Genomic DNA, 72,089 nt, shown 5'->3' with positions numbered 1-72,089 from the left:
ATATAGTTAGTCTAGAAATTATTTACAATTATTTATCACAATTAAGATCATTTCGCCTTTTACATGCAATTTTATTAATCAATTAGTCCTTATCAAAATTTTGTGGGCATCTGAGGTGGGCATTATGTGGAACGTATTTTCCGTCGTCCCAAGTGACATCACTCAAAAGTCAAAAAAAAGTCAATGTGCCGAATGTCAGTGTCGAAGTTTTTCGCGAAATTTAAATTATTTTATTTTTAACAATAATTTTAGAATTATAATATGATCAATAATATAATTGTAAATATAATTTGAATTGTCTGTGAAGAAAAATGTACAAGTTATAAGCTTCGAACGATACCTATCTCTTCTTGAAAAATTACATTAAAAGTGATATTATTACATAAAAATGTTTTTAAGGAGGATTTTCATTTCAAAAACTAATAATTGTAGACACCTCAAACTTTTGAGACATACCAGTAGTGTAAATTACGACATAAACCATCAGAATTACAGCAGTAAGTTATTTCACCTTTATAACCTCTAACATTATTATTGTCATATTGTTTTTAGTTTTACTAACACTGTATTTATAATAAAATAAAATAAATCTATTTAGTTAACACATAATATCTTCTATTTATTAAACCCAAAGGGATAGTCAAATCTTATATATAAAAATGAATCGCAAAATGTGTTGGTAAGCGCATAACTCGAGAACGGCTGAACCGATTTCGATAATTCTTTTTTTATTACATTCCTTGAAGCACGAGGATGGTTTTTATGTAGAGAAAACGTAAATATGTACCACGGGCGAAGCCGGGGCGGACCGCTAGTTTCAAATAAAAATAATTATTTCACTTTTTCAGGCATACCTCATTGCCAAAATGTTTGTGCAAGTAAAAGCAACAGGATACAGCCACAGAGGCTTACAACATATTCCTATCTTATACATACAAAATATTACTCTAAGCAAATAAGTGATAGTTTAATAAATGACCAAAATGCACAAGAGGAACAAGGTATGTAAAATCTAAATAAACTTGCCTTTTTTTATCAATATAATATACTATAAGAAGCATATTAAATATTAGGCAGAGTAATAAGTAATAACACTGTAAATCACTACATTGTATAAAACAAAGTCGCTTTCTCTGTCCCTATGTCCCTTTGTATGCTTAAATCTTCAAAACTACGCAACGGATTTTGATGCGGTTTTTTAATAGATAGAGTGATTCTCGACGAAGGTTTTAGTATGTAATTGATTAGGTTTTAGACAAAGCAGGCGAAGCCGCGGGCAGAAAACTAGTTATGTATAATTAAAGCAATGGTGGTGTTACAGCTATATAATGATTTCATCCAGATAATTAAATGAATTTAGAGAGATTGAATTAAAAGACAAGGTAAAAAAAACACATTTGAGCAATTATTTTGTTTTAATTCAACACCATTTGTGTTTTAGCATTCATATTTTCACCTGGCACTATATTTCTAATAATTAAAAGTAAATTATTATTGAATTTATATTTTTTGGTTTTATGGCATTCAAATGCTTTATAAATTATTATTGTAAAGCCAATTTATAAAACTGTTTCAGAGTTGAACAAAATACGTGAATTATTCTCTCAACCGAGGGTTACGCTAAACGAACTCGCAAACAAAACTCCAGATAAGATATTCGATATACATTACAAGCAGGCCTCTGTTGCACCTAAGGGTAGTAAAAAGAAGGTTCAGCAGAATGACTGGACATGTACATATTCATTTGTTTGGCCGGAAAAAGCTAAATTTGAAGGGTATGTTCTACATGTCAAGTAAATGTTACGATTATTGATAACACTCATTGCGAAAAAATTGTCGACAAGGCAATTATGTAAAACTAAATTTTTATTGAGGCTATAATATTTTTTGACCGCCTCCTTGGTACAGTGGTTGACGCGTGAGCGTAGTACTGATGGGTCCTGGGTTCGATTCCCGGTGGAGACGAAGAAAAAAAAAGGTCTCGGTCTGGTAGGACACAGAAGGCTGATCACCTACTTGTCCCTAAAGAAAATCGATCAGTGAAACAGATGTATAATGCATCTGCCCCTTACCCCACTAGGGGACATGGCACTTCACTTTTTCACTTTTATAATATTTTATGCATTCTTTAATATAATGCTTCTGTATAACTTATGGTTATGTACTCGTGGAAGTATGAATTATAATTACCATTTTTTTTAATAACCCAGATACATGTAAGATTTTATTTCGTTATAAATAATAGACATTAACCATGAACATCCAGTGAGATAAATCAATATATATATAAATGAAACCCGTTTCGCGTTGTCACGGCATCACGCCTGAACGGGTGGACCGATTTCGATAATCCTTTTTTTATTATATTCCTTGAAGTACGAGGATGGTTCCTATGGAAAGAAAACATAAATATGTACCACGGGCGAAGCCGGGGCGGACCACTAGTAAATTATATTAATCAATCTATTTTTACTATTTCAACACTAAAATACTAAAAAAGACAATACTTTGTATTAGAATATATCTGTAACACAAGCTAGATAATAATTTCTTGAAACAAATTGAAATAGGTGTAAATTATGTGCCTGTATAGGTAAACCAGAATCTGATGGCAATTAGGGAAATCAAAATTTTGAGTGTGCAACCCTAGGGAAAATGGACTGAACGATCTTGATACTGCTTATTTTTTATTTTGTCCTCAATATCATTACTCACATTACATAAGTGGACAATACTGTACTTAATAATGAGATATCCACTTAATATTATGTAGGTACATACTTACATGTATAATATACAATTATACAAATTACTTTTATACAGGTAATACATATTATTATTTACACATACCTATATTTGTATATTCATTACCAGTATGCCATGTGAAAATATCGATATAATGATAATGTAGATCAAAACTGCTTATATTTTTTTATAAAATAAATAAAAATAAAATAAAATTATACTATTTATTTTCGTAAGTATTAACAGACACACATTATTAAATTGACTTGGACAGCTTGGACTTGACGAATAGCCGTATTGGAAACTCCTGTAATAAGTTTTCATAAAATTATATTCTAATCAACAAACAATATTATAGTTCCCTACATATAATATTTTTTAATTTATAGTATCAAAACGGGTAAGTCCAATTTACCAATAAAATCTTCAAAATTGAAAATTGTGATGTGTTTGACCCTTCTTCATCGAATGTTTTTCTATATACATTATAAACAACACCTCTTGCTTGTGATCGCAGCGGCTTTTTCGACATTTTCGAAGATTTTTTAGACAAAATCCTAAAAATTATTCATCAACTGCAAAAAAGACAAATAATTTGACATCCAATTTGATAGTTGTCAAATAAGTTGCCACATAAAAATCTTTTATTTCTTAAATATAAATATGCCATCAGATTCTGGTAGACCTTTAACAATATAACCTTTACTTTTAAATATAAAATTTCAGTACAGCACTATCAAAACGTCAAGCTGCTGAAAAAGCGGCAATTCAATCGCTTCACTGGCTCTACTTAAACAGACGGATAAACAACAAAGGCGAACCCATATATGATAGAGATGTTCTCGATAAACTAAAGAGCACATTGAATAGTCCTATTGAAGTGTCGATTAGTGATAAGTCGATGAAGGCTGTTGATAAAGTTTGGAACGAATATGAGAAAATTAGTAAGTTTTATTGTTGATTGGTAGAAATTGCTTTGTGGTGTAAGCCTGCGATGATATATATGTAGTTACTTATTATGTAAAATTGAATTGTTATATTGATATGATTTTAAAAGAGCAACTATTAATAATATGTTATACCGATTCAAATGTGCTTCTAGAAGTCTAATTAAATAAATAAATGTTTGAGTTCGAACATTGTGAATAAAATACGGAATTTTTCAGTATTAGTGCAATAAACCTTTCAATTACAGAACTTAATTAAAATTCAAATAATGATTAGAGATAGACATAAATAAAATATATTGTTATGCATTAATAATTTAGAATAAAATTTATTAGTAATTTCAAATACACAAATATTTGCTTAAAATATAATATATGTTTATTTTTAAGTATGGTATGCCATATAATATATTAAAATATAGCATTTATTTTTACAGAATTCATATGCTAAATAACCTATGTATTTATCTTATTACAGAATCAATATATGATACAACTTTCAATGAAGCAAAACAGAGAAGTTATAATTTCCCAATAAGTATAAAAAAGGACTCGACAATAGATGAAAATGGTAATTATTTATTTACAAGCTGTGCCCCGCGGTTTTACCCGCGTTGCTCTGCTACTATTGTTCTTAGCGTGATGATATATAGCCTTCCTTGATAAATGGGCTATCTAACGCCGAAAGAATTTTTCAAATCGGACCAGTAGTTCCTGAGATTAGTGCATTCAAACAAACAAATTCTTCAGCTTTATATTATTAGTATAGATTTGTTACAGAATATCTCCCAGTGTTTTTTTTTTGCATGATATAAAATATTATTCATTGTCCTACTAATATTATAAATGCGATAGTTTTTCCTCACAAATGGATTGTCATGTGTGTGTGTGTGTGTGTGTGTTTGTTACTCTTTCACGCAAATACTACTGAACCGATTACAATAAAATTTAGCACACATATAGAGGGTAACTTGGATTAACACATGGGATAGATTTCATCCCGGAAATCCCATGGGAACGGGAACTATGCGGGTTTTTCTTTCAAAACGCGGGCGAAACCGCGGACGGAAAGCAAGTATTATATATAGACTTATATTTTTTTATTATTTATTTCATCTTATATACTTATTTGTTTTTGTTGTAGATGGCTCTGAAGATCTCAATATAGACAGTGAACAGGATGTTCTATCAGGTATGTAACAAAAACCTATTATTAATTATTTTATTAAGTACTAAAAATAAAAATATAAGCATAGGTCATCATATAAGCATAGCATCACCTTAATTTTTCTGTTTAGTTTTTATGTCAGTTAAAATAAAATGTCAAAAAATATTTTAATTAAAGTGAAACTTCTTTAGGCGCGTTTAGACTTTAGAGTAAAATTTCATGGTCGCGCCATGAAATTTTACTCTAAAGTCTAATTTTATCTATATATCTGTATCTTTGAATATTGCCTAAGAAGTTTCACTTCTGACACCTGTGCTCGGCACACACGCTTTTTTTAATTAAGTTTTAATTAAAATAACTCTTCTATAATAGACTCAATATTTAAAAAAGACGTGTGTCACTCGGGGAATGCCACGATAAAGCTTTTGCATGCTATGCCTTCAAGCCACACCTCCGAGCCCGTCGGAGTGGGGAGCGAGAGGTTTTTCGTTACTAAATTTCTGGATTCGGTCCCCGCGCTCAAGGCCCGCGATAGAAGCTATGCAATAGCTTAATAATAATATTTTTTAACAGATTTCAAAAAACACGTGCACCCTGTATTCGGGAAAACATTAGAGCCGCCATCTTCGACCACTCTAGCGAGACGAGAGAGAAATTTGAACAAAATGTTTGAACATTATGATGAATCCCTCACTCCATTGCCTATAGATCAATATTCGTGAGTATTTTTTTGTGTTATAGCTATTCAAATTCAATGAATATTTGCGTTTTAAAGATTTAAATGTAGATATGGATAAACAGCGGGACGTAAAAATTTGAATAAATGAATTTTTTTTTTTTTTGTAAAATAAAAATGCTGCTGAATTGTAAATCTGAACCATTCCTGAATTCACGTCGGCACAAGATATACAATAATTTTTTTATTAAAATCTATCAGTTTATGAATTCAGTAAAAAAAATTATGAAATAAAGTTTTTTTTTTTTTTGATAAAATTATCGAACTAAGTATCTGCAGTATTAAAAGTACTTTTCCTTTAGGTGGCATTAAAAAAATCTATCCTGTATAGTGTATACTAATTACGATATTATATTAGCTTTTGTTCCGGGTTCGCCCGAATATTCGAGTAAAATTTCCATGGGAATGAGATGTTACACTACAGTAAAAAGTAGCATTATTTCTATCTTTCTTATACATTACTAGCGGTCCGCCCCGGCTTCGCCCGTGGTACATATTTCGCAATTAAAGGTAGCCTATGTTCTTTCTCAGGGTCTAAAGATTATCTGTGTCAAATTTCATCAAAATCGGTCCAGTAGTTTATGCGTGAAAACCATACATACATACATACAAACCTTTCCTCATTATAATATTAGTATAGATGTCTCTCTCTCTAGCCTCCTAACTATCTCCAAACTTAATTATAACATAAAAACTTCCTTATGAAGTGATAAGCAAACAAACAAATACATTTACAATATTACCAAGGATTATACTTATACACTTTTACCTCAAACTCGTATCACTGGGTTACCCACATGACCCCGATGTTTCTGCGAAAGTCGCTTTCTGAACATAATATAATTCAATGACCGAATAACCGAGTTACAATTCTCTTTTAAAGTTATACGTGCGTTGGCGAAACAAAAGGAGATCTTTATGGCCCTTTACACCGTATGATTTAAGTGAATATTTTCGAAGATATTACAGATTTAAAAATTGCGGGACGTAGCGTTTGCGGTGGTACCGGCCGGCCGCCATTGCACCCCTGCGAAGCCGGGGCGGGTCGTCGTAGTCTTACTATAATATACAGAATATACTTAATAAGTGAAAGCCGTATAAAGGAATACCTACTTTGTTAAGTTTGAGATATATTCGATGTAATTTTCGAAAACAATTGACTATCAATTTGGTTTGAGATATTTGCTTAAATGTTGAAAAACAATAATTGACAATCTTTTTTGAAGCTATTGGTTGTGGTATATTTACAAAAAAGATAGTTTGGTTTCATTTTATAGAAAGAAAAACATTTATTTGACGAGACGTGTGATAAAATAAAAAAATAATAGTACAAGTACAAATAATATACATAGTAATCGATTTTATACGAAACTAGCGGTCCGCCCCGGCTTCGCCCGTGGTACATAATATTTACGTTTTCTCTACATAAAAACCATCCTCGTACTTCAAGGAATATAATAAAAAAAGAATGATCGAAATCGGTTCAGCCGTTCTCGAGTTATGCGCTTACCAACACATTTTGCGATTCATTTTTATATATAAGATTTCTTCTTAATTCTGTTGTTGTTTCGACACAAATAGTAAAAATATATAGATACGTTTTTTATAGTTTGTGTTTCTATGTGTAATAATAACATGTTGCCTTTTGAATCGATTTCATGATTATTTTAATTGAAGCACATATTCCAATTAATCTTTAAACTAAAGTTTTTTTCTCACCTTTTGTATTTCTTTGGCAAAAAGAATTTTTAGAACTAAAGTGATGTCATATGAATATTAATTATACTTCAGACGGGGATTTTTATTTTTTATTAAATCAATACAGAATAGACTGTACTTTATAAATTCCAAATTGTATAGACGTGATTACAAAGTAAATATACGCAAGAGGATTTTGTTTTAGATAAACATCAATGTTTGTTTTACATTTAAAAATAATTCTTGGATTTACATTAATCATTAGCATATTTGGAATATTTATATTTGTACTTATGTAAATATTTTTATTTTTTACTTTATGTAACTTATTTAGAGGTTTTTTTTGTACTAAAATATGAAGCTGTTATGATTTTAAAATGCTTTTAATTGAAATAGTGTCTAAATTCACCTTTAAAATGATTTATCGTTAAATGTTAAGGTTTGAACTTTATTTAATCTACTGGTTCAATCAATACACGTACATCGTACAAGCATTGTTTCCAAAATCAGATATAATTTTTATATACCATAAAATAATGTTTATTAGGCCATTTTGAAGGCTGTTTGTTTATAAAACCTAGCCGCTTATCTCTGCCACGCCTGAGTTGATCAAAAAGTCGCTAGAATAATCTATACTAATATTATAAAGCTGATGAGTTTGTTTGTTTGTTTGAACGCGCTAATCTCAAGAACTACTGGTCCGATTTAAAAATTGTTTCGGTGTTTGATAGCCCATTTATCGAGGAAGGTTATAGGCTATTATCATCACGCTCGCGCTAAGACCAACAGAAGCGGGGCCACGCGGGTGAATCCGCGGAGCGCAGCTAGTAAATAATATAGCCTATATTTATCTGTAAAGTCTAACTTACTCTTTAGTGCTTCTAGTGGTAAAAATATTTGTTTAATTCAGACTATTAAATTTTAATTTAAAATCAAAACATCTTATGTTTTCTCCATTATCTTATTATATTAGTTTAAATGTGGGACAGTCCTATTAACCTGCGTTCAAACGAAAGCGAAAGTCTATTGAAATCGAAAGTATGACGCTTCTTACGTTACAAAACGTCACTTATCGTCATTGTGACGTCACTGTGACGTTTCATTTAGGTATCGTCAAGAAACAGAAAGCGGAAAGCGAAAGTGATTATAGTAATATTGTAGAGAGTAAGACGTGGAGAAGTGTGTTGAAAGTTGAGTTGGGATGTTGTGATATCGAATTTTAGTAGAAAGCGTCTAAATATGCATTGAATACGAAATATAATGTTCCAAATGTAGGTCAGTTGTATGATATACGGGGTTTCTTATCGATAATACTGCCTTTCTAATCAATAAAACATCTACCCTACTTGCGGATTTCTCCAATATACATGTGTCAATTTGTTTCTATAAAGAATGATAGTTTCTATGAAATCCATGTTATTTGTATAGGTTCATTTGCAAAATTTCTCGTAGTTTCTAAAACTATTAATTTTGTAATATGTAATTAGAAATTGAAATCTTTAACTAATCCTCCTTAAAAACCCCCTTACATATATCTTCCATACACTTCAAATGAGCATACGTCACAGTGACGTATAAATGACGTTGACAAGCGAAACGCGGCTGACGTTTCAGATTTCACTTGAACAGCGATCACTTTTATTTGGCCACAGATGTTGGATGGTTAATAGAAAGTAGGTCATGATGTTATGCGGGCAAGACGTCATTGAAATTATGTCAAAAGATGAACTCAATTTTTGGTAGTGTCATTGATAGCGTAGGTACCTAGTAAAAGCTTGTGGGATTAACTATGTAGGATTGGAAACAACTTTTAAAAGTATTACTTTTTGATTGGATAATGTTTCTCTTCTCTACGTATGTTTGTTATTGAGTTTTATGCCACTCTATAATTAAGATGATTTTACAAAGAATAATAAACTGCAAACTATACATAATAATTTCTCTAATTGTATACAATATCGTATGAAATCTATATTTGGCTGTATATGTTATTTTGGTTAACTGTAACCTATGTAAATATCTCCTTCAAATTCACGAATTTTTATTTTTTCAAGAAAGCTACAACTAATCTATCTGCTTAAATGCAACCATCTACAATAGACATGATGTAGCTTCTCAGTGAAATGTACTATTATCTTCGCGATATTAAAACTGGCATAACTGAAATCAAAACAATCTTATATCCTCATTCTCTACTTGGAAAAGTTCTTTTGACAATGTACCTATACTCTATAAGTCTATAGCTTCAAAGGATCTTTAAATACATTAACAGTAGACAATAGATAAGTACAAGACTAAAAACTTGCTATTATCTTGGCGACATTAAAACTAACATTATTCAAGTTAATTCTAAACAATCCTACATCCTCATTCGCTACTTCGAAAAGCTCTTTTGTCCAAGTCGTGAGAGATAAACAAAAAAACCCATCATCGTATTATTTATTAGTGATTTATGATACAAGGAAAGTAGAACTATCTGCTCGTTCATCACGCTCTGTGGTTAAACCAGCATTTATTATGCCCCTATCAATTATTTATAGTAGATAAGTGTTGGGAAAACCATATCGCGTGTTAATTTTCTTAATGAAAATGAGCGTTGAAAATCGATTTGATAGGTATGATAATTGCCTGTTGAAATAGCGCAAATGTTTGTGGAATAGGATTGTAACATGGACTATGACTTGTGGTCAAAGATTGATGGATGTGTAATTTTATGTATGGTTTTTTATAATTATTGTAGGGTTAGATTTCCGCCCGCGGCTTCGCCCGCGTTTTCAAAGGAAAACCCGCATAGTTCCCGTTCTCGTTGGATTTCCGGGATAAAACCTATTCTATGTGTTAATCCAAGTTACCCTCTATATATATGTGTGCTTAATTTAATTGTAATCAGTTCAGTAGAATTTGCGTGAAAGAGTAACAAACATCCATACATCCATACAAACTTTCGCCTTTATAATAGTAGTAGGATTACGTAGTTGCAAATATGGACTATCAATGTATGCGCTGTCTGACCGCAGATTTACTCTTTAGGCCAGTTGTAGCGTCGCTGTATCAAAAGAAATTACTGTTAATCAAAGTTTCTGAACGATTTTTGAAATCAAAAGCACACATGCTGGGATATACTGTAAAGTTAATTAATTTTCACAGACTGTTGATAAAAAACGGTGCAAATATTTATACAATAAAATAATATTGGCAGCATTTCAATAGGTTTTGACTTTGGAACACCTCAACCGTGCTTTCTAATTTGTTGTCCAGAGTCCAAACTGTCAAGACTCGGAAATCAGATTTCACTTAGTTTTTTTTTTATTATTTTAAGCTAACGTTTGATTAAAATTACGCAATTTCTTATCAAACTATATAAACGGGTGTTCTATTACATATGAAATAATGATTAATTCATTGTGTTGGGTGTTTCTAATTAAACGTCCACCACTGTATGTGTGACGTATTGTGATATATTATGTGTGATAAATATGTGTGATACATATGTGTGATACATATGGATACATATGTGTGATACATATGTGTGATACATATGTGTGATACATATGTGTGACACATATGTGTGACACATATGTGTGATACATATGTGTGATACATATGGATACATATGTGTGACACATATGTGTGACACATATGTGTGATACATATGTGTGATACATATGGATACATATGTGTCACACATATGTGTGACACATATGTGTCACACATATGTGTGACACATATGTGTGACACATATGTGTGATACATATGTGTGATACATATGGATACATATGTGTGATACATATGTGTGATACATATGTGTGACACATATGTGTGACACATATGTGTGATACATGTGTGTGATACATGTGTGTGATACATGTGTGATACATATGTGTGATACATATGTGTGATACATATGTTGATACATATGTGTGATATACCTGGTGCATTCAATAAGTACCTAGCCTCATCGCCAGAGGGTGCTATTTTTTCAAAAGAGGTTTACCATAGTGTAGCTCATTCTTTTTTAATTATTTTTTTTAATTTTCATTCTAATCCCTTCATTTGTTTTAATTTGACAACTTATGGAAGCGAACGTGTCGATCGGTTTTGCAAAAATGGAAAAAGAGCAATATCGTTCGGTGATTCGATTTCTATTTTTGGACGGGAAAACGCGCATCGAAATCAAAGAGCGCTTAGATTCTGTGTACGGTGACTCTTCTCCATCGATGGCCACCGTCAAAAATTGGTTCAACGAGTTTGCACGTGGTCGTACGTCGGTTTTTGATGAACCACGTCCAGGTGCACCGAAAAGAGCTGCTACGGAGAAAAACATAAAAAAAGTCCATGATCTCGTATTGGCAGATCGCCGATTGAAGGTTCGGGAGCTAGCTGAGACTGTAGGCATTTCAGAAGGAACAGTGCATCATATTCTTCACGAGGAACTCAGCATGAGAAAGCTGTCGGCGCGATGGGTGCCGCATTTACTCACACCGGAAAACAAGCGCAACCGTGAGTCCACATCGGAGACGTGTTTGGCGCTGTTTAAGCGGAATCCAGAGGAGTTTTTGCGTCGTTTTGTGACCGTCGATGAAACCTGGATTCACTGGTACACACCAGAGACCAAGGAGCAATCAAAACAATGGATCCAGACCGGGGAACGCGCCCCAAAGAAGGCGAAAACTGTAAAATCGGCCGGAAAAGTTATGGCCACCGTTTTCTGGGATTCACAAGGAGTGATCTACATCGATTACCTCGAGAAGGGTAAACCAATTACAGGGCTTTACTATGCCGATTTACTGGGCCGATTCGACGCCGAATTAAAGAAAAAACGACCCCATCTGGCTAAGAAAAAGGTGCTGTTTCACCACGACAACGCACCGGTTCACACGTCTGCCGTTGCCATGGCCAAATTGGTCGAATTACGGTACGAATTGCTGCCTCATCCACCGTATTCTCCAGATTTGGCCCCTTGTGACTTCTTTTTGTTTCCTAACCTGAAAAAATCACTCGCCGGGAATAGGTACGGATCAAATGAGGAGGTTATCGCCGCCACGGAGGCCTATTTTGCAGAGTTTGAGAAAACCTATTTTTCGGATGGGTTAAAAAAGTTGGAACATCGCTGGGCTAAGTATATCAACCTAAAAGGAGACTACGTTGAAAAATAAATTGCCATTTTTCCAAAATTTTCGTATACTTTTTGTAGGCTAAGGGTGCACTCACACACATCAGTCACCGTCAAGTCACCGATGACTGATCGGTGACGGTTTGTGTACGTATCCACAAACACCAGTCACCGTCATGTTGTCCGTCAGTCACGTCGCCGGTTTGACTGAATCATTGAACACATACATCAGGTTAGTGAGTGATTAGACGTGTGTCACGCTAGAGAACATGTAGCAATTGACGGTAGCACGACGCTGACTGAACTGAGACGTGACGGCACCGGGTGAGTGGGGATAAAAGTATGATACATGTATGGAAAGATTATTTGACGTGCCTGACCGGGGACGTCACTGATAGATTTCGTGCCGGCGACTGTCGTGTGGGAACAGAGTCATACTAGAACTATTGATACATATTTTTTTTAAATCCTGTCCGGTGACGTGCCGTGACGGTGACTGATGTGTGTGAGTGCACCTTTAGTATTTATTGAATCGCCCTCGTATATGTGTGCTACATATGTGTGATACCTATGTGTGATACATATGTGTGATACATATGTGTGATACATATGTGTGATACATATGTGTGATACATATGTGTGATACATATGTGTGATACATATGTGTGATACATATGTGTGATAAATATGTGTGATATATATGCGTTTTGAAAAATTTTCCTACTTTTTACAATGACAAAATGTGACATGTTAACATAATTTAGTCATTGTGACAAAATGTGACAATGACTAAATTATGTTAATGGAGTATCGAGAACTATTTTTTATGTGAATACAATGGTGTGGAGACGAAGGATTGTATTAGTTATAGAAACATATTCTTTGTATACTTTAAATTATAGTTAATCACAGACAGTTTTTAACATTTCATTTTACCGGTTCATTTCGTTTTACTATTACGAGTTCGCGTCATTCTTCATTGATCATTGAATTAACTGCAGCTCGAAATATACAACTAGCGCCATCTACAACTTACCACATAAATAAATTAAAATATATATCCATGCAACTAGAACTATCTATAAGCGTTTATAAATAAACGTCTTTCAGCAGCCAAATAACCAAAACACAACATAAATAAATCTTATTACTTTTCAATTTTCAGCGAGCAAATAACAAACACGCTACAAAATTCCCGCGTCCTAGTTATAGTGGGAGCGGCAGGTTGTGGTAAATCGACTCGAGTACCGGCGGCCATTTTGAGGGGTTGTGGGGTTGCAACCACCGCTCTAGTGTCGGAGCCGAGGAGGGTCGCGGCTATTGGTCTAGCTCAGAGGGTCGCTGATGAAATGGGGGAGGGGGTAGGTTGTTTATTTATATTTATATATACATGTCTTGTTTACTAGCCTAATGTATATGTGTTTCGGCGGCCATTTTGAGCGGTTGCGGGGTTGCAACCACCGCTCTAATGTCGGAGCCAAGGAGGGTTGCGGCTATTGGTTTAGCGCAGAGGGTCGCTGATGAAATGGGGGAGGGGTTAGGTTATTTATCTATATTTTTTTGTATTTGGTATCAAAGTAATAATTACTGTATGTACTTTAAACCAAAATGAAACATACTGATCTACTGGATTTTTGCACTGTTTTCAACGTAATTTATTTATGTAATTTAAATGAAATTATAATTTTTACCTAATTATAGTTAATACCGAATGATTGTTTTTGCTCATTTAAAAACAAACTCTGCCTTATAATATATACACTGATAGGCAGAGTTTTACTATTATTATGAGCGTGATTGATATAGTACGTCAATTATATAAGCAAAAAGGCGGCCTTATTGCCAAAATGCAATATTTTCAAAGCTAATAAAATAGACATTTTTCTTTTTAAAAAATAGTCTTTTACAATTAATAAACCATAATCATCGACTCGTCTTTTAATATCGATTAATTACAATATACGTCTACAGGTAGGTGAAACAATAGGTTATCAAGTGAGACTGCAATCGAAACCGCCTCGACCGCCCGCGGGCGCCATCTTGTATTGTACTTCAGGCGTGTTGTTGAGAAGATTGCAAATGAATCCAGGTTTGTAAAAACTTTGTACTAATTAATGCAAAAGTTTGTTAGAAAGTATGGACGTATGTTTGTTATCAAAGTTCAATCAAAAATATCAACACAAATACAATAACAACAGTGTAACGTCAACACTGACGTCACGCTGTTGTTGTTAAAACGCGCTTTACAATATTTGTATAAAACAAGATATACGCCCGCGGATTCGCACGCGTCGTTTAAATAACAAATTATATACTTACTTAAATCTTAATCACTATCCTATGCAGCAAAATTGAATGAAAATCGGTGCAGTAGTTTTTGAGTTTATCGCCAATTCATTCAGACTCGACGGAGGACTTTGTTTTATAAAATTTAGTGATTTATAATGATGATAATTATAATTCATTCAATCATTCATTCAGGTCTCGAAGGTTGCAGCCACGTCATAATAGACGAGGCACACGAGCGTGACGTCAACACTGACGTCACGCTGTTGTTGTTGAAACGAGCGTTAAACATCAACAAGGATTTGAAGATTGTTGTTATGAGCGCTACGTTGGATATTGATGTTTTTACAAGGTAATTATAATAAGTTTTGACGTGACAACGTCTTATAATTCGATAGAGCCGGCTGCACGCACGAAAAAACATGAGTCATGCGGCGTTACCTCGCTCTGAGGCGTTCCATGTAAGGCTTGAAGTGCGAGCGAGAGCGCGGAACGAGCGACAAAGAAGCACAATCGGACGTTGTCACGTTCAACTATCGTCAGTAAACCGACAACCAACCAATTTTTTTGATAAAATGTTGTATGTACTTAAAATGGGACGATGATGCGTGTGTTTTTTTAATTTATTACTTACTTTAAAAATCGTTTGTTATAGTCTAATTTGACTACAAAATAATATGATACGGGCGAAGTGATAAATAGGGAATTTTTTATTAAACCTGCACATAGCATTTACTATTTAATTTTCTCAAAATTGCATGTTATTTATAATTTGTTGATGTTGAAATAGGCAATTTATTACAATTTATTACAATACTTTAGAATTTAGATGCATTATTACAATTTTATTGAAATATCATGTTATTATTTTATACCTTATAATTATTATTTTTTTACCGTTTTTTAGGTATTTCGGTAATTGTCCCTTAGTTGAGGTACCAGGTCGTACTTACCCCGTGGAAGATTTATATTTAGACGATTTAGAAAAGAATTTCAATATAAAGTTTAGGAATACCAAAGAAAATTGTACTAAGGAGGATGGCAAGCCGCAGATTAACTGTCAAGAGGTTAGTTTATTTAAATAATAAATATAATATGTGTACATATTATATGTATAATATAAAAAAATATGTTTGTGCCTGTTGAAAATACACTCATAAAATATTAGACCTATATGGTCCTATTTCGGACTTGATCATAAGGATAAATTAATGTGTAATTTGAAACACATACTTCTCAAAATATTCTTCAGCAATTGAAATTGAATTGAAAAATAAATTATTATTCGAATATTTTTCATGTAAATTATATTATAATACAGTATTGGTCTTACCACAAAACAATTTAATTTCTATGTGAAATATGACAAAACCAGATTAAAGAGAACCCGCGTTTAAAGTTAAACCCTGTCTAAAGTTTTTTGTGGTATGACAGTATAATTTTAATTTCAGGTAGTAGACTTAATAACAGCAGTAGACAAAACAAGGCCAGAAGGTGCTATACTAGTTTTTCTCCCGGGTTGGGCTGAAATCAAACAAACTAAACAACTGTTGGACGAAATATATAAAGATGGGTTGCATCTAATTCTGCCTATACATTCCAGGTATGCTAATTAATTAATTTATTAATTTACTAGACTTTTGTAGTGGCTTTGCCTGAGTTCCGTTGAATCTTTGCCATACGAATACTATACTAATATTATAAAGCTGAAGAATTTGTTTGTTTGAACGCGCTAATCTCAGGAACTACGGGTCCGGTGTGAAAAATTATTTCGGTGGTAGATAGCCCATTTATTGAGGAAGGCTATAGCTTATCATCACGCTAAGACCAATTGGAGCGGTACAATGTGGGAAAAACCGTGGGGCACAGCTTGTTGATTACCTATATTATAATATGTAGATGTGGAAGGGTAAAAATAACCAAGTGGATGCTATCTTTCAGAAGTTACACGCTTACTGCATTGATTTAATCTATTTATTTTTAATTAGCACTGATTTTATCCAGAATAACCTTTGAGGGAAGACAGACCTTAGCCCAGCAGTGGGACAGCCATGGCTCATAATAATAAATAACCTTTTATTCCTACTTTTTGTTGGATAGTGTAAAAAATAACGAAAAAATCTTATTATTTTTTTTAATTTTGACTATTTTTACAGACTATCAACCCAAGATCAAACACGTATGTTCAACACACCGCCCCCCGGTATCCGCAAGATAGTGCTATCCACTAATATAGCGGAAACATCAGTTACAATACCAGATGTAGTGCATGTCATAGATACGGGAGCTCATAAGGAAAATCGAGTTAAACCGGGAACTGGTAAGATAAAAAAAAGAGCAAAAAAAAGACGGGTTGCACTGGGGGAGTGCCGGCAGAAGTGAAAACTTGATTATTAACGTTGAGCATGTTTGATATTTTGGAATGGTATCCGTCTTACGCTTTTTCGATCAGGTCACGTGTCCTGACGCGAGTTTAAGATTTTATACCCAACGCCGCTAAAGAAGTTTTCACTTCGAAATCCTCAAAATCTGTATCTTCTAAGAAAAACAGAGTTAGGTGAAGTAATGGTGATTAAAAATATCTATTTGTATAATACATATTAGAAAAAAAAATTGTAGTTAATAGATCTCCATTTACGTGCAAAATAACTAAACACATAATCTCACTGATAATAATTATTATTTTCAGAAGTATATTAGACAGAGTTTTCTATAAAAAATGTTTTAAGATACATTTTTGACAACCGTCTCCTTTCCCAATATTCAAACTACGGTTATAGATAGACAGCTATCTCCGATAGCTAGTAAGGTTCTATCCACGTAAGATAGATACGATATTGGGAACGGTCTTTATTATTTATTATTTATTATTTAACACTTTATTAGTTGTACAATCAGGAAAACTTAAAATTACTTACAGCTAAAAAACAGAGTACAACTAACTTGGCGGCCTTATCACTACGTAGTGATCTCTTCCAGGCAACCACGGTAAAAGGTAACGAGCAAAAAGGTACGCGGGACGAGAACAGGAAAAAAAAAAAATAATAATAATAATAATAGCAAGAAAAAAAGAAGAGTTTTTTATCATACAAACATGTGTCTACATAAATTAATACATATATATCTAAATATATATAATATCATATACTTACATACATGTACAAAGATAATAAATATAAATCTAAATAGACGCATACATAAATAAGATAAGTAGGTATACATACAAATTATATATATACATAAATATTATATATCATATTCTGAAGGAAACACACCGATATTAGATAAAATACCTATATATATAAATGCTATGCATATCTATACATAAATACCACACATACTACTACATACATGTAAAATAATAAAAGAATGTTACTGATCCGGATCAACAGCGGAGAGAAAGTGTTGTCTCACAAGATTTTTAAACCCCGAAGCGGTCCTGGCTTGTCGAATGTTTAACGGCAGAGAATTCCATAACTTCACGGAAATTGCTGCGAATGACTTGCCATAGAAATTTGTGCGTCGGCATGGAACACGCAAGATAAGTCTGTCCTCAGAGCGAAGTGAATAGCTTTCATTGTGCAAGAAGGAAAAATTGGACTTGAGGTAGGAAGGAGCAGAGGGATTAAAAAGGATACGGAACAGTAGTTGCAAATAGTGTAGATCCCGGCGAAGTCGGATAGGGAGCCACTTGAGCTTTTTCCTGAAAGAAGAAACATGGTCATATTTTCGAAGGCCGAAAATAAATCTAATACAGAAATTTTGAAGACGCTCAAGTTTATCAAGATGCTCGACTGCTAAATCAGGAAAACATGCATCCGCGTAATCAAGTATAGGAAGGAGAAGGGACTGGTTGACTTTACTGGTTGACAGCTGTCAAAACGTTATTGGAACGCTCAAATAGACAAATTCAAAGAGAAAAATATACCTCTAGTAAGAAGTTAGTCATCCAGACGATAGATAGCGATCAGAGATAGGTTAGCCTATCGCTAGTAAGCTTATTGGGACGCCAAAACAAAAGATAGATAGCATTTTCTATCTTTAGTAGGGTCAAAGCGAAGATAGATACGAATTTCACGGCCATATACTTTCACACGCCATATCAAAATAAATACCGAAATAAATTGTCATGATTATTCCTATATCTAATTAAGTAATTTTATTTCCAGGCACAGCAAGTCTTGAAACAGTATGGGTTTCATACGCGGCGGCAAAACAAAGGGCCGGTAGAGCTGGCCGAGTGCAACCGGGTGAGAATATTAGTGTTGTTTAATGTTATGTATCACTACATAGTATAAAACAAAGTCGCATTCTCTGTCCCTATATCCTTATGTATGCTTTAATCTTTAAAACTACGCAACGGATTTTGATGAGGTTTTTTTTAATAGATAGAGTGATTCAAGAAGGATTCAGTATATAGTAGTTTTTAGACAAAGCGGCCGAAGCCGCGTGCGGAAAGCTAGTAAATTATATAATGATTCGATAATTTTTAATACCTCAAACGACACTATATAACCAATAATTTAGATTTTTTTTATTACAAACTTTCCGCTCACGGCTTGGTGTATGCAAAGAAGGACCCATATTCATGGGATTTCCGGAATAAAACCTATCCGATCTCCTATCTCAGCTCTCAAGCTATCGCTGTTCCAAATATCATCCAAATCGGTTCAGTGGTTGAGGCGTGAAGAAAAAACAGACAGACGGACAGAGTTACATTAGTATTTATAATATTAGTTAGGATACAATGTAAAAATGAGATATGAGACGCATGTCTGTAAAAAAAAATATTTTGCTCAACTTATATTAAAGCTAATTTTTTTTAAAGATATATTTTTTAATATTTTTGCATTGTTTAATACTATTGTGTTTCTGATAATTATCTATAATTAATTTTCAGGATTCTGCTATAAAATGTACACAAAGGAAAAACAAGCTGAATTTTCGCCTCACACTACGCCAGAAATATTACGGTTAGTTTTCAAAATTATTATTCTATTAATTAATATAGTAAATATAATCTAATGTATTTTTTTAAATACGAAAGAATTTTTCAAATCGGACCAGTAGTTCCTGAGATTAGCGCGTTCAAACAAACAAACTCTTCAGCTTTTTAATATTAGTATAAATATATTCATGTACAACTAAAATAAATAAAAGCTTATATAGAAATTGATATTTTTGATTTTATGGCATTCAAATGCTTTATAAATATATATTTATAAAGAATAGAAAAAATTCGATCACGAGGCGGGACTCGAACCCGCATCCTTTCGCGCCATTCCGGGGCGGATGCCTGACCAATTTTATTCTATACAGGGTGTCCCACTATTGGTATACTAAGCGCGAAGGAACTTGTAGTTTTGCATACACTGATCACGTAAAAAATACTTTTGAAAAAAATTACGTCCAAAATTTTTTGCTAAATTTTTCCTGAAAATCCATCTTTTCTTCTCTAGCTTCGCGCAGCCGGCATATACCGCTTCTCTAATATGAGCATTTTATCTATGAAAACATAATCTTAAACGATAGCTCACGTGCTGGTGGCAAAGTTGGGCGGCTCGCTTGTTATGGGTGTACACATAGAGTTTTAAGAATTCATCTATTTGAAAAAAATGCGTCTGGAATTTTTTAATTATTTTTTACGTACTCAGCGTATGCAAAACTATAGTCTATAACCTCCTTTGAGCTTAGTATACCAACAGTGGGACACTCTGTATATTCTATATATTCTTTATAAATTTATAAAAGCTAATATATCTATAATTTTCAGAATACCCCTAGACCAAACAGTATTAGATTGCAAGAGCTATGCGCCAAATGAAAAAGTGGAAAGCTTTCTATCGGAATTACCTCAACCGCCAAGCTCTGATGCTATAAGATTCGCTGTTAGAGATCTTATTGATATAGGTTTGTATAAATTATTATATTTAAGTTTTAATTTGTATTATTTATTATTTTGTTGAATTTATAGCGTGGTTTTGTTTGCTTTTGTTTGTTATGTTGAAATTATACAAATGGCAGGTTTCACTTGTTTTTTACTACTTTTATGAAATTTGATTCAGCGCAATAGCAAATAACATATCAAAATAAAGTATAAATACTTCCTCTAGTAATATGTTAATAAATGAAAATTTTGTGATATAGTATGTGATAAAATACATAATTATATAAGGCTATAAGCATTAAAATTGTTTATTTTTATTATGAAGCGAAAAAACACAAAGTATTTAAAATTACAGAAAAACTCAAGCTTACTTTTATCTATCCTATTAATATCTACGTTTTTATATGTATAAGGGCCGATTTTTCAATGCTTGGATAAAACTTATTCGTCGAATAATGTATAAAACTAACATTTTAAAAACGTATTCTAATTGTCCGTATTTGACAGTTTACGTGACATTTTAATATTATCGTGTAATACTTTATTGGACGGATAAGTTTTATCCAAGCATTGAAAAATCGGCCCTAATACAAATATCTTATTATATTCCGCAGGAGCCCTATCAAAATCGGAACAACTCACGCGTCTCGGCACTTTAGTATCACAACTAAATGTACCGCCGCGTTTGGCACGCGGCGTTTTGCACGCCGCGATTATTGGCAATATTGTATCGGCTGGGAATATGTTAGTCCACTGTGCTGATAATATTGAGGTGTTTAGCAACGCTGGGGATCGGAAAGAAGGTGAGCGGTTGGAACGCGGCGTTTTTTATGTGTCTTTGGTTATAGGGCCATTAGAATGAGGCGTTTTGCACGCCGCGATTGTTGGGAATATAGTATCGGCTGGAAATATGTTAGTCCACTGTGCTGATAATGTTGAGGTGTTTAGTAATGCTGGGGATCGGAAGGAAGGTGAGCGGTTGGAACGCGGCGTTTTGCACGCCGCGATTGTTGGCAATATAGTATCGGCTGGGAATATGTTGGCTCATTGTGCGGATAATATTGAGGTGTTTAGCAACGCTGGGGATAGGAAGGAAGGTGAGCGGTTGGAACGCGGCGTTTTTTTTTTATATATAGTTTGACAAGCGAGTAGAACGAGGCTTTTTTATACGTCTATAGAAGTGGTATTAGCTCGAGAGGTTTTGCAAGCTTCGATTGTTAGTACATAAGATTGATGGGAAAGATCGTGAGCGGATGGAACGCGGCGTTTATTTTAGTAGATTCTATGAGCAGTTGTCGTGGTTGAGATGCAGCGTCATTTAGGATGTGTTGATGAGATTAGCGTTTGGAACGCGGCGTTTTTTTATTGTGTATTGATGAGAAGAGCTGTTAAAACGCGGCTTTTGTGGAAATATTGTAGCAGCTGATAATAATATGCTGGAAATTATTTTACAATCGGCCGAGTTGCTTTTGGGTTAAAATTAAAAAAAAAAACAAATTATCTTTCATCTGTATAAAATTATTCATAACATAGTTTACTTACGAGTTAAATCGTAAAAATTAACTACATATTTCCCTTAACTCATTACTAATTCATCATTGTATTATTTATTTTGTATTAATAATAATTAATTCTCAATAATGAAATGAAATGATTTATTTGTATGAATTGTTGTTACAAAGTTATAATAAATTTCACGTCCGCACAATTCGCCAACAATTGGCATACAAATATTTTAATTTTATAATTTAAACTAATAATTCACGTAAGTTATTATTTAAACATTATAAAAAACCATTTATTCCAGAGATACGCAACATAAAGCGCAAATACAGTAAGACGTCAGACCATTCAGCGTTAAACTGGATTCAGGATGATTTCGAACAACAATTGGATGAATTTGGATGGAAGAACGTGGATGTATGGTGCGATAAGTATGGTCTGAGGAAAGATAGACTGGGGTATGTTAAGTGTAAGTATATCTTAATATACCTATATAAATCTCGTGTCACAATGTTTGTCCTCAATGGACTCCTAAACCACTTAACCGATTATAATAAAATTCGCACACCATGTGGAGTTCGATCCAACTTGAGATAGGATAGGTTTTATCCCGGAAATACCACGGGAAAGGGAACTATGCGGGGTTTTCTCTGACAACGCGGGCGAAGCTGCGGGAGGAAAGCTAGTTATTAACTAATTTCCGCCCGCGGCTTCGCCGGCGTTTTCAAAGGAAAACCCACATATTTCCCGTTCTTGTGGGATTTCCGGGATAAAAAGTAGCTTATATCCTATTCTGGGTCTTCAGCTACCTACCAAATTCATTGTAATCGGTTCAGTAGTATTTGCGTGAAAGATTAATAAACATCCAGCCATTCGCACAAACGTTCGCATTTATAATATTACTAGCGGTCCGCCCCGGCTTCGCCCGTGGTACATATTTCGCAATAAAAGGTAGCCTATGTTCTTTCTCAGGGTCTAAAGATTATCAGTGCCAAATTTCATCAAAATCGGTCCAGTAGTTTTAAAGTTTGCGTGAAAACCATACATACATACAAACAAACCTTTCCTCTTTATAATATTAGTATAGATTAGGATGGTGATAAAAACATACGTTTTGTAGTATATTTTGGCACATTTTGTTTGTCGTTGCATTGTTTTATATATGTATGGATATATGGTAGTATATTGGTTTATTGATTTTGAGATGGTTAAAATTAAAACAAATAAATATAATTATGCCCATAGTAGTAATCAAAATAATACAGCCGAATTATAACCTTTTTTTAAATCGGTTGTAAAGTTGCTTAGAACATTATTTTACAATTTTTTCCACTTATTTTTCATGTTTTATTTCTTTCAGCATTATCAAACCTTCACCTAGAACAAATACTAAAATGCGGCATCCTAGAAGCGAACCCAGACCCGCAGACACTAAATCAATTCTCGAATATAGACGAGTACACGGCGGCCATTTTGTTGTCCGGCACAAATACATTGCTGTTGACGAAACGGCAAATAAAGATGAAGGGGAAATTGAAAACTGCCGCTGGTTTGTTTACGAGGTAATAAAAAACTAGCTTTTGCACGTGGATTCGCTCGCATAAAAACAACTTTGTAAATCTGAACTCTCGAATCGCACACACAAAAAAATCATTAAAATCGGTTCAGCCGCTTAAGTCGTGTTCTGTGATGACACACTGGCTATTCAGCTTTATTATAGGTATCTATACTAATATTATAAAGCTGAAAAGTTTGTTTGTTTTTTTTTTGTTTGAACGCGCTAATCTCGGAAACTACTGGTCCGATTTGAAAAATTATTTCTGTGTTAGATAGATAGCCCATTCATCGAGGAAGGCTATGGGCTATATATTATCTCGCTAAGACTAACATGAGCGGAGCACTGCGGGTAAAACCGCGGATCACAGCTAGTATAATATAAAATGGTAGATAAGCAGAAAAACACACAGATGGAAAGGCACAAACAGCTTGCTTTTTATGCCTTTATACTTTGTGTTAGTAAGCATAAAAAAATAAGTGATTTGAACATTGACGTAACAATAAACATCTACTCACAAGAACGCTCAAAAATTGTCCGCATCTAAACTCTTCCCACGCTTAATACGAGCAGAGTTTTATAATCAGCGATGCAATCGATTTTGAACATTACTACTACAAAATAGGGTGTAAATTTCAATGAATATATCGATCGACTCATTTTTTGATGAAATTTTGTGCTTCTAATTGTTTCTAGTATATCAATGTTTTTGAATTGATTTAATTTGTTTCCATTTTAAATATTTTCGATTATTGAATTCTTTTTCAGCAATGGTGATCTAGCTCATATAGGCGGTGAAAGCGTAAACTACGGTATAACAAAACGCAAGCACCACACTCACTTACTGACTTACTTTGGCGGTTACCATTCGACTGAAAGACGAGCCCTTGTGGTGTATAAAACTTCGCTAATATCGCCCTGCTGCGCTCTGTTGTTTAGTATGGGAGATATTGTAAAGGTAAAATTTTCATATCAAAATCCGTCATAGCTCAATAACCATCCATTTTTGACCCCTGGTTAACTGGACTTAATTTGTTGCAAATGACCTCTAGTATAACCCCTTTGAAGGATCACGTCGAATTACCAGTCACCCTGTATAATCCAACCACTATTTATTCACTCTTTAACTCTAAAATTCTAACTATCTAATACTACTTCTTAATATTATCCCAAAATTTTATTATATGCTTATTTTTATAAATGACTAAACTTTTCCATTTCACTTCATGATACTAATTAACGAAACAAATTTATTTATTTATTATTTATTTAATCATTTATTGTACCACACCATTTAAAATTACAATGTACAGTATAATATATATTTGTATGGATTTTTGATGGTATTTATTAAAATCCTAATACTTACGCAAAATGAACAATATCATTTCAAATTTCAAATCAATTCATATTTTACAGAAAGAGAACAGTGAAGATGTTACAGATTTGTATCTACCAAGGCACAGGCTTACTATACAAGTGCCAGCTAGGTAACTATTTTTATGAACTACCCGCTTTTTAATAAAAACAAAAATTGTATATGATTATTATTTTAATTTAAATTAAGTTTCAAGGATTTAAAAGATCCTCCTTGTTGCTTATTATTATTATTTTTTTAATGAATAATTAAATGTTTTTATATGATTTAATTTTTTTTTCAGTCAAGCAGAACACATAATAAAAGTAAAAGAAATGCTATGGAATACTTTCCAGTATTATATAGATAGGGATGTAAATAATATATCGTATGAAGAATTCACTAATACACAAGAGTTTAAGACAAAACTTATGAAAATTATAGGCAGGATTTTGGTTGAATCGAACGAGGAATATGTAGAAAAATATATTAAAGACAGTGATTTTAGATAAATAAATTTTTAATGTTATTGGTGGTTTTATTTAACCTAAAAATATGCGTATCCTTACCTATAATAATGAGTTATATATACTAATATGAATGAATGAAAAATTCTTTATTGTACACCGACAATTTAAAACATATAATAACTTATTTAACAATGTACAGAGGGCGGCCTTATCGCTGACAGCGATCTCTGCCGGGCAACCCAAACGACTAGGACAAATGCTAATATCATACTAATATTTATGAGAACGTTTGTGAGGATGGATGTTGTATGTTCGTTAGTCTCACGAAAAACTACTGCACGGATTTTGATGAAACTTTTCAGTATTATCATGGACTAATAGAATTGAGTAATTAGTCTATGGTATTATAGAGTAATATTTATTTGCGTGAAAGGTAATAACCATCAATCCCCACAAACTTCCGCATTTATAATGGGAAGATCTTATGGCGCATATGTCAATTTAATCCGAAATCTATAAATTCTGATAGATGGCGCTATATTATGTAATGTGTATGTCTGTATGTAATACACAGATGTAAATAAGGAAAAACAGATAAAAAAATATGTATAAACAATACTAGGCAAAAGACAAATAAATATCCAAAAAAATTTGGTAAGTAAAGGTTTTATTTAGGAGTTAGTTACATATTGTATAAAAAATAGGTAATCTTAAACGATTCTCTGAACCACACAATTTATGAAAAGATTATACATTTAATATTATAAATTATTAATAAATATTAAATCGTTTAACCAACTCATGTAGGTACTACATAGAATCCACAAAACAAAATTGTATTTGTAATTTTCTCGACTACGAAATATACGAACGGTCGGTTAGCTATAAAGGTGAGACCACCCACTCGGGTACCAATCACACTATTCATTGCTTCAGACTTAGTAACACCTTCCTCATTAAGATCTATTTCTACTTTATGAATGAATTTCTTTACATTTATCGGCATTCTAGCCATTTTCGGCAATGAAATGTAACTCTCACTATCAAATAAATCATAAACGCCCATATTTTCAAGCGTGTTTTTCAAATTTACGCGCGTTCTTGTGCGTATCTTCGGCATAACAACAAGAATTTCTTTCAGGCTCTCTGTAGCACTCACAGTCTGTCGAAATTCATCGAAAACTTCACTGAACGATGTTTTGGCAAAGTTTTTAAAAGCGTCGTGCAAAGACACGCCCGCGTACGGCAAAAACACCATCATGGACAATTTATTGTCATTGGCGAACGGTAATTCGACAGCATGTGCTTGTAATATATCAATATAAACATTCGGAAATGTATGTCGATTGTACATCATGTCGACCTCCCCAATTTTATTTCCATTGTCATCGTAGAACGGCTTTTTGGTTGTAAAATGTGTGTCGAAATGATATGTCCACAAACCTTTAAAATACATCGCGCTGTAAGGTAGCATCACGTCATTCTCTAGGTGTAAATCATTATCGTTGATCAGCTTTAATGTATTGAAGTGAGCCTGAAGCTTGTTTAGGTCATCTTTGATTTTGACTGGATCCAATACGTCCAGAGGTATAAATGTGGTTTTGTACTTTAATGCTTCTTGGAAGAACTCCATTTCTGGCAGTCTGTTTTTGTCAATGAATATTCCGCTCACCTTTTGTAGGTCTAAATGCGGTGAATGGATTTCGTGATTTTTTATGAAAGCATTGAAATTACTCGCCAAATTCCCTTTTCGTAAGGTGCTAGGCAGGACGCGAATAGCGCCGCTTATTTGTTTTTGAATGTCGCCTGTAGCCCCTGCCTCCAGAACTAATAAAGTCGTCCACACCGTCACTGGAGAAATTACTAAATTAGCCCCATTAGATGAACTGTTTGTAAAGAATAACAACTCGAGTGTGAAGTTATTAATTTTGTCGGATAGGAAATTTAGTTTGGCTTCTTCACTTCTACAAAATGTGAATAAACAACACACCACAATAACGTAAAGATTCATTTCAGCGTTCCTTCTGGTTTCCTGTATGTCCTGCCGAATTATAATACTTATCAGATTTAACACATTATTTAACATAAAATTATAACTATTGTTTGTGCAGCTAGTTAAAAAGTTAAGTGCTATATACCTACCTAGTAATCTGTATACCTATATATATAATATAATATCCCAAATAGAAAGAAATAAATTACTGGGATATTTACATTTCATCTATAATATAAAAATGAATCCCAAAATGTGTTGGTAAGCGCATAACTTGAGAACGGCTGAACTGATTTCGATAATTCTTTTTTTATTATATTCCTTGAAGTACGAGGATGGTTCTTATGTAGAGAAAACGTAAATATGTACCACGGGCGAAGCCGGGGCGGACCGCTAGTAATTAATAAAATAAATAATATGTAGTTCTAATTTTCAGAAAACATTTTTTTCTACTTAGGTAATTGTATTAAATGACATCTATGTGACATACTAGATAACATATTCAAGATAAGCTGAGATAAGCACAATAATATTGTTATTGACCGAATGGTTCTTTGGAAATTAATCAAGCAGCTAATAGATGGCACTCAAAACCTCACGGCTCACAAAAACATAAACAACATTGAACATTGACATTTGACATTGAAATAACTTTGCTGCTTCCTCCTTGGAATTAATATCATAAGTGGATAAAATTTAAACTATTACATAGTCTAATTAATTGTTCACTTACATGAATAATATTTAACGTTACATGTTAAAATATAATATAATAAGTACGACTATTTCGCCTAATTCAATTCGCGCACTAGATTGAATTTTATATTCTAAACTACTATGATGTCGATAAAACTATACGAGTAACATATAAACCGGTTCTATCTATAATATTATTGGTTTTCCCCAACACGATTAATTATTTGACTCTGTCTGCACACACGAGTCACTTGCTGTTTGTAGGAAAATGGTGTACGAACTGTAAGGTTGTTTTTTTACATTTATAAAATAATAATAAGTTCATAAGTTTATCAGAAGGAACCTAATAAAAATGCGTGCTTTAGTGAGTGTGTTATTATGTGTGCTCGCACCTTTGTGTAGTGGTCAAAATGCAGTCATTCCTGATAAAAAGAACTTACATCTGGGACTATCTGAAAGAATAGGCAATTTTTCAGTTGAACTATTGTACTACACTACCGCAGCCCAAGAACGAGGTACGAATTTAATTATATCGCCTATAACTGTATGGACAGTCCTTGCAGTGATAGCTGAAGGTGCAACTGTGAACACACTGACTGAAATATGCAAGGCCATACGAATTGCACCCAAAAATAGACAATTAGTTCGTGATAATTTCCAAAACATCCAACAGTTTCTAGAAGTCAAAACGAGAACTGTTGAATTGCAGAAATTGAACTCGATGTTCGTCGACCAGACGAATCGGCCAGAATCAGATTTTATTGAAATAGCCAAACAATACGAAACATCGTTGATCCCACTTAATTTCTCTGATCCGGACCATACATCCAACACTATTAACGATGTTATATCGAATTTCACTCATGGCAGGATTTTGAAGTTAATAGACAGCAATGACTTAAGGGACAGTCACATGGTTTTATCCAGTGCTTTGTACTTTAAAGGACAATGGACTCTTCCATTCAATTCATCATTCACAATGAAGCGGCCTTTTTATAACAGTGCTGGGGAAGTAATAGGTCAAGTTAACATGATGTACAATAGATATACTTACCCATTTGCTAACATAGAAGCCTTACAAGGTAGAGTGATAGAAATACAATATGGAACTGAGAACCGTCTGTCCATGTTAATAATGGTCCCTTATCCAGGGGTATCTCTTCCAGAGATGTTCTATAATTTCAATAACATCTCTCTCGACTTAGTGTTTGCAGAATTGAAGATAGCAAAAGAAGAATATGCAGAAGATGAAGTCGATGCATTTATTCCGAGATTTAAAATTGAAACGAACATTGATTTGACTGAATCTCTAAAGGATATGGGTATTCACGATATGTTTGATGAAACTAAAGCTAGGTTGCCTAAAATTACTAGAGTGCCCACTTTTGTCAAGAAAGTGGTGCATAAAGCAGAAATAGAGGTAACCGAGGAAGGAACAACTGCATCGGCAGCCACTGCGGCTGAATTTAGCAATCGTATTGGTGTCTTGCGTTTTGAAGCAAACCGACCATTCTGTTATTTAATCGTTGAAAAGACCACTAACACCATTGCCTTTGGTGGGTTCTATCAAGTTCCAGAATTGTTCTAGTTTTTAGTGGAATAATAAATATAAGATCTGGTCATTCTGTGATTACTATGATCTAATTGTCCTAAGACCTAGATTGCCTAGATTAAGTATTCTTAGATTATATTTAAGTTACTTGATATTTGTGTATGAAATTTTCAACAATTTATTCTATATATTGTCAAGAAAAGAATATTCAATTCTGATTAATATCTGATAAAACCTAGCTTATGTGTTAATCCAAGTCACTCTCTATATGTGTGCTAAATTTAAATAATAAAAAATACATATTATGAAACTGCTGGTTTTGTGATACTAATAAAGTGACCTTACATATGTTTTAGTATAATTATTATAGAAATGGACCAAAATATGTGATTATTCATGATATTTTTTTCCACTTAACCCATTGAGGCCCGATTGGTCCACAATAGATTTTCTATTGTGTCTGTGATTCCGGGGCCCGAGTTATTAAATCATGTTTGTCTAGAAGAAATAGTTTGATAGAGGTAAAGAAAGTCCTTTTTATAAGTTTTCTATGCAATAAGTTCTCTATTTATGCCAGCCAATTTCAAATTTAATTAAAATATAATATATTTTGTAGATAGCAGAATACTCACTGCAAAAGTGTTATGTCAAGATTTTTTTACTTTTATTATTATATTTTTAAACATTATTTTTCATAGTTTCATTTTAACACCCATGAATATTTACTCCCTTTTTGCAATATTTTTTTTAATGTTTCACCCATTTATTTATTGGACTTGTAACTAAATGATAGACACAGGATATATTTTTTTATATTTTTATACTATTTACCTAACTACATCATTGTTCTGAGTTTTTGTTTGATTGTATGTCTAATGTCTATTGTCCACCCTTTACACTGTAAGTGATTGGTGTATTTTTTTTCTTGTATACTTATAGATATGGTTAAGAGGCAAATTATCAGTTTCTGTCCTCTAATGTACCTACCTACATATTTTTCTGCTATTTCAATCTCTTTATGTTCTGTTTCGTGAAAAAGGTATTCTCCAAGGTACAATCTATCTTATCGTCAAAATTCATCCAAATCGGTTCAGACGTTATAACGTATCTATCACACAGACAGCTGCGTGCATAAATTAATAATAATTTATTCATTTATTCAAGTAATCAGGACTCATATTGATAGTAACAATTAATAACTTAAAAATTATGTTAGTAAAATAATACAATTTAGGTATTATGACTGCTAGGAATGCACTCCACTGCTGCAATACTATCAATGAAGCAGCCAGTTTTCAGCAGGTTTACATACCAACAGTCGAGCCGACTCTATTATATACCTAATATTATTATTTACTGCACACTGTTTTCCATAATGCAAAACTATTGGTTTTCCCTACTATGTATGGTTCATGTTTGATATTACTAGGTACCTATAAGATTATTTATTCTATATAATATTATATATTACGCAAGCAAAGCCGGGGAATACAGCAATCTTTAATAGAAGAGTAGTCTTATATTCCATTTGAAGTATAAAAAGCAACGATTTAGTTTATCAAAGTACCTTAACTTAACCCTATAATATTTTCATTTCGAATGCAACCAGTTTTTTTTGCGTGGGTTTGACCACTTTCTATTTATAATTAATTTATATAAACAAGCTGTGTAGACAGTGCAATATTAGACTTTATTACCCTACATTAGCCAACAAATAGCCAATAGGTATCAGCTATTCTCTAATTCCATTGATATAAAATTAACATTTTAATACTATTTACAAGATACTAGGTGATCATACTAAGGACAAAGTTAGTATTTATATCAATGATATTATATTTAACTAGCGGTCCGCCCCGGCTTCGCCCGTGGTACATATTTAAGTTTTCTCTACATAAAAACCATCCTCGTACTTCAAGGAATATAATAAAAAAAGAATTATCGAAATCGGTTCAGCCGTTCTCGAGTTATGCGCTTACCAACACATTTTGCGATTCATTTTTATATATAAGAAGAAGATAAAATATCATTGATTTATATACATATATAATAAAATCGTAGATAGCTTAAGACGAGTAAGGACATAGGATAGGTTTTATCCCGGAAATTCAAAACGAACGGTTTTTCTTTGACTACGCGGGAGAAGCCGCTGGCTGGTGGAAAGGTTATTTCATAAGAAATTTGTTTTATATTAGCCGTATTGCACTCATTTTCGACCACGATAAAATGCATGGATTTACCCATTATTTTCCTTCTGTCTTCGAGTTGTGTAGTAGTTACTCTAACTTACTATTAATTAGTATTTTATTACGGTTTTAGGCCTGGTAAACCACATGACATCATAGTTAGATAGAATGAATAAGCTGTAGGTAGGTGTAGAAGACCTTTAATATTGGCATTGTTAGATATGCTTTATAATTTTAAAAATTGGTAAGCTACTAGTCCTCGTAAAATTATTTAAGCTTACCTATCTGTTGAGTCAACCCTTTTCTTGTCTAGAATTTTTGTTAACTATTAATCCAGTTGTATTAACACGAATAACATGTCTGTCTGTTCGCTATACCGATTACTGAATCAAAATATTACACAAGGGTAAATAACACAAACACAAGTACATACATAGGTTCCTATAAAAAATTCTTATCTGCAAACGCTCGCGCTGTATAATGAGGAAAAAAAATAGATAGAAATAGACGTAACAGTAGTTTCGTCATACGAGTGACAAAATTTCGAGGAATGGTTGAATAAAGCTATTAATAATAACATATTCATAATATGACATTCACGGTTTATCTGGAATTAGGATTTACTTCAGAATCCATACATAATTATACGCCGCATGTCCCAAACGTAATTTTAATTTAAGTTAAGGATAATTCCAATATATTAGTACTACTACATATTACAATCTAATACTACTACTAAGTAGGTAAGTACTTAATCATATTTTATTGTTAAGTAATTGATTATTGTTGATGTTGTGTCGAGGAATAAAAAATAATTGAACAAAGATAAGCACAATACATCATAATATTATTCAAACCGGGACTTTCCTATACATATTTAGTAACTAATGATGTCACACGATTGCTCAAAAACAGGAAAATAATAAAGATAATGATTGTGCACCTTGGTTTACTCATAGTGTTATTAAAGTATCAATCAAGTCTGAAGCATTTGTGATATTATGTTCTTCCCATTTCAAATTTTTCATTTTCATTTATTTTGTATCATACGTCCTAGTAGTTACATACCTATACAAAATAATAATAAAGTCGCTTTCCGCTATCTGTCCATCCCTAAATGTAGGTTTGGATCTATTAAAACGCAACGGATTATGATGATAATGACTGTCCTAAGCACAGGTCCTAAGTGTCTAAGTGTGTATATAATTTGTTAATTTTATTGATTAAAAAGCTAAATTAACTCATTCAAAAAAATATCAAAACATTATTTTTATCTCAGGTCAATGATTCTTGATAATTTATAAGTTCGGGCCTTCCCATTAAAACCGTTACTTATTCATCTGAAAATATACCTACTAATGTACCCGTTATAAAATTATGAAATATAATAATTATAAGATAATCATTATTAAAACAATTGAATTGTAAAATTAAATTAATTATCTGTAGCAACACAGAACACTAATATTTTTTAAGGGCCGATTTTTCAATCCTTGGTTAAAATTTATCCGCCCAATAAAGTATTACACGATAATATTAAAATGTCACGTGTAAACTGTCAAACACCTGTAAACTGTCATATTATACGGACAATTAGAATACATTTTTGAAATGGTAGTTTAATACGTTATTCGATGAATAAGTTTTATCCAAGCATTGAAAAATCGGCCCTAAATAAAATAAATTTATTGGCACTTGTACTAGAATCTCGATACGATAAATAATAAATAGGTAATTAATTTGTAGTAGAAATGTCTGTTATTATCTAGTTACTTGTCATACAAAATAGAGTGAAAAATCTGAATTGTATTCAGTTAATTTAAATAAATTACGAAATATTAATACTATAACAGAGTAAACTTCACAAACCATTAAAATATTCAGTAGAATAAAATTCGCGTCCGCAGTAATTTAAATAAATAAAAAAATATCATAAAGGTCAAAAGTTCACAAAGTTACATTTTGAGAATCAGTGAATACTTATTATGTACGTTTGTACTGTGGTTTGTACGGAAGCTTCTTGATTTGTAGGTAAAATACCTATGTTGATGTTTGAACCAAAAACATCTGTTTCTAAACATCATGTTTAGATATTTTATAAATTGACTGTGTTAAAAAAACTAACACTGCCATTCAAAAAAAGAATGTAATATGTATTACTATGGTATTATTTTACTTTTAGTTAGCTAATACTTGTATACGTAGTATATTATTATTAGTCTGTGCTAATACCTTTTTTTTTTTTTTATAGTGGGGAAATCTTCTTAGATACCCCCGGCTCCCGGGGATGGAGCCGTGGTTATGTCGGATTTCTACCGACTAAAACCCCACTCTGTTCCATCGCGCTGCTTTGGACGGAACTGCGGGAACGGTTACGACTCTACCGCGTGTCCCGCCCAGCAGATGCCCGTTTCCAGGCCCACCACTAGAACTGTGCTAATACCTAATTGGCGGGCAAACGTAAATTTTCAGAATTCGTAACTAGTCATGCAGTCGTTAATTAATATCACAGTTAAATATATTACAAACTGCCTTAAATAAAAGAAATGAATCAACTTGATTCATGTTTAATCTCAAAAGAGCTAGTTTATCTCACTATTGCTATAAAATTAATTTTGCAATTTAACTGCGGAAATAATAATCATTTGTTTGTTTGAAGGCCTTGCCTTGTCGCACGCAGGGATGTTGACACAGACGTTTATATAGCATTTTTTACATTAATTTACTGACGTTGCTTTAAAAGTGTGAATAAAATATAATATTATTTCGACACCCAAAATAATTTTAAATATTAAACTATGTTATAATTAATAATTAGTATGTATTTCAATACATAAAGTTGAACATAAAAATATTATGAAAGCGCCATCTTTTGAATAATTTAAGAACTTTCTTTAAAGTATCATGTCATACACATTGAGATAATATTAATATGGAGTCGATACCGCCTACACCACTTATGTTCCACTCATGCACTCAACATACGTCATGTGGCGTAACTGCACTCAGTCGCTTGCTCGCTCATTGGCGCGAACGTCACGCTCATTTTTTATTTGTTTTAAAGTGAAACGCATCAAATATGCCTACGTGTGTTTTACGATATTGCACAAATAATACAAATAATACGGAAAAGTGCAAAGGAATAACTTTTCAATCAGTAAGTAATTAGATAATAATTTTTAAAACTTAGTTAGAACAAAATTTTTGGCGGGCGACATTTTGCGTCATTTGTCATAGATTAAAAATTTAAGATATGACATTGGGCATGAAATAAGTGTTGTTAGTAATATTTGCTGGCGTATATTTTTATAGTATAAAATAATAATTTTACATATTTAGAAAAGCATAGACTGGTTGTTAATTGAAAAAAGGTGAAATCATGAAATATGAAAATCAATTACTTAATCACCAATTTTTTTTTTGTTAATTGATTTTAATCAATTTTAATTGATATTGTATAAGCTACTGACTTGAACGTATAATTGAATTATTATTTATTTATCTGCACTAATATTATAAAGAGGAAAACTTTGTTTGTTTGTTTGATTGTAGGTAATAAATAGGCTCATAAACTATTGGACCGATTTTGATGAAATTTGGCACAGACAATCTTTAGACCCTGAGAAAAAACATAGGCTACTTTTTATTGCGAAATATGTACCACGGGCGAAGCCGGGGCGGACCGCTAGTTCAGAGATTAATATTTTTTCTATTCAAGGTTTCCATGTCTGGGTCGTGAAGAAAGGGAAAAATGGGTAAAATTTGTCCAAAACAACCGCAGTGAAGAAACCTGGTTACCATCCGATAGAACTAGCGTCTGTTCATTGCATTTTCGCGATGAGGATAAATATACCACAAAAGCGGGAAGGCGTATTCTAAAGAAGTCTGCTGTTCCTTGTATTGATGTTAGTAATAATAATAAAATTTTACGGATTTGTATAACAAATAAAATATTATTTTAGCCATCACTAACATTATAATTATTATATTTATTTTAGCCGAAGGTGTGCTACAATAGTACTGGAACAATACAAGCAATTTCTGAGCCGGGAACATGTTCTGAGGATGATGAACTAAATATAAATAAACACAATTTTTACACGGCTTTTATTTTTTTTTCTAAAAAAGGCTCAATTTGTAAGGAATGAAACTTCCCATAGCCCATATTGAACCTCCTCATCCTATATTATATGCCAGATATTGTTAGCCCCGCGTAGTAAAGTCAGTTTATATCTAAAATAAATATTAAGTAAGTACAAAGAAAATTTCAAGTCAACGTGCATGTAAGGAGTGGCACCCAATAAAATAAACAGAAAGAAACAAAGTGTCGCCTCTATAGCGGTGAGTCAGTGACATCGCATAATCTATGACTGTCTAGCCGTCATTCGCGCGCCCCGCGCCGCCATCTTGGCGCACAGATTTTGTTCGTGGTGTCTGCTCCATTATTAATATTATCTCAATGGTCATACAGTATTTTTTTTAATACCGAATAATAGATGGCGCTTAATTAAAATAAGGGATAAAAATAAAACACAATATTTAAACATCACATTTATTACATTGAATTAAATACATTAGACAAGTAATTATTTGGTAGATTCAGCGCTTATATATGAAAAACTATTTTATAAGTAATCATTGACTTTTCAAAGAGGAACATGAAGCTTTTTACAAATATTATTATTCTAGTTACATTGTTATATTTACATACAGTGCATCACATACATCAATATAGTGTATTTACAAGAAAAATGTTATAAGTAAAAATTACAATTTTATAAATAAATTGAATATAACTGGAATGTCAGTGTCTACTTTTATAAGTTACCTATGCCCTTACATATATTTTGCACTGCATTAGATTGAAGCCTTTACAATCTAAGTAATTTTCCTACAAAAAACTTATATTACACATAATATAGGTACATTCAAATTGTACATGAACTAATTTCATATTTCTGAAATACCTACGTAAAGATTTTAAAGTTTAAGTTGTTTTTAATTGGAACGAAGTTCCTAAAGTTGGAACGGCACTTTTTGCTAGTTGATAAAAAGCAAACAATTCCACTGTAACTTCGTTCTTTGTAACTTCGTTCCACCCGGGTGTCCCTTGAAACGTTCTCTCAATTTTTTTTTATTTAATTAAATATAAAAGTAGGTTTCATTACAATAAGTAGTTAATATTATTAGAGAAGCATACAATTTTGTAAGTGGAAACATTCCAATTTTTAATGTAACTAGCAGATAATATATCTTACATTAAAATAATACTATATATTTGTACAAACTTAAATTTAAGAGGCCTTTAATTCGTTTAATTGTTTTACAACTTACACGCTATAAATAAAATAAAATAATGCATTTATATACAAGTTTTAATTATAATATACTTACTATAAAATGACTAGTTTACGTTTAGTAAAACTACATGAATTAACAATAAGCATATGCAATAGGTATAATATATTATACGATGCATTTTTACAATTAAGTACCTACATAGTGCGTTCTTTATAATATTATATTGGTTACTCCCAACGCCTGATTTTTAACAATCGTATTATACCTATTGTGTTTTTTTTCATTTTCAATATACCTACGTAGCATACTAGTACATATTTTACATTTCAAAAACCATATTTCTATCAGCTTACGTCTAAGGGGGCGTCCATATATTACGTGAGGTGTTTTTTTCAATGTCGCTGGAACAGCCGCGTGCCTAAGGTGTAATTTATTCTAGCAAATATTCCAACTGCCTCAGGGGCACACTTCGAAATAGGGGCAATAATAAGCTATACACAAATACTGCTTTATCTTCCGAAATAGCTTTAATTCTTATACATATCAGCCAACACTTTTTCCATAGGAGTGTGACCTATAGTTCTTGCAAAGAATTCCCGTTCTAACTGCCCCGGGGGCACAGATCTTAATAGGGGCAATAATAATAATAATCTGCCGAATCTAGCGGGCGCTGCCGCGTGGGCAGTTCTAGAGTGGGACATTAGCATTACTTGTGCTTGGTCTTGTAAATTCTCGATTTGGAGCGGGTCTTTGAGACCGCGGGTTTCTGTGGATAAAAAAACATAATTATATTATTTTTTTACAAAAATCTAAAACCGTTTAAAATTTAAATAATTACACACGGAAATCTTTCATATAAAATATGAATTTAGAATTTTTTTGAGGTCCGTTAATAAATAGATTATTCTTGTATTTCCCTTGCAAAGGAAAGGTAAGTTAAGATAACTGTGGAAAATAAATATTCAGAACTGTCTAACCTACTTATTATTAATTTTGAAAATAAAAAATTTCATTGCAATAAATGCTAATGGCAAATTGATCGAAAAATAAATGTGTACTATATTTATCGTTCTAAAAACTTTTTAAACTTATATTTTTTCAATACAATAAAACTCACCAGACTTAAAAAGCACAATCGCCTTCATACAAGCGAACTCAGCCGGATCGACTAGTACAGCGCGATACCGAGACAGTACTTCGCGCAAGCGACGCAACGTGGCTGAACTAGTGCCGTTTTCTGTAATTTATAATGTTATTTTAGTACATATGACAATACATACTAATATTATAAATGCGAAAGTAACTCTGTCTGTCTGTCTGTTACTCTTTCACGCCTTAACTACTGAACCAATTTGCATGAAATTTGGAATAGAGATATTTTGATACCCGAGAAAGGACATAGGCTACTTTTTACCCCGTGACATAGGACAGGTTTTATCCCGGGAAAGCTAGTAATATTATAACACAATACCTTGATCAGTTTGTTCGTTGCCAAAAAGTGCGGTACAAGCGGCATCTAAAGGCAGGCACCATTGTATCGCGTTCAAGAGAAATAACTCCGACCACGCTTCTTCTAGTAATATTACCTGTAACAATAGTGTTTTTTTTTTATTTCTAACAAAAAATTCTTGCGAGGGTAGTTTAAAAATCATAATTTATTTTATGTAAGTATAGTAGAAAGTGGTAGAAAAAATGTTTAACAGCTGATATGGTTATCGCCTATGGGGAATTAATTAAACGACAAATAGAATGTCATTATTTTTAATTAAAAATTGGATTGACTAAAAACCTAAAAAATAATGCCTTACCTGATCTCTAAAAGCTAGACTAGCGAAGGAAGGCAAATTCTTAGCCCATTTGACAGCCATGAACAAAAGTCGAGCCGCTGTTTCTGCCGCGCTTTCTACTCCTAGAGGCCTGTAATAAAATAATTATTTTATAATAATAATGTATTACTTCACTACATAGTATAAAATAAAGTCGCTTTCTCTGTCCCTACGTCCCTTTGTATGCTTAAATCTTTAAAACTACGCAACGGATTTTGATGCGGTTTTTTTTAATAGATAAAGTTATTCAAGAGGAAGGTTTTAGTATATAATTTATTAGGTAGGTAGGTTAGGTAGGCTAGTTAAACAATAAACTCAAAATTATGTTCAAAAAGTGTCCCAGGCAAACCTCTGCCTACGCGTTTGGCAGAGTTTACTATGTACGAAATAGGTTTGATGCACAATAAATAACCAAACTCACAATTATTATACCAAAGTACTCAAAAATTGTCCGAGACAAAACTCTGCAAACTCATGCATTATGCTCAAAATGCAAAACTCATTTTGTATTAAATGTGTTATGTAATATGACAATGTTTATATTGTCTGTATTATAAACTTATTAGTCTGTATTAGTTTGAAGTATGTTTTATTCATTCGTTCCTATGTTCACTCGCTCGCTCTCTTGCAATGTACTGTGTGACGATGTATCGTGTAATGAATGTAACTAAGTTATAAAGAAATATTAAAAAGCTGTTCGAAATCGTCGTTTCATTTTAAAACAACATCAAAATGTTTATATCATTGACGTACAATAATCAACTAGACCTCAAAAGTAGTATTATTATATATTCTGTGCTCAAGACTCACTATCACGCTCAAAAATCTAAAAAAAATTCGTTGGTACTATGTAAATATACCTTTACATTACATTTGGATCATACTACTAGATGTCGCTACTAGTCTTGCCTTAGTTATATTTTTTGATGTACAAATAGTATAGATATTACAGATTTGATATTATGAAAATAAATATAGTTTTGTAATTTGTTATATTGTAATATTAGGATAATTTTCCTTACCCATATGGCATGCAGTTTTGAGGGTAGCTGGTGACATTTGGTGGTGAATATGAAGTCGAATCTTCTTCATTTGTTACGTCGATGCTGTCATCTAAAAACAAATTGCATTATTATACATATTAGAGAGTTTTTCTCTTAATACTTATATTTTATTTTAAAGCAAAAATATATCCAAATATTGCAGACTGTATGTTCTCATAGCTACACAGGTCGACAGCTATAGATGGTCTGGTGTTATATAGCGATGTTAACACTCACCATCATTATCAGATTGCATGTTCTGTTAGTGATGGCGGCCATATTAACATTGGTAGCCAAACTAATGGTCTGGTGTTATTCCGATATTAACCACAATGTTAGCTACAACTTACCATCGCTATCAAACTGCATGTTCTCAAAGCTGCACAGGAGGTCTGATGTTAGCTAACACTTACCATCGCTATCAGACCAGGCGCGGTCCCAGGGGGGTGGTCACGGGGGACATGACCCCCCCCAAAATCGTACTCGATAAAATAGAAAAAAATTCTTATACTGTACAAAATATAAAAAGAACTAGTCAAGTGCGAATCGGAGTTCCGTTTAAACCTGTTTTTAATCACTTAATGTCGAAATTTGCGAAAAATTTGCAACATAAACTTAAATGGTTTGGGGGGGGGGGGGTTGCATACCTTTCCAGCCGCGTGACCCCCCCCCCCCAAATGTCAGGCTGGGACCGCGCCTGTATCAGACTGCCTATTCCCATAGCTACACAGCTGGTCTGGTATTAGCTAGCACTTACCATCACTATCAGACTGTGTGTTCTCGTGGTGGTCGTGCGAAGAGTCTGGTAGCGGCTGCGGCGGCAGCGGCGCGTAGTGCGGCGACAGCAGCGGGTAGCGGGCGGGAGATAGCGCCATTGCGAGTGATACAGGTGGTCTGGTGTTGGGATAATATTAATATAAGTAATATCAGCACATTATTGGTTAGTTTAAAAAAAAAGTGTGCGTGTACTAGTTTACACAGTAGGTACACACGTAAGAAGTGAAACTTCTTTATGACCTTATTTTTCAAAAAATAATTTTTTATATGCAACATTACAGAAACACGTCGAATCACGCGTGGTAGGGATAAGAAAAAGATGGCGCGTAACGGAAAAATGTCACACGTAACGAAAAAATGTGACACTACATTTTTTTCCAACCCCGATAAAAAAGTTTCACTTCAAAAAATAACGCACTAAATCATTAGTAGGTATTAGAATAAACCTATCTTACTATTAGGCCATTTAGGTACCACTGAAAGTAATTGTACTTTTAAATTAAATAACTGCCTTAATTCCTTTATTACACTCTGACCTCTACAAACTGACCTAACAGTTCCTCATTTTGAAAATATTATTTTATTACACGTATTTTAAACACAAGCGACAATATCCGTGTCAAATTGAAACCTTTAAAAAGCATTAAACCAATACAATCATAACGCTCCCGTGCAAACACATTACGCCCTGGCGACCCCATAAAATTCCCATACCGTTTGCAAATATTACATTAGCATACTCCTCCTATGATTTACCACTACAACGTTGTGCACTCTCTCGATTGCGAGATTTGACTGCCAAATGTGATTGTATTGAATCGTATTTGATTTGCATGGGAGTGTTTTCTTTGCGAATGGCTTGGGTCAAAGGGCAACGGATTTGGATTCAATTTGTTGGATGGAGACAGTTTTGTCGGATATCAATTTGATGTAGAGAAATGAATGAACAGCTATTTTTTTTAAATTTACGTGGTGATTGAAAAGACAAATTTTCAATCACCATGTAAATTTAAATAAACACAATTACTAACAAGAAAGCCTTATATTATCGATTATATCCAACCATTAGATAGGAGTTAACGGAACCAGACGCCAGTCACCCGTCCCTGAATCCCGACCCTTGATCACTTTGAAAGTTGATTTACGTCTCAATGATTTGACGTCAGCCAACTATATACTAATATGTACAGTCTGGTTATAAAAGGAACAGTTATTTATGCTGTGACGCTATAAGTGACATTATCTATTAATAGATGGAGATATTCTAAATATGCACTGAGAAAATTTTGCTTTAGCAAAGTACCAATTTAGCTCGGTTAAAAATTATTCTGCTGCATTCAATCAAGTCGTATTTAAAATGTGTATTAAAGCTTTGCTAGTAAGTATTATACAAGCAAGTATTGCTAAATATTCTTGGCTATTATTAAAAAAGTACTTATTTATTTCAAAATTAAAGACTCGGTCAATATTACCTTTACCGAATTAGGTTCAAAATAGACAAGCTTACGTTATTATTTAATGATAAGTAAGTTATTTAATTTTAGACTTAACCATAGTTGGTTACTATTTACACAGAGTTCGGTTAAAAATAAACAAGCTCACATTATCATTGAATGACAAGTAACAAGTACAATGACAAGTACATTTAAATTTAGACATAATATTATTTGGCTAAAATTAAATAACTTGCTATGATACATATAACCGTGTTTCTTACTTAAAAACAAACAAGTAACTTATCTATTGGTAGATAAGCACAGCTCGGCAATTAACAATGGAGCGAATACTATTTTTGACCGAGTAACTTGATAAAAATTAAACAAGGAATTGGCTGCGTAGCCCGCAAAGTCAGCCATTTCTATCAAATCATAGTCGAGTGACGAACGTGTCTGTTGAAGCGCCGGCCGCGGCGCCGCCTCAGCACCTACAAGGCAGATTCAAATTTACATTAAAATCAATAACTTTTCATCATCATTTTGATTCATCAAACTATAATAGAAGAGCAAGATGCAGAAGACAAACTATTATGGCTCAAAAACTCCTCTGAGCCATGGACAGCCGTAGAACTAAAGTGGCAAGAAACTACAGAGACGAGGCTAATTCCTGCAAAAGAGTTAACCATAGCTCCAATACGGTATAATACCTCAATACAATGAATATGCGGATCTTAAAAAACCCAAAGGATATCTTCTGGTGAGTTCAGTTTTTTTGAATTTATTGTCTGCTTTAGTTTAATTACTTTTGTATAAGTACTTAATTTTTTTTAATTTGTTTACAGCTAGAAAAAGATTTTGAAAACCAAAGGACAATATACCGAAATCACTGAAAGCTTCCCCACAATCAAGCCAAAAATATTTGAATTAGTAAGTTACTTCTGATCAAGCAAGATACCTATTGTCATATACCTATTACTTTCATATGTAAATTACATAAGATACGATATAGTTCGGATATAATATCTACACATCAAACATGTCTATAATCCTAGATGTTGACAATTTTTTGGATAAAAATCATTTCCAGTTGCTGGAATACTTAAAATGGCCTTGGGTGAAGACACATTTCATTTTATCTAAAAAGTGTTTTGGGTGTGGTTTTTTCACATTTTGTAACGAGGTTCAACCAGAACATTTTATAATAGAAAACGAACAATATGTAAAGAGCTTATTGTACTTTATTTTTTTTTGGTGCAAAAAATGTTTAAGTTTTAGCATTTATGATCATTTTCCCGACGACGAATGTGAATTATGTTTCAATTAGATTAAATGTTTAAAAAAATGACGGTTTTACTTGTTGGGTTGTAATCAAATTATTAGATCAAAACGATTACTTATTCTCCTAGCTTATTCTATAGTTTTTGCCTAAACTTTTGACTTATCAAATACATATAAGTACAATTTAGGTGTAGTAACTTGCTTACATTCCCATAATGGTTGTTTGTTTTTTATGTAAACAAACCTAAACCACTTTCATTAGAGAACAAACTCCAACATCGTGAAATAAAATCAGCTGTTCCGTAGATTTTGGCATAGTAGATAATTCCACTTTTGTATATGAAACAGTTGATAGGTATTTCTTTTACGATGTTGGATTTGGTCCTATACCTAATATAAGTGTTCAGGTTTGTACTTCGTAGTCTGAGTCATTCCTTAAAAGTTTGCTCATGATTTATATTTCATCCTGTTATTGTGCAAATTAAAACACAGAACACCAGTATCGTTTCTTGACATTAAGAATTGTGTACTATTTTTAAAAGTAGTAGTATTTAAGTGTAAGTAGTATGTTACTTGAAATGATTGTATCGTGTACTGAATAAAGCTAATTTCATTAATGTGCATAATTTTCTTTCAGTTTCCTCTAAGTTTTTGGTGTGTCGGCAAAATGAGTGTTGTTTTCTTACATGAACGTTTCATTGGCTTTTTTTCCGACATGCCAAAATTTTGCCCTCTGCACTAATAATGGTACAAATTACAACATATTGAACTAGGTAAATATTTTCAGTATGAGCTGACCTCACATTGTATATAGGGTGTAACAGAAAGGGGTACACATCTAAGCAGGGCGTGATGTACTGATGAAACTGAACAACTTTTCCCAAAGAACATAAGGTCAAAAGATGAAAATAATGGAGAGGTAAGATGAAAATAATGAAAACAATGGAGGGTTTTTTTTTCATCTTTCGACCCATTTTCCTTGGGAAAAGTTGTTCAGTTTCATCAGTACATCACGCCCTGTTCGTATGTGTATAATGTATATCCCCTTTCTGTTACACCTTGTATAGGTTTTACGAACATTTACAGGTCAGCTTATACTGAAAATATATAGCTTAATATGTGTCATTTGAATTAGTACTTGCAACAAAGTATTTTAACTATGGTTACCTAATTAACCCGTCTAAGAATACAAAGTAACTTGGCTAAATATACCAATCTTAATTGACTAGAAAGAGTATATGTATTTAGTTATAGTTACCCAATGTACACGATTGACAGTACCCAGTAACTTGGCTACGTATACAAATTTTTAATTGAGTAGAAGTAACAAAGTAGATTGGCTGTCCCTACCCAGTAAATATGATTAACATTATCGTGTTACTTAGCTAGTTTTACGAAGCAAAATATTTGAATTCACTGAGTTACTTTGCTAAAAACAGCAGAGCACGTTGGGTATTATTAACAGAGTAACACGATTCAATATAGTAAATAGGTTTGTTATGTTTACTGAGTGAATAGGTTAAACGCAACAAACCTTTAATACGTATTTTTTTACCACTTTAGTGGGTTTATATTACCAACATACGTTAACAAAGTTGACTTGTATAATTTTAGCAACAAACTTTGCAGGCTCCCTCCGAAGCAAGTTACTCGGTTGTAAATAGCAGCAACTTGTCTATTTATAGCCGTTACGTTTTCTCAGTGTGTATTGAGAATTATATTTAGGTATGACTAGGTACTATTGTATGGAATGGATGGAAATAGGATTGGTTGATAGAAGAAAGGTTGGTCTGGTCAAGGTAAGATTATGTGAAGCGGTAAATATTTCTAGGTTTAACAGTGGATTTCTTGCTGATTTGAAATTATTAAAAAAAATTGTTATAACCTAAAATTTGGAAATATGCTACCTGCTGGGTACCTACTGTAAGACATGATACCTAGATATAACCTCTAACCTACCTAAAAAGAGACGTTATTTCATAAGCTAAAGCTTAAATTTTGTCTGTCTCTTTATTTTTATTAGTCATTCAAAATGCAAAGATAATTAGGTACTGTGTATTTGATGATATCTATTTTTGGAATGTTGTACCTATTATCCTACTTAACCCTACTAATGTTATAAATGCGCAAGTTTGTGAGGCTGGATTTATGTGATGTGTATGTTTGTTACTCTTTCACGCAAATACTAATTACAATGAAATTTAGCATACATATAGAGGGTAACTTGGATTAACACATAGGTACCTAAGGTTTTATTCCGGAAATCCGACGGGAACAGGAACTATGCGGGGTTTTCTTTGAAAATGTGGGCGAAGCCGTGAGCGGAAAGCTAGTAAGGTTATAAAATATGTAATCTTAATAAATAATGTGACAAGTAAAACATTTAACATTATACCTACACAATTTTAGACCCTCATAAAACCCATATCCATGTTCTATAATTCTGTGATAATTCTACATATAATTCTTTGATAATTCTACATAATATATCATTATAACACTCAAAAGACATTTATTCACAACACGACAGTTTCCATATTCCACAGCATACAGTGAACAAAGTATTTCAAAGGCTTTCCGATAGAAGAGTCAAAGTGCAGTCACTCGCGCGAATGTGTATCGTCCTTTGGAGAATGTGTGAATAACAAAATATGTAGTTTTTTAGATATTGTTTAGATATTTCAATGTTTTGTGGTGCATATGTACCTACAGAAATAAAGAGGTTAGTTTGCTACGTTTCTGTAATGTTTTATATTGTGTATAGAAAATGCAGTTACAAATAAGCAAGTATAGGTTCGTTTAGTCGATTTTAGATGGCTTCAACATTTCCAGATCGTAATCAATTAAAATTACATTATAAATTATATTACATTATAAACTGTTTAAAAATTGTAAACTGTATCTACCAGAGCATTAATAGTTAAACGTAGGTAGGTAAGAATTATTTTTCGATGGTTTAATGAGTCCATTATTTTATCTATCAATCTAACTATCTATAATATTTATCAGTAACTTAAATTTATTTTTCATTTAGTAACTTACCCGAACACTCCTACAGCAACCGCCGCTTCTCTGAGGGCTCTCTCTTGGTCCATATCCCGTAGGGCTTCAGGTCTGATGGTTGCCGTGTTTCTGGGTTGACGCTCGTTTTGTACCGCTGCGGACAAATATATTGTATTTTATCTGTTCATTTAAATAAAATTGGTTTAGTCAGTTGCCATAATATGGTAGGACCATTCCTGGGATATTATTTTACCTTAAATATTCTTATTAAGCTATTGCATAGCTTCTATCGCGGGCCTTGAGCGCGGGGACCGAATCCAGAAATTCCGTAACGAAAAAACCTCACGCTCCCCACGGGGACGGGCGCGGAGGTGTGGCTTGAAGGCATAGCATGCAATAGCTTTACCGCGGCAGTCCCCGAATGCCACACGTCTTTTTAAATAAAAGTCTCGTTTTAAATTGTCAGTTGCCATATGCTCTTGGGAAAGGATAAATTTATGAAATTTCATGTGTTTACCAGCTTACCTATTTAGCAAAGGAAAACCCGCATGTTTCTCGTTCCTAATAGATATACCTATGGGGAAAATGACTCTTATTTCCTATATCAGGTCTCAAACTATCTTTGAACAAAATTTCATCAAAATCGGTTCGGTGGTTTAGGCGTGAAAAAGATAAATTGGAATGTCTGTCTGGGAAAAAAACGAGCGATACGCTACTATCTAAGACAACTATAAATATACTTTTTTTCAGAAAATGAATGAAAATAATATTCATTCAATCACACCTACCCCATTTAAATTCATTAAAAAAACTAGTTACAAATCTAAGACACTCAAAATAGCACTGAAAGCACTAAGTTCTCCTTTCTCGTAAAACCTACGGTTCGTAAATTATTATAGTCACGTAGGAGCTAAAATAAAGTCTCCCGACCCTTCATTTTATATGGTATCTTTACTATTGAGATGAAGAACACGTTACCGTAAGTAACAAAAATTATTTCTATATATAGGTAATATGTACAATGTTTTCTATTTATGGAATTTATTTAAGTCAATACATAATACTAAAAAAAATTGATTTGTTTATTGGATATTAAATATTATGATTTACTTCAAAAACTATAGAGCTAGATATGTTACATTTCAAATGGTAGGTATAGGTATTTGATTTTATATCCTTTTTAAAATCTCAAATTCTTTACCAATTTAATCACGCAATTCGATAACATCGATAATACTAAACAAAAGTCTGGAACAAACAGAAAAAAAACTGCAATAAATAGGTAAACAGCTCTACAATAATTGTAGAATAATTATTATTCTATATAGCTTTTAAAAACCATATTTATTTACCAGCAAAACCTTTTGTCACTTAACACAACCTTTCGTTCTAGCATGTCACCCCTGTAAGGTTACGAAGGGACGGAGGCTTTTATTTAATTTTATTGCCCTGAAACTGTAGGCACTGTCTAGTGAACTTCGATCGATGTCGTTGTTTGAGACAGTTTGTATATACATATGTACTTTTATATTTAGGTACATTTTTATCTACCTACATACCTACCTACTTGGAAATAAAATTATAGTAAGTAGTAAGTACTAAGTACTGTCTGTTCATTTAATATTTGATGATTGAGTGATTTCTGCATTTCTCGCATACCTACCTAATTATTTAAGCGATGAAAACAAAATGTTTTTTTGTTTGTCCGGGCTAATGGGTGCATACGTAATTAATAATTATTAAGTAATAATTATAAACAGGACATAAAGTTTGTTTATTTTTGTTTTTACGCTTCAGCTGCTGAATCAATTAGGTACCTACAAATGAGTTCATGGTATCAAATAAGAAACATTTACATTCACATGACTTTTAAAATAATATTAGGTAGGTACTTCCCAATATTTTGAAATGTCGATGCATAATAATTCTACAGGTAGGTTTACATCACTACATAGTATAAAACAAAGTCGCTTTCCCTGTCCCTATGTCCCTATATCCCTATGTCCCTTTGTACGCTTAAATCTTTGAAACTACGCAACGGATTTTGATGCGGTTTTTTTTAATAGATAGAGTGATTCAAGAGGAAGGTTTATATGTATAATAACATCCATTAAATAGTGGAGAAGTACTGTTATTTTTGAGTTTTCTAATGTGATGTCGTAAATAATTACATTTTTTCCGCTTATATTGCAAACGCAGGCTGAACCCTACGAGTTTTATCAAAATAATGTACTAAGTATTGTACACATTGAAAAGGTCTACAGAAAAGTCCGCGATGGTATATGTCTATCTCTTATGGATAACCCACAATAACTTTTTTTTGTCATTTACTTTTTACGACAAATAATGGATAATTTTCGAAGCGATTTTAATAAATACAGCATTAATCCTTAACCAATTAAATACCTTGAATACATTGTTCATTTAATATAGATCTATATGGCCCTTTATACCGTATGATTTAAGTAAATATTTTCGAAGATATTACAGATTTAAAAATTGCGGGACGTAGCGTTTGAGGCGGTACCGGCCGGCCGCCATTGCACCCGAGCGAAGCCGGGGCGGGTCGCTAGTTAGTTTATATTATCTAGTACTAATAACCATTTATATCCTACTAATATTATAAATGCGAAAGTTTGTGAGGATGTGTGTCTGTGTTTGTTACTCTTTCACGCAAATTCTACTGAACCGATTACAATGAAATTTAGCACACATATAGGTAGAGGATAACTTTGAAATCCCACGGGAACGGGAACTATGCAGGTGTTTCTTTAAAAACGCGGGCGAAGCCGCGGGCGGAAAGCTATAGTTATTACATATTTGTAAATTTAAAATGTCGCTACGATATCTTATTTCATAAAACCTTATCCCATTCCATACCATAATAAACGAAGAAGCAATTAATCGCACTATCATAAATAGATTAACAATAGCATAGGATTAAACTAGGTTTAATCAAAGTCTACAATTATACTAACTTATAACGTGTAGTTAACGGCAACCCCTCCATAGCCCACTATAAATCAACAGGCCCCGCCCACTTCCGACCGCCATCTTTGAGCTCTCACAGCTCACTTCCGGAAAGGGATGGACTGGTTGGTTTGGGAATATTTTTTATCTGTATTTTTTGTGAAAATTTTTATATCCTAGTATGTTTTAAAAGGAGCTTTTATTAAGAAGAATAATAAATGTGGAAATCTATGAAATATTATAACAAACTTCCATCTGCAAGGTATTGCAATTTTACAAAATACCTAATGCAGAAAATAAAAGTAAAAAGCTCAAATTTCTACACGGCAAAATTAATTTATTTTTATTCATTCATATTCATTCGTCATCATTCAAATATATTATGCAGAAATAAAACTCCATCTGTTTAAATTGTACTGAAATAAAATTACCCTTTCAAAAGACTAGCATAATTGAAAAATAAAATCAAGATCAGGTGCAAGCCTCATCTGCTACAGATCCCTAAATCCATTCCGCACGAAAACGACTAACATCATACCGTCTCTTTCACACCCATACAATTTCCATCCTACCCTCCTTCTCTACCGAGCTACAAATTCATTCGGCTTTACTGGTTATTGATTCTTGGGAACTCGACTCACATAAATGTGCACTCAAACGCCAAAGCTTAGGGTCGAAAATGCTTTAATCGCTACCGCAGATTTATCATTCTGACAGTTCAAAACGCGACCTTAAGCCTTTTGAGATTGAACGCAAACTTGGACGCCTTAAAAGTTAGAAATCCTTTCAGGTACTTCATTTGATCGTTACTTCATTATTTATGGAAATTGAACTTCAACGTTATGGGGATAGAGTTCAATATTAATGTAATGGTGGTTGTGACGTTTTGTAGAGGGGGGCGATTAAAACGGGTCGGATTTAGGGGTTTTATGGAAGGATTAAAATCGCATTAATCAGTGTCTATAGCTTTAACTCTGATATAAACAGTTAAGTGTTAGGGTACGATGTTGGATTTCAGTACAGTCGCGACGCGAAAGGCTTATAAATTATGCGGATAAATTGAAAATACCTTTTTATCGAATGTGTTGTGACAAAATTCATTCGTCGTTTTCAATTCCGCTTTTTACTTTGTCTAGGTGAATTTAAAATGTTATTTCCATACATCAGATTGTTTCATTGCTTGGTAGAAATAAAATGATTCACTATTAGAAAATGTAATTTGTTTTAAGTAAGTAAGTAGGTAATTCACAAACACTTAGGTACGTAAAAAACGAACTTTCTAATCGTTTTAAAAACGAAACATTAATAAATCAAAAAATACCTATACACATTGAGTAATTGATAATAACGTATTACATAAAACAAATAAAATTGGAAATTTTTAATTATTCATAAAATAATATTAATCACATTGCAAAACAATTTTGTACGCGACGGTTCGCAGAATACCGGGCTTAAAGCTCCGAAGTAAAGGCAGAGTTGAGATTAAAACATGAAATCATCCCATTAGCATTTCATTTCCCAAATGAATCTTTAATTTTCTTTTTTTCAGCTTTTCGTAAGAATCTTTTGTAGGATTATTGATGGTTTTTGAAGTATAAAGAATGTATTGGTTACTTCGAATGCTTATAAGGTTATAACACTCAGTCAGTTGCTTGTTAAAATGTTATCTATATATTTTATTTAAGTTTTAAAATTTATTTTTAGAAAGAATTCACGTAAAACAACAAGCAGTCTATAACCATTTGCTTAAGTAACGTTATAATTTTACACATAATAATAAATTCAAAGGATAAAAACGAGAAACAAAACGCAAATTAAATTACGCCAATTAAGTAGCAAAGGAAGAAGCCGAGGCGTTTGACAAAGTGAGCCATCGTCACAACCCAACATAATGAGATTGTCGCGTCGACATCTCAAAGTGTAACTCAATTAAGCTCTCCTTTACACTGCAGAGAGCCGAGAGCAAAATAATGCAAAGCTTAAAGCAATAAAGGCCAGAATATACGTCGGGTGTGCCGCAGGGAGGCGCACCACGCCCTCATTACTTCAACATCTTTTTGTCAGTTTCTTTTCGTGTTAAATTAAATCAATGTGACATTGTTCGAGCACTCGGCGGTTATGGTAATCGTCGGATGGAAGTTTCAAGTTTGATTGCGGGGATTTTTGTTTGCTCCGCATTCGAAATGTGCTTTGTTTGCCGAGTTTTGTTATTTTTCTTACTTAAATTTAATGGTGTCGAGACAGTGTAGGGGAGATGGGCCCAAAGGGGGCACCTTACGGGAAAATTAAAAAAAAATGAAGTTTGAAAAGAAGTTAATCCATTTATTTTTTTGCCAAAAGTTCCATTAATAAATACTTTTGAATGCTAAGTGGTTAAATTTGTCAAAAGTTAAAGTATATAATAATTATTAACAGTTTACTAAAAGCCTACGATTGCCCGCTTTGCCCGAAGGGGAGGCCTAAAGCGGGCTTTCGTTTAGGGCAAAACGGGCAGTAGTTGGGTAAAGCGGGCAGGCCTGGATTTAAACAGTAGATTTCAAAATATACAGCCACAAATAATATATACAATAATAAATAGAGTAAAAGACACAAAAATATTTTATAAGTTATGTATTTCAAACAGTCATACAATGATACAATTATTTTTAAATGAATATATGAAACAAATGAACTTCTTAGGAGCTTTAAACTTTTAGGTACAATATTTCCAGATATATCTGAAATAATATTTAAAAAAATAACGCCCTGTTTACAGTCTATCATTATTTAGTCTCTAATAAGCGATACAATTATTTCATATATATTTTTTTTATAAATCCTAAAATAATGTAATAGGTAGGTATACAAGTTCCAAAAATTCTTGTTTAGACAGCCCGTAAAATAAAGAGTCCATGTGGAATACGTATTCCAAAAGCTCCATTTCTTGTTCCGTAGAAAAGACAGTAAGTAGTAAACCTACCAAGCTTTACATTACACGAACCCAATTTTAGATGTCTGCAATGTCGTTCTTGGAATCCCATATTTAGTTGTTACTTTTTTGACAGGTTTTCCTAACTCTTGCACTTCTCGTTTTGCTTGCTGCATAGTTGAGCGTTGCCATGAGGCTTGTGAAGTTTTACGCTTATATTTACGCCGGTTATAAGCGGTCATCTGAAAGGAAAAAGCAAATTAACAAAAGAATGTAACATTTTAGCGGACGGGGCAAAGCGGGCGCGTGCCCGCTTTACCCTGCCCGCTTTGCCTTTTTCGACATTTGAAAGGTTCAGACGAAATTCTACCTCAAAATTTTTAGACACGTGGATTTTTATGGAACCAAAATATGGCCAGATAGCCACTTAATAACTAACAAATTTTGGTTAAAGGATTGTAAACACCAAAATAAAAAGAACACATATTACATACCTTGCAATATTTTTCAAAAATCGTCGAAAAACATTTATTTGTTGCAGCTTGTAAATGCGTGCTCGCAAGCGAATCCAACGACTGCCGCGAGGTGGGAAGGGTGTGGGGATCGTGCTCACGAGTCGCGCGCGCGCCATTATTTAAAATTCCGATACTATACTGTGTGCCCTCTTTAGGCTCTGTGCCCACTTTAGGCCCCTTTCCCCTATACGTTTATTTTTTAAACGCTTTACCTTTTGTAGAGAGGGCCAAAATAGGTATCTACCTACTACCTAGGTTTGTCGAAGCTTTAACGGGATGAAAAATATAAATAATATAATATAATACAAGAAATAAAATAGCGAGGAAAACCAATAAGTTATTAAATAAATAGCGTATATACCAGCTTACGAAAATATTTGATTGTTTACTTATAATTTAACATCCATATTAGGAAACACACAACTGAAAACTCTAATAACAATTATATGTGCATGCATCATTCACCACCACAAATAACGATCCAATTACTACATCTTTCACATAATCTAATGTTATTTTTTCATCACAAAGCGTAACCACATCCACCTTCACGGTAGGGCGCTCATTTGAATAAGTGTGAACCGCTGTAGGGCACAGCTTTGTAGTTTCTGTCTAATTATCTACATTTGGAATATGCCCATCATTATCGTGGAGGCGGGAATCTTTGGATCCGGCTTAGGGGCTTGTGGCTTTTTTAATTGTTGCGTTTGAAATTTGAATGTTTAATGATGTAGGTATAGTTTGGCGACAAATGACACTAATGTACTGTAAATTTAAAATTTCTATATTTAATAAGAGACGATGATTAATAATTGGAAATTTAGATAAGATGAACATCGTTATATTTCACAACAAATCTTTGAAATTTTACATTTTTAACTTTTATCCTTAATCGATTTTCGTGTACATTATCACGCTGCTATAATACATTTTATGAGTGATTGTGTAAACAACAAGAAGTTCTTCTATTGTACCTAGTACAGTCTACTAATTACCAAATAAAAAGGCTCTTTCAAGTGATACCTTACGATTTAAGTTTTTCTAAGTGAAAAATATTTAATTTTCAGTTGCTTCAAAAACAACTGAAGACAATGATGTTTTTAAGAATTATAAGTCTTACTAAACTAAAATTTTACCAGAATTAAAAGAAAAACGCACCAAAGACAACATGACGACTATTAGAGCGAATTCAATTGTAACAATGGACTAAGCCTCGGGCAAGGGTTACTAATAACAGATTTACTAGCGAAGGGTGGGTTTGCTTAGATAATGACTCGAGTAGTGACATATTGATTGGTACTTGGGAAATTGTTTGGGAATAGAAAGATAATGTTCCCATGTAAAGTGAAGACAAAATTATAGAAATAGAGGAAACATTGGAAGATGTTTTAGACATTGTAGCAAAGTAAAAATAATTTGGAAAATCCAAAAGTGCACGCCTCATAATTTTTTTTTTAATAAATATTTATTAATTATTATTTTTTTTATTTAATAACAATTAAACCACATCGAATCAGACCCTGAAAAATGAAAGGGTTCTATTCCTGAGCATACTCAAGCGTAAGAGAAAAAAAAAAGACTCGATTAGTAAAGTATTTCGGTCGCTATCGTGTTAACAAGAAAAAGGATCCGCACATACAGACACACGGACGTCCAAGACAGAACTTTTTTAAACTGTTTTTTAACTAGTTTAAATAACAAAAATGACATCAAAAATATCATGAACGTTAAAAATAGTGTTTTTTTTTTTTAATATGTGTGTGTATGTATTATCTTACAAGTGCAATGTATGATACATAAAGACATTTTAAGTTTGAAAAATCAGATGTTTTGCGCGAAGTGACAGTAGTACCCACCTCAACGCTTCGCTTATTGAGGCGTGCAATAATATCTGTCAGAATATTAACATGATTGCCACAGAGTTGCTTTTTATATTACATTTCTAAATAATTATGTATTTCAATGTTCTTTAAAATAGTGTTCTTTAAAATTGTTTTTTTTAAGACTTTCTACAAAACTGTAGTTGTTAACGTTTTTGTTATTTTATTTAAGTTTACTTTAAAGGAGTAAGAAAAATATACCTAATTATCGACGGTTACATTGGGGATTTGGTAATAGCTGTCTCAAAAACCTTGAAAATGACACCCATGATGAAAAGATGTAAAATTTTCGTCGGCGCCATCTTCGATTTTAGTTTTGACCTCATATTGGTTAATAGCTACCCCAAAAACCATGAAAATGACACCCGTGTCGAAAAGATGTAAAATTTTCGTCGGCGCCATATTGAATTTTAGTTTTGACCTCATATTGGTTAATAGATACCCCAATAACCATGAAAATGACACCCATGGCGAAAATATGTAAAATTTTCGTCGGCGCCATCTTGGATTTTAGTTTTGACCTCATATTGGTTAATAGCTACCCCAATAACCATGAAAATGACACCCATGACGAAAATGTGTAAAATTTTCGTCGGCGCCATCTTGAATTTTAATTTTGACCTCATATTGTTTAATAGCTACCCCAAAAACCATGAAAATGACACCTATGACGAAAAGATGTAAATTTTTTGTCGGCGCCATCTTGGATTTTAGTTTTGACCTCATATTCGTTAATAGCTACCCCAAAAACCATGAAAATGACACCCATCACGAAAAAAAGTCAAATTTTCATCAGCGCCATCTTGGATTATAGTTTTGACCTCATATTCGTTAATAGCTACCCCAAAAACCATGAAAATGACACCCATGACGAAAAGATTTCAAATTTTCGTCGGCGCCATATTGGATTTTAGTTTTGACCTCATATTGGTTAATAGCTACCCCAAAAACCACCCACATTTGCAAATGTGTTTGCTACTTAGGAAAAGTTCAGATTTAAAGATATAAGTAGGTAATGTGACGAATTTAATTTATTTCATTCCGACTGTTTCTCGGAATAACATACATTTACTAAGAATTGCATACAATGCCGGTTTTAATATATTGCCGGTAACATAATATTATGTATGATAATAATTCTTAAAAAAGTATTTTATACATTTCTTAAAAAGCTTCGATATTGTATACAATAATACAATTCATATTCAAATTGTTGTAAAATAGTCACACTTTTTTAAGTTGGTTGAATACACTAAAATACTTATAAGGATCGTACCTACTAATAAAAGTAACAAAATGAATTTTTAAAGTTCCCAGTAATCTTCTGGAATCAATTTCAATAAAAATATAAAAATTCACTTCAAAAAAAAAAAAAAAAACATCCGAGTTTTTTTTTGTTTATTTAATAACAATTAAACCACATCGAATCAGACCCTGAAAAATGAAAGGGTTCTATTCCTGAGCATACTCAAGCGTAAGAGAAAAAAAAAGACTCGATTAGTAAAGTATTTCGGTCGCTATCGTGTTATGGTCCGGGAGCCAGCAGCAGATTTTATGACCAAGTTCCTCTCAAGCGGTAATTAGTAAAATGCATCAAAGTATAGTATTATGAAGCCTCGTGAACGTCAGCTGGAGCTCGGTTGGGGGGAAGAGCGGTTGTAGCCTCCCGTATCAGCTGACGGTTTTTCCACCAAGATACAGCCAGCTGACATATATATTTATCCACAGTTACATATAAGCTATCATCAGGTAAATTTTTGTTTGAGAGGAAATAACGGAAAATAAATTTTTCTTTAAATTTAACTTTCATGTTCGAGACACCAGCTGACGTATAATACACCATGTTGTAACCAGCTGACTATTTTTTTTCGTTGAGATATTGGGTTAGCTACAATTTGACAAATTTTTAGCTGAGAGGAAATGAATGAATGAATGCATTTTTTTTCCTATGTGCGTGGGAGGCTACAACCGCTCACCCCCCCAACCGAGCGCCAGCTGACGTTCACGAGGCTTTATAATACTATACTCTCATGCGTCTGACGAATTATCTCTTAACAAGAAAAAGGATCCGCACATACAGACACACGGACGTCCAAGACAGAACTTTTTTAAACTGTTTTTTAACTAGTTTAAATAACAAAAATGACATCAAAAATAGCATGAACGTTAAAAATAGTGTTTTTTCTTAATATGTGTGTGTATGTATTATCTTACAAGTGCAATGTATGATACATAAAGACATTTTAAGTTTGAAAAATCAGATGTTTTGCGCGAAGCGACAGTAGTACCCACCTCAACGCTTCGCTTATGAGGCGTGCAATAGAGAGAATTACGAAGATAAATAGTGAGTCGGTTAATGCTCTACTTATACTTAAGTAGGTATACATTCTAAAACTACATACCTATAGAATTAATTAATACTCTATCTCTATCGCGATCCTTATTCGAATTGACATTATTCAATTATTTCATTAATTAAGTGAATTAAACAGATTTCATTTTATGCAATTAAATAATATCTTCATTTATAACATTTTTAAATTATTTTTTAAACACTTTGATGTCACGACCAATCCTGCCTTAATCATTAAACTTTGCATACTTTTATCTTTTATTTCATGTTGTTTTTCATCCGAGCAATTACTCCCACCATTTAAATTATTACACCATTTCAATTCCAGCGGAATAGATTGCTAAACTAACAAACGTATGCACGGGTTAACCCGAAAAATTACAATTTTTAGGGTCCCTAATCTCCCATTTGTATACTGAACGGTTTTAACACGTGGCGGCGCGTGGCTGTTTGATTTTAAAAAGCGTCTTTAAGTATGACTTATACGATTTGCATAATCTGTGATGTATATTCTTGTTGCGATTTCAATGATTGTATGAGCCAATAGATGTAATTTATTCTCTCGTAACACAGTCGCAAATTTAATCGTATCTAATAATTTTCTGGGAACGAACGCTTTTGTCTATCTAGCATAACATGAAAATCTTGATGACTTTTTTCAACGATAGAAAAAATTTGATCATGATGTGGGATTCGGACCAGCGTTTTCGATCTGACGTTTTCTTGGCTCGTCAAACGAATTTCTTCTACTCAATTTTATGTACCCAATATAAAAATCTTAAAAGCGAATCTTATCTCTGACTACTTGATTAGATTCATAATTTGATGTCATTTTTGTTCTTATAATAATTATTATAACACGCGAAATATTCCCAGTAAAAAAGACCTGAACATCATCTAAATCAAAATCAGTCATTTCCAGACCTAAATTCCAATCCAAGCATGAAATTTCGCTACCAATATTTGCAAACACGTCAAATTAATAAGCTTAAACAATAAAAAGCTCAGAGTCGTTCCCATAAAGCCCGAAACACGGAATAATATCAAATATGGCATCCGTCAAGTGCAGGGCTGCGTCAATTAGACCGTGAGATATTGGAGCAGACATTGCCTAGGGTTGGCAACTTGGAGAAAAATATAATAAAAAATTAATGAAAGATTAATGTTTTGAACGTTTGGATGATGAAATTAAAAACTATTGGACTTCAAAAATTTTTTACCGAAATCTGTATTATTCCCGAGTGATATTTTGTTGTCGTTTTAATCCCGGGTTAACTTGTACGCGCCGCATCGCGGTCGGTACGCGCGTCTCGGATTTTTAAAGTGAAACTTTTATTACATCGTCTCAAACTTTTTGGTCTGTGTAGCGCATGTCGCGTGTATCGCGGCGGCCGAGTAGGTATACCTACTCGGCAGCCGACCATCACGCGACATGCGCTACACAAAGCAGTGTTCGGAACCGTTCGAACAGTTTTACTTTTACCGTGGTTTCATAAAACCACACAACATTTTTTTGAATGCCTTTTTGTCAATAAGTTTAACATAATCAAATATTTTGTATCACCTAAATTTTTTCGACTGTAACTATATTATATTTTATCATAACTGATATTGTATTATCCAAGATATTGCCAATACTACATATTACCAGCCCTATTCTTCTAGTATGGGGATATTTCATAGTAGCTGAACAATTAAATATCCGAGATAATTTATTGAGTGCTCGATTGTTATATTATGATTAGAATGAGAAATGTTATTGATTTCTGCATCCACAATAGTAACTTTAGTATAAACCAGATAGTTTGACCTCTTGATACTTAGGTTTTACAATATGTCGGGACTCGGGATCTTACTTAACTGGTTGCAATTACAAGTATGAACAATCCTTGTTATTACAATTTCTATGTTCCGAAACTCTATGAAATTTGTCAGATTTTATAAAATCTATCCATTGAGATTGTAAACAGTCTAAAAAAATTCAGATACAAGGTAAGGCAATACCTACTTCTAAATATAGATTAACTGTTAATATCATTTGCGCTCATATACAATCGAAAATTTCTGGCATTTTTTAAAATGTATGAAATTTCATACTATAATAGGCTGTAGCCTGTAGCAGTCTTCCTAATTAACCTAAAGTTGCAAAAAAATGCATAGGATCACCCTACATACTAATTATAATACTGCCAAATCAAAAATCCACTCACCATCTTTATTCATGCCCATGGCCAAGCACTTCTTTAACCTGCAGGCTTGGCATTGGTTCCTATGAGCTTTGTCCACCACACATCGACCCGTCCCCGCTTGACACCTAGAGAGAAAAATAGTAAATTTAATATTGCTTGAAAGGTAAAGATTAGGTATTTTTGACGTGACAACGTCTTATAATTCGATAAAGCCGGCTGCACGCACGAAAAAACATGACTCATGCGGCGTTACCTCGCTCTGAGGCGTTCCATGTAAGGCTTGAAGTGCGAGCGAGAGCGCGGAACGAGCGACAAAGAAGCACAATCGGACGTTGTCACGTTCAACTATCGTCAGTAAACCGACTTAACAGACTTTACAACCAATTTTTTTTTTGGTGCTGATTTACACAGGGTCAGTAACTGACTACAAATTCGACTACAAATTGACCCGAAAAAAACCCTGTGTAAACTGATTTCTGCAAACAAGGTAACTGCATAATGCATACATGATTTTCGAGCCCCTTCCTAGGATTATATGTAATAACAATTCTAGGTCTGTTAACATAAAAAGGTAAGTACAAGAATAATTAGTATTGCTTTGAAAAAAAAAGACGAATTTCAATTTATGTAGCCACTACCACAATACGCATGATTACAACGACAATTCATACAAACATACACTCCATCTTTGCCGTCGGATAATAATATAAAAATGCATAAGTAATTGAAATTAGGTACCGTAAAACAGGTGACATGACCATTTGTACAAATGATAAGTACAGATATTTGTTTTTTACATATTATAATTTAATTATGATAATACCGTAACCGTTTTCCGTTCCGACTACACAAAGTATCTAATAATCTACTAGACTAAGAATAATCTAGGTATACTAATATTATAAAGTTGAAGAGTTTGTTTTGTTTGTTTGAACGCGCTAATCTCAAGAACTACTGGTCCGATTTGAAAAATTATTTCGGTGTTGGATAGCCCATTTATCGAGGAAGGCTATAAGCTATAATATCATCAGACAAACAGAAGCGGAGCCACGCGGGTGAAACCGCGGAGCGCAGCTAGTGTTTGCAAATCGTATTTTTATGAAATATCGAGACAGCAATTTTTAATAGGATCTCTATTCATCAAATAGAAATATCAATTAGTTCGCAATCCTAATAAGCGAATACCTCTTCCAATTATTCAGTGATACTTCCTTGATCCTATTAAAATAGTTCTGTTCCTGTTTAGTAAGCATAATTCTTACAGAGATTTCGCAGCTTCTGCAATCTCGATCCGTAAGAAATGCCTCAAAAGGAATCGATCAAAGTGAATGGCCACAATCTGTGAGACTAATAAAGATTAAAGATATTTCATTACTCGTAAGCCGGGGTATAATAGGCTTTGGCTGGAAGACATTAGTTGCAAACTAAACTATTGGAGGGCTGTAAGGGCATGTTATGTACAGGAATAAGTGTAGTGTTGTTTACTTTTGTACCTATCTAAAAGGAATGTTAGGTGTAAGCTACAGTACTATCTACAACGTAAAAATAAATAGGATTTGTAGTTTGTGCCTATAGCCTTTTACTTAACTCTTAACAATTACCTACAGTAATTTGACAAAACCTGACAGACGTTACAAACAATACAAATTTTCCGCATTTATATCAATTAGGTACCTAATTGGTATTACCTAAGAGCGTATACGCACTATGCGGGTAGCCGCATTGCGGGTAGCCGTCCGGCTGACCGCAATCACAATTATGTACGTAATATTCATTTTATGCGCACTGCGATGCGGCTACCGCAGACCGCACAGTGCGCATAGAAATGAATATTACGTACATAATTGTGATTGCGGTCAGCCGGACGGCTACCCGCAATGCGGCTACCCGCATAGTGCGTCTACGCTCTTATAGATCGCATATAGGTAAACTAGCTTTCCGCCCGCGGCTTCGCCCGCGTTTTCAGAGAAAAACCCGTTCCCGTAGGATTTCCGGGATAAAACCTATCCTATGTCCTTTCTCGGGTATCAAAATATCTCTATAGCAAATTTCTTGCAAATTGATTCAGGAGTTCAGGCGTGATTGAGTAACAGACAGACAGACAGAGTTACTTTCGCATTTATAATATTAGTATGGATTAAGAAAGCACAAACATAAAGAAATGAGGATCTCAATATTTTATTGGCTTCCACATTACTATAGAATTCAATATTAAAAACAATGCGTACAAGCAAATAATTATAATTCAATTAAGTAACATTAAAATACAGTAACGAATCAAACAGACATCTCCAATCACAACATACAAAGGCCAAAATCAATTTGTTCATAAAGAACCACATGTCACACTTATATTTAGGGGTGACTTCAATTGATAACATTAGGCGGGTGCCGAATTAATTGCAAGGGGATGAGATCCCAATGTTAAACGCTTTTTAATATTACCTATCTATCTACCCTTGTATCTATTTGAAGTATAGCGTATGATTTGCTGGTGGCAATGCTTAAAACATTTACCTAAAAAATATTACGATTACCTACGTTTAGAATTAGGACCTGTTTGGGAGGTTGGTTAAAAGGTAAAAGAGTAGGAGAATTAAACTGTAATGAAGCTTTTATAACTTTTCAGAAGCTACTGATTGGAATAAAGATCCGAATAAATGAAGAAATTGAGTGTAAAAATATAAATTTCAATAGGTAGGTTATAGATGAGTGATTTATAAATATGTATTACTAAGGTTAGGAGAAACGAATAGGTAGGTTATAGAATGTTATATGAGATTCTTCAGTGTTTCAATAAATTCATGTCTTATGACTTTAATGAAGCAAATTTTCATCCAAAACAACTAAACATGAACTAACACGTGACCATCACAATACTGTTTTGTTTGTGTGAATAATAGACGAACCATACATTCAACGACCTACATTTAACTGACAGTTATAGGTAACCCAGTTTTCCATTGTCTGATTTTACAGATTCTAATTCTAAAATATAATATATCGAATAGGTAAAATAATCATAATTGTTATACAATTATAAATTGTTCATTGCTCCTATAAGCGCATATTATGTGTGAATGTTCCAGAACATCATTCTTGAAAAAAAACCCGCATTCAATTGGTCAGAACTGCACAAAATTTAAATATGACCAATCGAAAGGCCCTATAGCTATCAAATTAATATAGTTTTACCACGTCCGGTTATCCAGTCGAAAACTCTCAAGTAACAAACCCAAAAAAACAATCCAAAAACCTACTCCTTTTTGAAGTCGGTGGAAAATGCTACAAAACGTTCCAACTCTGACCAGGGCCACAGATGCACGAAGAATTAGAAATATGCTCACAATGGCTTAAGTGGATTCGGGCCATCCCCATTGTCATAGCTGCAGTAAGGTTACAGATGTGTACCAGGTTTTTGATAGGGATTAAAAGATTTTGCGTTTTTGATAGCAAGGGGTCCGAGCACTTGATTCCGCTGTCGTTTTTTTGCATTGTAATTCGTATTCAAGTATGATGGAGTATCACATATTGTAGTGTGTAGGAAATTAAATGGTTCTACGATTAAATTATAGTTGTTATTAGTGGATAGTCTTTTTGAATTATGTTTAACTTATATTTTTTTATGAAATAAATTATTATTTGAGTTACAGGTACCTTCACAATCGATTTAGATATACACATGGTTTACATTATTCTTTATTTTAACTGTTATTTTTCTTTAGACAGAAGCAATAATATGGAAAACCTACCAGACCTTTCATTTAAACCTTCAAATAAATACAATCACTCCTGTTCGTTTCAACTTCCCAAGTCCTCTATAAATAGGCTATCTAACACCGAAAGAATTTTACAAATCGGACCAGTAGTTCCCGAGATTAGCAACAAACAAACAAACTCTTCAGCTTTATATTATTAGCATTAGATTTGCATCTAGATCTATAGGAATTTCTATAGCTATTTTATATTTAATTAACCTTCTTGTTTCTTCCATTTCACTATCCGCATGTAAATTAAAACTTAAACTATCAAAAACAACACAGAAGTCATTGAGGTCACAACTGTGGCATAGTTTCAGACGGATATGAGTCCACTACACTTGTGTCAATATCTTATGATCAACCGAAAAAAACAAATTCGACTATTGATTTGGGCTACTGAGTCACAGGTGGTTTGTGAAATGTCAATATGAATGACTCTTATAATTTTCAGAATGTAGGATGTGTAACGATGGTATGTAATATGTAGAATGCGTTTTTAAAGAGTCGGAATAAACAGATAAGTAGGAATAGTTTTGGCTTATAAGTTTCTGAATTTAATTGACCTATGTCTAATAGAGTCTCCTCCACTATTTATCTGGAGATTTATAATTAACAATGCATTTTCTATTAGTAACGAATCTATTTAGTAATAACAGCTATGAATAACTATACTTCATGACGACTAAAACATAATACCTATAGCATTTTGCCTTAACCGTAATTGCCTTTAAGTAGTCAAAACCCTACTAAAGAAAGATAAAAACATTATAATAGAAAATGTGTTAAAACAAACACCGAGAACGAAAAACAACACATTTTTAATGAAAATGCAGAAATGGGAACATCAAATTTTGAAATTAATGTGTCTGACATCGTAACAAAAGCAGTTGAACAAACAGATGTAAGTATATTTGAATAATCTATATTTGAAACAATTAACTTGGTTGTCGAAATGTTTGATGATGTTATTACAAACATGAGTTCATACACCCTTATTATTGAAATTGATTAGATCCGTGACTAATAAAACCAAAGATTACTAAACAGTTATTTCGTTAGTTAAAAACTACTTTTGTGAAGAAGTTAGTCGTTTACAATAATTTGAACATTTTTGTTAAATTAACATTAAGTACATGCTCCAAAAAAATGTGTTAACACACGAATAACAATACCTATTACCTGCATAAAATAAATCATACATATATTATAATTTATAACAAGGAAGTTAAAATCAAATCAAAAGACATTCAGCCCTAAAAGAAATGATTAACCATAAACTTAATTTCAAAGATAAGTCAGATATTTACCTGTAAATAAGCTTTCTTCTAACGGACCGTTTGAAGAAGCCACTGCAGCCATTGCAGGCGAGGATTCCATAGTGCTTGCCAGAACTCGTGTCACCGCATACCACGCACACAAGACCTGATGAAAATAACGTCTAAGGTATTATAAATTCTTCCGATTTGAAAGAATTTTGATAATATGGATAAGCTTAATTATACGTACGTACACAATACGCATGATAGTAAATGTTTTATTTTACAAAAATATATACTTTTTAATATTTCAAGCTATTTAACATTTATGCAATTTTTCCCTCGCTTTATCTAATTTTCTTGTTCAAAAAATACGGTAAACATTTTATATGGATCCAATAAATTGATGAATTTTTAATCTTTCTAAATTAATAATCCCGAGATTTGACCATTTAATAGCGAACTTGGTTATGCCACATTTTAAACGACACGTCTGTAATACTTAAATCATAAATGTAAGTTGTATTACATGTTCGTGAAATCAAACATAAGGAAGCATGTCTCCTTCTTCTTTCTTTAATAGCATCTATATCTAATAAAGTTGATCAGATGCCAACCTGTCTTACCCAAGTGATTGGTCTTCTTACTGGGCGGGTCTGGTAGCCATGGTCTCAGGGTCGGTGGAGCGAGCGCTGCTGCGACCAGCGCGGCAGATGATGGTGGTGACCAGCGAAGTGGTGATGTGTTCTCTTCTCCTATGAAAAGAGAATCTTTAGTTCAAACTCTAACATTTACTTATCGATACTAATAATATAAAGCTGAAGAGTTTGTTTGTTTGAACACGCTTATCTCAGGAAATACTGGTCCGATTTGAAAAATTCTTTCGGTGTTAGATAGCCCATTTATCAGGGAAGGCTATAGGCTATTTATCATCACGCTAAGACTAACAGGAGCGGAGCCATGCGGGTGAAACCGCGGAACGCAGCTAGTTCAATTATACTTCTTTAAGCACTTTTGAATCATCACCTACCTATTTTTACCTTGACTATTACCTACATATTTGTAACATTTACCACCGATTTGGAAAGCAATATCTATGGAGAAGAAGCGGCAAATAAGATACTTGGAGTACCTAATAATTAAGATAAACTGAATGTACTTATTCAATTAGACTTTTTCTTGAAACGCATTTGACTCTTCATCTAGATTTAAAAACATAATACTTTACAATATTGATAAATTCAACTTTATAGCAATTCAAGTCAAATCAAAGTTCAATCATGCAATTATAAACATGGAAATGATTCAAACGGTGTAACGATTTATTTTAAAAAAATAATAAAAATAATAAAAATCTTTATTTATCCATACCTTCAATTACACTGTGTATTCCACTCAATTTATATAAACACAATACTTAAAACTATGGACATTATCGTCTAAACTAGGCCGAGCCTGTATCTTAGACGATAATATCTTCCCACTATGTAATATAAACTAATTATTCACAATAATACAAGCGTTCACAAAGTTACAAAAATTATCATAACAAAGACGGTGATTTGACATTTGCGTACTTAATAATTCTTAGAATAATGGACCTTATTAACCGATCGTTGATGACGAGTAAAACAACAACGAAAGTTATGGACTTAAGCTCAATTTAACACATTTAAGTTTAAAAAAAAATGTATATATTTACTATATTTATTTTGTTTGTAGCGATTGTGATTAGATTTTTTTTTTATGTATTGTTATTTAAATTTGCATATAAAAAAAATATATATATATGTTAAAATTAAAATCACTTATGTTAAAATTAAATTCAGTAAAATTTTATGTTGATTACATATTATTTTATTTGTTTGAAGATAGGTAGATCGTTGTAATAATGTACTTATTCCAAGGTTTTGAATAAATTTTCAATTTGTGTATAATTTTGTGATTTTAGCCAATTATGTATTTTATTTTTGCATTGAGTATATGTGGTACGATATATATCAATTTGTTTATTTATTTTATTATATAACATGGGACCGAGAAAGCATTGGAATTTTCGAATAGAATATGAATTGAATTTATTCGTGGGACAAACATTACGTTGACGTCCTAAGGTTTTTTGATGGTCAATATTTGTATGTTGCTCCATGATACAGGCTTTAATGAATAGCTGTCTGATAGTCAATACGTCACAATCAGTATAGATGTCGGATGTAGGGTATAATATAGGTTTGAAACGCATCACTTTGAGCAGAGCTCGCTGTGCTCTTTCTAGACCTATTATGTGAGACTTTTTTGCACCGCCCCATGAAGTTATACAGTATGTCAAAATAGATTGCGCGAGAGCATAGTACACTTGTTTTAGGAGAGGGTAGTCTGCAACGTGTCTTAGCTTTTTAAAAATATATATCATCTTTCTTGTTCTTTGTGTTAGCTGGTTAATATGTGGTATCCATGTCATTTTATGGTCAATAATAACACCTAGATATTTAATTTCTTGGGTTAGATCTATAGTGGGACAGTCACAAGAGTTGTCGCTGGTGCTTTTGCACGTGTGTAATTTTATATCAAGCGGTTCTTTTGGGAATGATCTTATATTGTTCGCAAAAAGCATAGCTTTCGTTTTAGTTACATTAAGAGTGAGTAAATTACGGAGCAGCCAGCGTGCAACTATTTTTAGACCATCTTCGGCATATAATTTTGCTTGTTTCCAGTCTTTGCCATAGAAAATAAGTGCTGTATCGTCAGCAAATGCAAACAACTTACAATTTTTTAGTTTGATTTTACAGAGATTATTTAAGTAGATTAGAAAAAGTGAAGGAGCCAAGACACTTCCTTGCGGGAGCCCATATGTAATTGGGACTTCTCTACTATAGGTGCCGCTGATTACGACGGTTTGTGATCTATCGGTTAAATAATCATGGAATAACTCCAAGGGTTCTCCTCTTATACCGATATCCGACATTGACTGTAGTAAAATAGGAACGGAGACTGTGTCAAACGCTTTGGCCAAGTCTAAAAAGACTCCAATACATTTATTTTTACTGTCAACCTGCTTCGCAACGAGATTTGTAAGGTCTAAAACAGCTTGAGATGTTGATCTGCCTTTTCTGAAACCGTATTGATTGTCTGCGAGAATACCAAATTTTTCCAAGTATGAGAGTAGTCTACTGTTCAAAATTTTTTCAACTATTTTGGAAAGCGCTGGTAGCACCGAGATAGGTCTATAGTTGCCTACACAGTCTCTATCCCCTGACTTAAAAATTGGGTGAACGACAGATCTCTTGAATATACGGGGGAAGACCCTTGATTGAATGCAGAGGTTTATAATATGACACATTAGGGGCGAAATTATACTTTTTGACAATTTAATAAGTTTCATAGGTATATTATCCAGTCCGGTGGAGGAATCGGTTTTTAGGTTATTTATTATGGAGTCTACTTCAAGTACTGTTGTTTCTAGAATTACCATTGAGTTCGCAGGTGAATGTAGTTGTAGAGAATCAATGGTATTTGGATCATTTATGACGGGGAATTTTTTTGCCAGGTTTTCTGCAACGTTCACAAAGTAATTGTTAACTACGTCAAGAGCATCTTCTTTCGTATCTCCTAATTTAAACAAGGCCTCAGTAGATGGTTTTGATTTATGCCTATCAGTAATTGAATTTATAATTTTCCATTTCATTTTAGGGTTATTTGCATATTTTTCTAGTTCGGACTTTTCGTGATTTCTTTTTAGACGTTTTAACAAGTTATTGCAGTGATTTTTATATCTATTGTATGTTATTTTCATAATTTCATTCAAGGGTTCTTTTTTACATTTTAAATGCATGCGGTCTCGATTTCGTATACATCGAATGAGACCGGGCGTAATCCAAGGCTTTAAACAACGTATTCTTCTTGGTGTCATTACTTTGAGTGTGTTACTAAGAATTAAATTATTTAATATTGACACTAATTGTTCGGCAGACCAATTTGCGTCAGAAGATTCAAGTATGTCTTTAAAATCAACATTTTTTAACTCTGAAACAATTGAGTCATATTTTATTAATTTATTAGTGGTGTTATTTTTTGGTTGTATTTTATTTTCTAGAACAATACAAGTAAGAACTAGTGCATGATCAGTCAACGGGGCGTCCAAGACTATTGTTTTTGACTGGTATATTGATTTAATCATAACGTGGTCCAGACAGTTGCTATCTCTTGTCGGGTACAAATGTCCGGGTAAAAGACCATGACTAAATAATAAATTTAAGTATTCGCTAGCGCTGGTGTCAATACTATTTTGGCTTATATTTATATTTAAATCCCCTATAAGAACTATATTACTAAATGTTTTTGCACCTATTAGAAAATTATGTAAAGATTTTAAGAAGTTGTTTGTGTTTTTAAAGGATGGAGACCTGTATATACCCAGAATAGCAATGTCGTTTTTTATAGTTATAAGTATGCTTGTTGCATCCGAAATGTTTACTTCTTCAACTGTGCAGTTTATGCCTTGCTTAACATATGCAACTATTCCGTCATTTTGATTCAAGTTATTCTTGGTGTAATGAGTATCATAAGACTTTAATTTTGGGGGGTATTCCGTTTTAATATTCCAGGTTTCGGTAAGTACAAGAATTTCAGTATCAATAGCTAATCTCGAGAGTAATATTTCAAAGTCTGCGAAGTTTTTGCTAATGATTCTTATATTTTGTGTGAGGATTTTTAAATTTTTGTTTTCTGATAGTTCGGATGATAAGATTTTTTTACAGGATTCTGGATTGCACAAAAAAGAGGGCCCTGATGCAATTTTATCAATATTTTGAGTTAAATTAGCATTACTTATAGAATCGAATGTAAATTTAGTAGAATTACCCAAGACTTAAGTCTATAAAAAATCGTCCCATAGATCATTAAAATAGTTTGTATTTTTTTAGTTTTTAGGATATTATAATACAGTGAAACTTGGTTAAGTGGGACCTGGACAAGTGAGAAACCTCCATAACTGGAACTCATGCTGAGGTCCCAACACTTTGGCACTGAATTACCTCTGTTAGTGGGACGAGGTAAACCTCTATATCTGGGATTTGTTCTTTCGATTTATCATCATAGTTACCTCTATAACTGAGACAGCGAGTAAATTTTATATGCATAAACCTCTGTAACTGAGATAACATTGTTTTTTTACTCATTCTTATTCTACCCACAAATTCCACACGTAATTCCAAGTACGTAAGTACAAATTTTGAGCTTCAATTACCTTCAGTTTTAGTTTCACTTTACTATCATACAGATTTTTATTTGAAAAATGTCAAATTATTATTGGAACCCTCTGTAAATGAGACAGATATTTATTTATACCTGTATATCTGAGACACTGGGTAAGTGGAATACCTCTATAAGTGAAACGAAATTGCAGGTCCCTTGATGTCTCACTTAACCAGGTTTCACTGTACATTAGATAAGTATTTGAAAAACAAATAAATTTTAAGAATGTTGAATAATAATTTTTGGGATCACTCCCTAAGCTGAACAACAAAAATATGGGTAAACGCTTGTAAAAATAAAGGTTAATGTAAAAATAAGAGTAAAAAGTACAAATAATAAGAATAATTAAAGCATGCAAAATTGAGTATAGTCACATTTGATTACGAAGTGCTGTGAGTTGAGCTTCGTCCTTGATTTCCGTATGAGGAGAGTCAGCGTTTTTTCTAAGGAATATTCTACCGTAGTTTGACCAACAAAACTTATAGTCATGAGCCCTAGCGAAGGCTCTTGCGAGGAAAAATAGTCTTCTTCCTTTATTAGTGAGAGCTTCGGACACATAAATTGGGGTGTTTGGGCCATTTAATCCAATGATGGTGGTATTCAATCTTTGGTCAGAATGTTGTTTTTTGAATGATTTCATTGCTTCCAGAATATCATTTTTCATAATGACTGAGGCCAGCTCCGCTACAATAGTTCCTTTATTTGATTTACCATTTACCCTATACGTGTCTCTGATATCAGATTTCTGTACATTAATCGCGAGTGCTTTGCAGGTTTTTTGCACAATATTACATAAATCTGTTTTAGTTTCACGCTCAGTTGGAACCGGAATATTTCGTATTTCTATCACTGAAGCCTTAAGATTTCTTTCTATATCTTCAATCTTAGTTTCTAATGAGGCTATGTATGAAAGATGTTGTTTTCGTTCCTTGGTGAGATCATCAACAGCTTGTTTCATACTATCATATTGATCACTGAGGAATGTTAACGATTTTTGGATTTCCTCATTTGTTTGCTTAATACCAGCATTTTGCGTTTTAATATCAGTGATCTCAGTAATTAAGGTATTCATTAAAGATGTCTGTTTATCTTTCCAGTCTGCAAGCATCTTTATCATTTCTTCTTTAAAAGCCAGGAAATTATCTTCACTAGGTTGACGCTGCCGTTTTAATCGTTGGGACACAAATGTGGTAGCAGGAGCATTGGTAGCTATTTTGTTAACATCTGTGTCTGATAGTGCATGTTGTAACTCACCTCCAGGGGGTGAGCGCGTCAGTCTTGACATTATAACTTAGACGAAAGAAAAATTAAATAAAAAAATAATTTTCTGAAGTTCTTAGTATACGTTGTTGCGGTTTAAGTAAGACTCACTGACGGTATAATTTAAAAAGTAATTTAATTCGGTTGACTTTTATAAAACACGTCCGTTCGGTTTCGATGCCAGGAGGGAAGAGGAATGAGGAGGGAGGAGGGAGGAGGTTATTAAATACACAAATTAAAATTACCCTACGCCGCGCAAAAAAAGTTTTTATATTTAAAGCTCAAGTTGGGGATGCTACGTAGCATATTATTTTAAGTTTTAAAATAATAAAATAATTTAAGGTTAAAATATACGTTTAAAATTGATATAATAGTAGCCGACGCATTAACAACATTAAAAGTGTTACTATATTAATCTACAAATGGACCTGCTACAGCAGTCGTTCATTTCTAACCATCGATACATTTAATCTCAATAACGCTAATAAAATAACCATTGCAAATCACACCCTTTATTACTAATAGCATTTCTGTACACAATATAAAGTAGGGGACCCTGAATCGACCCTTGAGAACACCCGATTTAAACGTACGCGATTTTAGCGTCTGTTCGCTTGTAATAAGGTTCATAGAATGATGTCAAAATAATTGTTTTAATGTGATGAATCAATTAAGTTATTGCTGGTCGCCACACACGTACCCGATTAGATAATACAAGCGTTGCCCGTGACGTCGTCCGCGAAATTAAAGCTAAGTACACGTTTAAAATCACAAACAGACAGTGTTATTTTCTTTAAATGTCGTATGCAAAAATGCTTGGGTATCTTATTAAAAAAATACGCTCTCAAATTTCTATACTAAAAAAATAATATGCCTATATACACGTGTTTAAATTTAAAAAAACATTAATTAAACTTAAATAAAAAATGTTCAGGAAATCAAGCATAAATCTTGTCATCACTTTTCATACAAAAAAGCTTTTCTGTCCACACATTTTTCCTAATAAATAAACATAACGAACACAGTGATTGTAGTTCAATTATCGCTAACTACCCTCACTATAACTAGATTTTACACACCAGCGGACTCCGCGAGATTTCGTAATTTACAAAGGTATTTGATTTACTGCATTTATTACACGAATGTTTTAATTCTTTTTTTATATTTCAGATTTTTCAATTTTAT

The 72,089-nt window shown here is 33.1% G+C and overlaps 4 protein-coding genes and 1 long non-coding RNA gene across 6 annotated transcripts; 3 read left to right on the top strand and 2 right to left on the bottom strand.

Moving 5' to 3' along the window:
• The first annotated feature begins 179 nt into the window (after window positions 1–179).
• Window positions 180–25,524, top strand: LOC149898726 (ATP-dependent RNA helicase DHX30-like). The gene is made up of 22 exons (XM_090115215.1): window positions 180–497; window positions 849–1,001; window positions 1,577–1,775; window positions 3,472–3,689; window positions 4,171–4,263; window positions 4,837–4,884; window positions 5,434–5,578; window positions 13,573–13,772; window positions 14,383–14,496; window positions 14,889–15,045; window positions 15,601–15,760; window positions 16,145–16,296; window positions 16,850–17,013; window positions 18,863–18,943; window positions 19,594–19,666; window positions 20,467–20,603; window positions 21,195–21,383; window positions 22,388–22,552; window positions 23,444–23,645; window positions 24,407–24,596; window positions 25,058–25,128; window positions 25,300–25,524. Exons 1-22 carry the CDS (start codon window positions 389–391, stop codon window positions 25,505–25,507), a joined length of 3,228 nt encoding a protein of 1,075 aa, XP_089971341.1. The 5' UTR covers window positions 180–388; the 3' UTR covers window positions 25,508–25,524.
• A 636-nt stretch (window positions 25,525–26,160) lies between these two features.
• On the bottom strand, window positions 26,161–32,255 carry LOC149898724 (serine protease inhibitor 77Ba-like). Of its 2 annotated transcripts, none has more exons than XM_090115214.1 (2): window positions 32,174–32,255; window positions 26,161–27,506 (listed from the first exon to the last, which is right to left on the bottom strand). In XM_090115214.1, the coding sequence occupies exon 2, from the start codon at window positions 27,474–27,476 to the stop codon at window positions 26,265–26,267; it is 1,212 nt and encodes a 403-aa protein (XP_089971340.1). In that variant the 5' UTR covers window positions 27,477–27,506; window positions 32,174–32,255; the 3' UTR covers window positions 26,161–26,264. The 2 variants fall into 2 exon arrangements, with proteins under 2 accessions (XP_089971340.1, XP_089971339.1); XM_090115213.1 differs by lacking the exon at window positions 32,174–32,255 and adding an exon at window positions 28,192–28,323.
• On the top strand, window positions 28,292–30,354 carry LOC149898725 (serine protease inhibitor 77Ba-like). Its single transcript, XM_090115212.1, has one exon. It carries the CDS (start codon window positions 28,507–28,509, stop codon window positions 29,740–29,742), a length of 1,236 nt encoding a protein of 411 aa, XP_089971338.1. The 5' UTR covers window positions 28,292–28,506; the 3' UTR covers window positions 29,743–30,354.
• Window positions 32,256–37,624: 5,369 nt separating the features above from the next.
• LOC149898722 (nuclear receptor subfamily 2 group E member 1-like) lies at window positions 37,625–70,929 on the bottom strand. The gene is made up of 11 exons (XM_090114844.1): window positions 70,029–70,929; window positions 65,018–65,146; window positions 64,443–64,557; window positions 59,396–59,499; window positions 46,596–46,710; window positions 40,820–40,956; window positions 40,042–40,132; window positions 39,002–39,110; window positions 38,665–38,779; window positions 38,311–38,430; window positions 37,625–37,959 (listed from the first exon to the last, which is right to left on the bottom strand). Exons 1-11 carry the CDS (start codon window positions 70,927–70,929, stop codon window positions 37,721–37,723), a joined length of 2,175 nt encoding a protein of 724 aa, XP_089970970.1. The 3' UTR covers window positions 37,625–37,720.
• LOC149898723 (uncharacterized) lies at window positions 42,755–44,170 on the top strand. Its single transcript, XR_016458031.1, has 2 exons — window positions 42,755–43,032; window positions 43,118–44,170. It is a non-coding gene; the product is annotated as an uncharacterized LOC149898723 (long non-coding RNA).
• Window positions 70,930–72,089: the final 1,160 nt, after the last annotated feature.

The sequence above is a fragment of the Colias eurytheme genome, chromosome 22 (genome assembly GCF_061535395.1).
Source record: "Colias eurytheme isolate Ceu_HAF_F1 chromosome 22, ilColEury1 Martin Lab GWU primary, whole genome shotgun sequence".
Lineage (NCBI taxonomy): Eukaryota > Metazoa > Arthropoda > Insecta > Lepidoptera > Pieridae > Colias > Colias eurytheme.
The sequence above is the reverse complement of the archived record's forward strand: the minus strand, read 5'-3'. Positions and strand labels throughout refer to the sequence as shown.

Coding starts and splice junctions, on each gene's coding strand:
- LOC149898726 (XM_090115215.1), top strand. CDS start 389: ATGTTTTTAAGGAGGATTTTCATTTCAAAAACTAATAATTGTAGACAC. Junction 4,264..4,836: donor CTCGACAATAGATGAAAATG/GTAATTATTTAT, acceptor TTTTTGTTGTAG/ATGGCTCTGAAGATCTCAAT. Junction 15,761..16,144: donor CGCAGATTAACTGTCAAGAG/GTTAGTTTATTT, acceptor TTTTAATTTCAG/GTAGTAGACTTAATAACAGC.
- LOC149898724 (XM_090115214.1), bottom strand. CDS start 27,476: ATGAATCTTTACGTTATTGTGGTGTGTTGTTTATTCACATTTTGTAGA.
- LOC149898725 (XM_090115212.1), top strand. CDS start 28,507: ATGCGTGCTTTAGTGAGTGTGTTATTATGTGTGCTCGCACCTTTGTGT.
- LOC149898722 (XM_090114844.1), bottom strand. CDS start 70,929: ATGTCAAGACTGACGCGCTCACCCCCTGGAGGTGAGTTACAACATGCA. Junction 40,133..40,819: donor CACACAGTCTGATAGTGATG/GTAAGTGCTAGC, acceptor ATTTGTTTTTAG/ATGACAGCATCGACGTAACA. Junction 38,780..39,001: donor GTCTAGCTTTTAGAGATCAG/GTAAGGCATTAT, acceptor CTATTGTTACAG/GTAATATTACTAGAAGAAGC.